We start from the raw sequence: 72,089 nt of genomic DNA, 5'->3' as shown, positions 1-72,089 counted from the left end.
TTATTTATTTTAATAAAATGGATTTTATATCATGACTTTGGACAGTGTTTGGTAAAGTTTCAAGATTAGGGACAGCTGTTAATTTAGTTTATTTTGGGATTTTGGTTATTTACATTTCATTTTAAATCAAACTTTATCCTATTTGATTGGATCGAATTTTTAGTTGGAATAAAAAAAGGTAATGTATATTTTAGCACTTGAATTTGGGACTTGTATATATTCGATATCTAAATCCTTGTCCATGTTTATTCTAAATGTTCTTTTTAGTAATTTTATATTTTTACAATTTAAAAATAAAATATATATTTTAAAAACAAGAAAAGTTCTTAAAATGTAAAAATAAAATTGAAAATTTCATAAAATTGAAATTTATTTAAAAATATTTTTAATTTTAAAATTATAAAAATATAAAATTTCTAAAATTTTAATTTGGACAACTTTTGTCTAGGTTGATTATGCTAAAAATCCTAATTTTTAATTTTTTTAAAATTTCAAAAATATTTTTATTTTTATGCCACATGTCAGCATTATATTGGTTGTTAGGCCTAAAACTAGTGGTATTGGTCAAGTACCAATAAAAAGTATCAACTTGGCGTATGGAATCCAAGTTTAGGTATCAATTATGTTCAAAAAAAAGTTTATGTACCATGTAGATACAAGTTGCCAAGTTCAGGGGCTAAAGCGTACATTAACCCTAAAAAATGGCATACCCTATCTTCAATATTGTGTAGGGATAAAACAACATTTGGTCCGTTAACTTAGTATTTTTTTAATTTGATCCCTAAACTTTGTTGCTTCACATTAATCCCGAATCTTAGCAACTTTTCCTAATTTTTTCTCAAAACTTAGGTTCTTTTTTTTTTTGGTACAAAGAGAAGGATTAAACCATAACTTAAACTATTTGTGGCCAAGTCACTCCGGAATAATCATCACGTATTGATTGTAAGACTTCATCGACAGTTGCATGAAAAAATACTTATCCACCGATTTTAAGAATGTCATTGATGCTAACTTATTAGATATCTTGTTACCCTCTCTGAAGGAATGAGTAACTTCAACCATCTAAAGAATTTGCAACATGTTACTCTAAGATTGCATCACGTTATCATTTGAGAATTTAAAAAGTTTTATATAAAATTTAAAAGGATGAAAAAAAAGATAAAAATAATATATATTTTAAATTTGTTAAAAAATTCAAGTGAGATAAGACACAATCTCATAGCATAATATTATTGTTCCGTTAACAAAATTTAAATTTAGAGTTCAAATTTAGAAAAATTATAATAAAAAAAATCACATTGCTAATAAGTTCTTATCTAAATATCACTCTTCACTTGATAAAGACTAAGCTCATTGTTTAGACCCTCAATTCAATCTAAGACTAACGGTAGGTTTGGATAGACAATTGAGTGCGGTGTAGTGCGTTTAGCCTACTTTTTGTCTCACGCTACAGTATTGCTACAGTATCTAATCTTACCGCCACCACTATTTTTACACTAATCACAGTTAAACGCATTGCCCATACAAATTCACTCTAAATTCCATAAAACAATATGATTATATATATTTTTTTCGTCCTCTAAAAAAAGGACAATAAAAAAGTCAAAACTAATCAATCTGGCCAGGGTATTTTTGTGGGGTCCACCCACAGAGTCCTTGTGATTCAAATCACGATGATGATCTGACGGTTGAAATCATGGTTAGTAACATTGGACCACAGTTGAAAGTGTTCTGTGGTCCAGCGTGTAGCAGATTTTCTACGTTTGTTGATTTGCTATTTTGCTGTATAATATTTTATTAGACTGACCAAAAAAGCTGGGCGGTGCCAGTGATTTTGCTGTTTCACTTTTATGTCATCCTTTCGAAATCATAATTTTATATTTTTTATAATAATATATTAATTAATTCAAATAATTATTAATATTAACAATTTTAATTAAAATATTAAAAATATATAATAAAAAACACACTTTCAACATAATAAAAGTCATTGATGAGTTGGTAAATAAAAATGTCCATGAGCCAAGTTGCACACTTGATCCGCTATTTTGATTAGGGTTAAGTTTAGATAAAAAATTTCAAACTTAAATTGATCTAACTTGATTTTAAAATTAAATTAAAATTTAAAATATCTATATTTTAAATTTAATTACAAGATAGATAAACATTAATGTAAAAAGTTATTTTAATATTTATTACTTTTAAATAGCGGTATAAAAATTTTAAATCGGTCAAATCAGTTTTAAAGTTTTTAAAATTTGAGGCTTAACTCGACTTGACTCGACAAATAGATAATTCTTGTTTTTAAGAAAATTTTAAGTCATTATTTAACTGAAATAATTAATTATATTAACTATTTAAACTGACTAATAATATTTTAAAAATAGATTGATTAAATTATGTTAAAATAAAGTATATGAATTATGAACTAAATAAAAGATTTAAGCATAATGAAGGGACCAAAACCAAATTTGACTCTTTTAGAACTATGGTGTCAGGCGTCATTCTTGGGAATAATCTCATGTGTATGATCTCATTCTATTCTCATGGGCCTTTTTTTTTATTGGATTTGGATAATAATTGAATATTTTATTCAATTATTCATTCGCCAAAAAAGAAGAAGCAATTATTCTTTACCAAAAATGTAATCATTTAAATTGAATTAAATGTGTCAAATTAGTTAAAATTTTAAAATACTCTATAAAATATTTTATTAAAATTTTCAAATAAAATTTTATTAAATTTCTTTATTCCACAAACAGTTTTAAAAATTGTATAGTGTTTTTTTAAATATTTATATTTTAATATTTTACCATACTCCTATAAAACATTTATTACCCTTTAACCTTACTTGTGGAGTCTAAAAGCTCCATTAACAATATAACAAATATTATTTTTGTTAAAATAGTTACTCAGTATACTTTTACATATTTTTATCAACAATTATTCTATACATGGTTAGTTTAATAAAGAAAAATATTTGATTTACTACTAGTGGAGTTTTAGACTCCACAAGCAAGATTAAGGGATTGACAATTATTCTATAGGGTTTAGTAAAATATTAAAAATAAATAAATATTTTAAGAAAAGAGACGTGATAATTTTTAATGTTGCTTGTGGAATAAATATATATATATATTGTCAATATACTAAATATTAACCCTTAAATGAAAAGCATCCACAAATAGATTTAAAATAATGTCACATATCTTTATAAAAAAACATAAGTGATCATGACAATCGTCTAAATCTGAATTTTTTATTTCTTTTAACTTATATAGAGCAATGGTTAAAACTTTTGTCACACACACGTTTTACGCATTCAATTATTACCTCCATCCTTACCCCAATATGAAAAAATGATTATATATTTTCAACTTATAATCTTTTTTTATTTCAAAATAAATATAATATATGTTAAAATATACTCCAAATCTCTATACTTCGCATACATTTTGAATTTAATCCTTCTAATTTTATTTCTAGAAATTTAATCCCTATATTTTTAGATTTCAAATTTTAGGTCTAATTCTTAATATCATAAAAATTCTTACAAAAATTTGTGGTTGTGACATTTCAAATAAAAAAATACTTACTTGATAGTCATGTAACAAAAAAAACGTTGTAATGAACTTAAATTTAATGTAAGAATTTTAACAATGTTAACAATTAGACTTGTATTTTAAATCTGAAAAGTAGAGGAATTAAAATCGTTGAATAAATATAAATGGACTAAATTCCAAATATATGAAGTGTATAAGGACTTGAAGTATTTTAATGACATAATATATTTGGATAAACTATATTGTTAGTCACCTAACTATTAGTAAATTTCTTTTTTGGTCACCCAACTAATCCAGTTTGTCTTTTTTTTTTGTCACCAACCATTAAATGGTTAACACGTAGATGATCTGGTAGTTCTTAAAATTAGCATAATAGCAACTTTAACACTAACAAATTATATGTTGTGTCAATTTAGTATTGATTTTAAAAAATTTAACCCTCAACATTTACACATTGTGTAATTTGTTCTTTTTTGCAGTTTTTTTTGGTGACCCCTCATTTAAAAAGCTAAAAGAAACAAAATTATCAATTAATTTCAATCGAAAGTATACCAAAAATAGGAACACCCAAAATCCTAGATAATAATTTTCATATTTTCTCATTCTTTTAAAAATTAACCCTCAATTTTATATATAAAAAAGTAAGATTGCAAAAGATCATATTACACAATGTATAAATATTAAGGGCTAAAGTTGCTATCAAGTCAATTTTAAAACTGCCAAATTATCTTTCTATTAATAATTTAACGATCGGTAACTAAAAAGAAAAATTAAATAATTAGATAACTATTTTATAACTTTATATAATTGAACGATAAAAAAATTTAACAATAATTAAGAGACAACCAATATAATTAATTCAATTTATTTAGACCCATTTTTTCCGCAATCAAAGGAAAAATAAGAAGTTTAGAGTGGACAAATTAGCTAAGAAAATGAATGAGCCATGCCGCAATGATCCCGCCCCCCCGCCCCCCCCATAAATTATACTTGTACAATAATTTTTTCAATATTTTGTCCTTTTATAGCATTAAGAAATATATTGTATATTGTATCAATGTTCATTGGTCATAATGGTAATTCACATAGATTTTAATTACCAATTAATTATCAATAATTAATCATTTAAAAATTTTAAAATAATTTTTATATTATTATTTATATATTTTTATAAAATTAAATAATAATATTTTATTAGTTTAATATTGATTCAATTTTTTATTTTAAAATTTGGCACTGGACAATGTATAATAAGAGATACTCATGAGTCGGGTTGGGATGGGTTTGGGTCGATCTTAAGCATGATATTAATATATTTTATGATTATCTAATCCCGGTTTAGCCCGAATTTTGAGCCTGAAATTTTGTCCAAATTCGTTTATATTTATAAAAAACTAACCCAAATTCATTTTAGGCTCTCCCATATTATTTTTTAATTTTTTTTAAAATATTTATATTATATTATTATTAAATAATTGTGTACATTTTTTATTTATTGAAATTTTTTTATATAGTCATCTTAACATTATTTTGATGTTTACATTAGAGTAATATTATGTATATTTAATGTGTTCTAAATTACAAAATATAAAGTATTATAAACTTAAAACAGGTAGGGTAGATAAGACTCGGGCCCTGAATGTTTAAGTCTGAGCCTGACTCATATTTTAAATGGGCCTTATTTTTTGCCTAAACTCATTTTTCGTGCTTAATATTTTTGTCCAAACCCTTTCAAAATTCGGGTGGACCTTCGAGCTTGGACAAGTAACCTAACTCATGAACAAATCTAATAATAATATATGAAAAAAATATTTAACATTAGATTTGATGTAATTTTAATAATTTAATAAGCACGAGCAATTAATAGACCTAAATAATAATTAAATAAAAGGTCAAAGTTAGTAGAAAATAAACAATGGTCAATTAGAATGATTACAATTAATTTAACCCAATCTTTACGCATAGACAGAACAAATGTAATTATTTGGACCGACGGTTGTATAAACTATGATTAATAAAATTGATTAAATTAAAAGTTGATTATTATTATTTTTAAAAATAATTAATTTATCGAATATTAGTTAAATTGTTATCCTTATTGTAAGGATATTTTTGAAGTTGCGAGTTGAAGCTGATAATGCAGTTTTAATATATATTTTTAAATTCTAATTAAATAAATTGAAAGATAATAAGCTTAAGGTTTTAAGGTTTTGAATTGCTTAAATAATAACTATTTTTACTAAATAATAGAGATGAAACAAAATTTAGTCTTTAAATTTAGTGGTTTTTTAATTTGATCTTTAATTTTTTTATTAAAATTAGTCTCAAATTCGTAACTTTAATAAAATATTAACTTGAAAAAATAAAAAATTAAAAAATACAGAAAATATTAATAAAACATTTTTAAAGAAGTTAAAAATTATAAAGTGATGATGTGGTGCAATATCAAAGTCTTACATCATCATACCTTAACATAATCCAAGTTTAGGGACTAAATTGAGAAAATTTATCAAATTTCAACACTAATGTGAACTAAAAGAATTAAAGGACCAAAGTAGAAAAGACGCCAAATTCAGGGGCTACAATGTTACTTTATCCCTAGCTAATATTCAATAGATAATGTTTCTGGGATTTAGTTTTAAGAACCAAAAATAAAATTAATCCACCCTTACGTGGCAAGACGTTATTGGGTTTTATAAAAACTTAGAGTACACTTACTGTAGAGGTGCATTACTACACCTCATAAACAGCCGCCACTTCCCACGTGGCAATATATACTTAGGTTCCATAAAGCTCCTTCTTCCATCTTCACTTCTTCTATCTTCACTTCTTATAATAAATAACTGCATTTCAAAAAAAAAAAAAAATCTTTTACTGAACTAGCATATTCATTTCATTCACTATAATGGCCGAAAAAAGCGTAATCGCCGACGAGTTCTCGTCGTCGGTGTCATGCGGACTTATGCTATCAAAGCGAATATACTACGGCAAAGGAGCTTCGCCGACGCCGGCGTTAATGTCGAGGTCTTTATCGTCGACGGAGAGTTGTTATCTTCCGACAGCGGTTATGGCGTATGCGGTGGTTTCCGAGCCTTCTGTGGTGGACAATCCGGACGTACCTAGCTACCAGCCGTACGTGCACGGTAGGTGCGAACCGCCGGCGTTGATTCCGTTACACATGCACGAGGTTTCCATGGAGGTGGACTGTTGGATGGATACTGCGTTCGTTACAGCTAGCGGCGCGTGGCGCGTGCACTGTATAATGGCCGGTCGGAGATGTGATTGCCGAGTTGCTGTTCCAATGGGAGAGCAGGTAGCTAAACTAATTAGTACTTTTTTCAAAAAAAAAAAGAAAATAAATAATTTAGTTCAATTCAAATAAATTGTCTCCTTCACCGTGACCGGAGTTTTTAAGTTCTTAAGGAGCAAAAAAAGAACATATAGTAGCAATTCTTTAAGCCACTTGAATTTTTTTAATTATAAAAAGGAGCTGTTTTCTTTTTGAAGGAAAACGAGCTGATTATTAGTAATATTTTGAATAGTAACAAAAAAGTTTTTAGCGTGAAATGGTGAGATTAGACAATGATATAAAAGAAGAATTAAAGTTGAACAATGTGATTTTTGCTTTTGAATAGCTTAATATTTATGTTTACAAGTGGAGAGTTTGTTAGGGAAAAATATTAAAAAGCAAAAGCAAAAGTATAATCTTTCATTTTAATTATTTTATACAAAAATTATTGTTTCGAATTTGAGATTTATATTAAAGATCGTATTATTTAATTAAATAAGTATTTTATTAAGTATTTAGTTTATTATTTATTTATTATTTAAATGTTTTAGTGCAATTGATCGGTTGAACCCTTTTAATTTGACATCTGATCCCATTTTTAAAAATATTTTAATATTTGTTTAGTATTAAAAATGTTTATTAGTTGTCAATTGTAAAAGGAATGGCAAAACTGAAAATTCAACTATTTTTAACACTAAATTCAACTTTTTATTCTTCATGTGGACCGATTTAGGATTTTATTTTCTACTTTTAAAGCAATTGCCTTTTTAACTATTCACAGATCTTTTCATGTCTACAAATTATATGATGACTGTAGATTCATGCATTTTCTACAGGGGACCATTAGATATTAGATAATGCCAAATTTGGGGTTCTTGCTTTTCTTTTTCTTTTAATTTCTTTTTTAATTTGATATAACATTTCACTGTTTCTTGGTTCTCAAGATAAACATGATGTGGCTAACAGGGTTCGATTCTAGGTGTTGAGGTTAACATCTCGGAGACTGAGAAGTTGTCCTATAATTCAAAATGGGTCACATTAGCTGATTCTAAAGATATGGAAAAAGTTGCCAAATCTGGAGATGGTTTCTTCTTGACCCCTCATATATATACTTTCAGAATTCCACAAGTAATTACTCTCTTTTTTTGTTCTCGTTATTTTTCTTAACTTATTAGTGTTTATCATGTTAGCTAAAGTTGTTTTTAACATATTCAGGTATAAGAATATGGTATGATCATTTAATTATATGAAAAAATTTCAAAAAGAAAATTATACTCATACAGTATATATTAAGGTTATGCAACACTTTGGATCTTCAATCCAAAAAATAGAAAATCGATTACCAAAGCAAAATTAACTGAGACCGATCTTGGCTTCATAACCAACTATATCGGTTAATTGGTTGAGTGAGCATGGGTAATTGGGTATTGTGTTGGTCTAGGCTAATGAGCTTATTAAATTTATTGTGTAATGAGTGGGGGTTGGTTTAATTGGGTAGTTAAATAATTGGGTTAGGTTTGGATAGGAATATTTATATATTTATTATAATTATGTATTTGAAAATGAGGTGAGAAACTCTTTACATAGGTGTAAAATTCAAGTAATTTTATACACCTTGATAAATTTTTTTGTATGATTAATATTTTAACCTTCCATTGTCATATTCTATTCATGTAAATCATATATGTCAAGTTTTGAGTAAAATAAAATGTCTAACTATTTATTTTTATACTGTTAAATATATTAATAAAGACATTATTATGGATCGATATGATAAGGATATACATGACATATAATTATATTGATAAATTTAATAGACAGATAACCAATTCGGTTTAACTCATCAACATGAGTTTTGTAAATTAAGTTACAACCTACTGCACGAGCACGGTCCTAGTACATATATATTTGTATGATTGTATCCTATATTCATCTGAATCTGGGTGATATAGCGTATCTATTATCATTATCTTCACAAACAGTTATACGTTTTAAATATGTGTTAGGTTGAGGGAGGATCTTATGTTTCAATTAAAGTCTGTTGGTCACAAAAGTTACCCTACAAGGATGGTCAGTTTTGCCTCACTGTACCTTTTAGTTTTCCGACATATGTCATTCCGGTTGGAAAGAAGATCCCTAAGAGAGAAAAGATTCAATTGAATGTTAATTCTGGCTCTGGAACGGAACTTATGATCCAATGTAGTAGCTACCCTCTGAAGGTATGACAATTTCATAACAATGTCTGGCTTCTGCAATACAAAAGATGACATTTTATTATAACTTTGTAGGAACTAAGTCGGGAGGTTCGTAAACTAAGTTTTGTATATGAAGCAGAAGTGCCAGCATGGTCAACTTCCGACCTTGATTTTGCTTATACTGTAAGATCTTTTGACAACTGATTAGTCTTCAATTGACTGTTAAGTTGAAGTTATTTTGGATTGTTTAGGGTCATATAACATTGCAAGGATGCATATGTGATGTTAATTGCTTCAATTTTTATAGGTTACTTCAAGTGACCTTTTTGGTGGGGTTCTCCTGCAATCTCCAGCCTTGCGTGATTTTGATGAAAGGGAGATGTTCTGCCTGTATCTTTTCCCTGGAAATAAGCAGATCAGGAGGGTTAGTTAAAAATAAATAACTTTCACTTATCAACGGTTTAAAGTTCTTTATTTTCCATTTTCTTAAAGCAGTCATGAAAACATCATTTTCTCGGAGTTTTATCCCCTTTTATATGGGCCTAGAGATGTGGTTTTTCTGGAGATCCATCTCTGAAGGTTGCATTCTCTTTCAGCCTAACATATATAGAGCAATATTGAAAAAAATTTAATTCAAGCAATACTGATTTTTATTATGGTAGATTCTTTTCCTTTCTCTCTCTTTTGTTTGGAAGTTCGCAGCCTAGGGATAGTGGAAGGAGTTGTAGATGCTGAGATTCGAATCCTAGGCCTACAGGATACCACGTGATTGCATGATCTAACTAAGCTAAACTACGGTTCTTTTCATTTTAATCTCTGAGGTTGCTTTAAACTGGAGTATCCTTAACATACTTGTTTAAGATTCCTTTCTTCTTCTTCTTTTTTATTTTTTTTATTTTGTATTTTGGATCGTGGCTATTCTTATACCATGAGGTGTATCTGATAGGTATTCAGAAGAGAAGTGGTTTTTGTGGTTGACATAAGTCAAAGCATGCAAGGACTTCCAATTGAGAATGTAAAGAATGCATTGTTGGCATCACTCTCTAAGCTCAATCCACAAGATTCTTTTAACATTATTACTTTTAATAGTGAGAGTAACTTATTCTCACCAACAATGGTGCTGGCTACTCATGGATCAATTTTAAAAGCAACTCAGTGGCTTAGTAGTAATATTTTAACTACAGATGGTGGTACAAATATCATGCAGCCCCTTAAACAGGTATCAATTATCAGCATTTAAGCGACTGATCAATTCTATGAGTTAATGCTTTAAGCTTCTAGCTTTCTGATCACTGGATCATTTACTATTTACTGACACATGGAAGGGTTTTATCATTTGTTATTGCAGGCAATGAAGTTATTGTCTGATACTAGTGAGTCCATTCCTCTTGTTTTCCTTATAACTGATGGGTCTGTTGAAGATGAAAGGGAGATTTGCAATGTTGTGAAAGGTTGTTTGACAAGTGGAGGGTCAGTTTCTCCTCGTATATTTACTTTTGGCATTGGTGAGGTTTTAGGTGTTTGGGACATATTTCCCTCTTTGTCTTTCTGCTTTCGCTGCAATTGTTTTTATCTGTTGATTTGGTTTCTCATTGCATACAAATGAATCTTTTCTGAAAACTGGAGTCGTGTTTCTATAAAAATGTACAAGAACACTGTATGTCCTCCTCCAAGCACTGAATATGTCATACATATATATATTTATGTATATTCATGCCCTTTTGATGCATTTCTGCAGCTGTAGTCTGCATCCTTGGTGTGGCCAACATATTGTGTAGTAACCATAGACACCAATGTCATTTTTTTTTCTTCGAAATATTGGTGCCAACCATATTCAGACATAAGGTGTGACTTTCAAAGAACTTTATAAATACAAGGAAAAAACTTGAAAAAAGAATTGAATATGATAACCCTATCTAACGCCCACAGTTGAGTCTGAGTAATATTGCTCAGTAGTTCCATTCTGCTTGTTTAGTCTACACCAACTGACACCCTCTTTTATACCTTTGTCAGCCATTGGGCTAAGGTCAATTGGTAAACCTAAAATCTGAACTTTTGATGTCAATACCAGCTGATGATCTTCACTAACTCTTTCATGTTCATCGACCAACACAATCTATCGACACATCTGAGCAACATTTGTTTGTCTGTTTCATTCTTGTGTCATTGCTACTTATTTTTGTGTTTAAACTTTTCTAGGTTTGTACTGTAACCATTACTTCTTGCAAATGTTGGCTCAAATTGGGAGAGGCCATTATGATTGCACTTACAATGCAGGTTAGGTTTCTTCTAATTCTTCCTTTTCCTTTTTAGATCTTTTATATTTGTACTTATTTTTTCTTTTTCAATGATACCATCCTCAAGAATGACTTTGTGCTGTAATTTTATCAAGATTCAAAATATTATTATTCATTGTTTTTGAATAAGCTGCTATGATCTAATTTGTAGTCTAGTAGCATGAAACCATGTTTCCCTACTCATCATTTTTCTTGAAACAGGTGTTTGATATGACATATTTTCTGACATGGTCACAAAACCCTCCAAATACATGGAAATACTTTTAAAAACTTGAGTATACCCAGTGCATACCCAAATCTGACACTTACATTTAAGCTTGAGTAACATAGGAAGGAAACATGGGGAAACTCAATGCTAAACTAATACAGTACTAGGTAGTATTGTAAGCTGTTGTTGCTCAGTCCTAATAATATTTATTCTGACTTCACCATTATTGGCCAGATAACATTGAATTGCGAATGGAGAGATTATTTACTACAGCTTCTTCAGTTGTACTAGCTGATATAACTATGAACATTCCAGAAAATCTTGATTCTCTTGAGGTACACCAGAGCTGTTTATAAAATTTTCTCATCCTTTATGTCAAGTATTTAGACGTGATATATTTGTCTCAGTATGACTGTCGATTTTACTATGAGGCAATGTTGCTCTGACTTCATTTTTCTTGAAGTATCGATGTCTGTTATCATATCTGATGCATATATGAAAATGGGCACGAGGATATGATCCTCCTTAAACTCTTCAAATACTTGAAAGTTTTGTAAAATGGAATTGAACATATACATATTGGGTACATATGGAGTTCGACTGTTAGAGTAACATAGCTATGTGGTCTATTTTATATGCTTGTCCAAATATTATCCTCCTAGCTATATCTGTAAGAATACCATTTGTGGTATTGCAGTTGTTTCCATCTCGTATTCCAGACCTCTCGTTTGGAAGTCCTTTGATTATGTCGGGCAGATACAAAGGTGATTTTCCAGACACTATTAAAGTTAAAGGAAGATTAGCAGATATGAGCACATTTATAATGGACTTGAAAGTGCAAAATGCAAAAGACATGTCATTTGATAGGGTAAATTTTCTACTCCTGAAGTTAATACCACTGGAAGTTTCAGAATTTATACTTGACAATTTTATTTCCACAAGGATTCAACTCATAAAGAAACATATGTAACATGTCTGCTTTGATTTCCATTTGCCTCTGCCAGTTCTTACATGTTCTATTGAGGTCTGCATGTAACAATTTTGGGCCTTGCGGTTCATTTTTTTTGCTTAAGGCATTGTTTTCCCATAAGCACTTCACTGCATGTGATTTCCCATGTTACTCCAACTTTTCATCTTTTTGTAGTAATTGTGTCCCTGAGTTTGATGCATATATGCACATAGCTATAGGAATACGGGCCTTAAATGAAAAACTCTACAATGTGAACATGCCTTGTTTAAAACTCGCATCCGAATCTGAATGATATAAGTGGCTCCACTCGTTGTTGTGTAGGGAACCTATGGTGTTAATTTTCTAATGAAAGTCCATGCCTCCCACAAAATTTTTTATACCCTTTTAGAAAAATACCTTCAAAATTATAAGATCAACCTTTCAATTGAGACCTTATTTAGCCATTGACTTTCATCAATAAATGCAGAGATACAAGTTTGGGTGCTGATGCATCTTCTTTTTCTCATTCTTATGTCTGTTAATAGATACTTACAAGGAGGCAAATAGATATCCTTACATGTCATGCATGGTTGTCCAAGAGTAAAGAGCTTGAGGATAAGGTATGCCACTTTCTGAAACTCTGCTTGTCCCTAAATAACTTACTGGCAAACATTGTTCTAACTTTTCATTTTCTAAAAATATGTGTGTTCGGCGCTCAAGTGTCTGACACTCATCTAACCATTAACATGGAGATATGACCTTCCAAGAACTTCCAAATGTATGAAAAACAAAAAAACTTAGAAGAAATTGAACATACTTGTATCAGAAACTCCAAATCTGACATTCACACTTGAGTCCAAGTAACATAGCATTGCCTCCAAGTTAGAAATTATTTGGCATGTCTAAGCTTAGTTTGACATCATGGCTGGTCCCTATAACCTTTTGTTTGGACTGCAATTAATGATGAACCTAGATGGATTTTGTTGTTCTGATCTACAGTCACTCCCTGATGAATTCATGTAATTTACTTATTTAAGCTTTATTTAACTCTCATTTCTTGCATTCTGGTTGATATTTTTAGTTATTATCTAATTATTTTCGAGCTTATGTTGTTTTGAATCTTATTTTTCTTAAAGTACCCATGTCTGACATTCCTATCCGTTACATGGGTCTAAGGATAACCTCCAAAGATCCTCCAAACATAAGGAATAACTTGAAAAATCTGACTATGTCCTTGAGCTAATACCCATTCCAAGTTCGAGCACCATAATTTGAAGTTATTTCTATTACAGGTCGCCAAAATAAGTCTGCAAACTAGTTTTCCATCTGAGTATACTTGCCTGATTCTGCTTCAGACTGATAGTGAGAAGAAAGTGCCAGAACCGATGCTACTACAGGAGGTATGTATTTATTTTTTAATGCAGTTTCAGCATCCCCTAATCACATGAAAGAACTTGAGAGTTTGTTTGAAACACTTGCCCTGTATCAGAATTCAGTCCGATTTCCATTAACCCTTCTTCCATCAATTATATTCTTTCGTTAAGATTTTCTTTAGATCTTACTTCGATCTCTTTTCCTTTCATTGGAATTTTCTTTTGATCTGACAAGTTAATACTTACTTCTACCATCAATCATTCTAGATGACATAAGATTTTGGAAGTTTTGGCTGTGGTTTTTCAATAATTGAAAACGTTCTAGGTTAAAATATGCGCCCCTTTACTTTTCCCATTTTTTGGAATTTAGTCCCTACTTTTAGAATTTAAAAATTCGGGTTTTATCGGTTAAATTTTTTGTGCGACATTTTGACATAAAAAAATTTCACTCGTAGTCATGGAACAAAAAAGAGACTTTGTAATCGACCTGAATTTAACAAAAGAATTTTAATAGTGTTAACAATTGAACTTGCATTTTAAAATCTTAAACGTAGAGGGACTAAATTCTTAGAAATAAAAAAAGAGGAATTAAATTTCAAATATACGAAGAATAGGGAAGAGGCATGCTACTCATGCATAGATATGTTGAATATAGGTATGTGTTTAACAGGGACATTTTCAGTTCTTTTTATTTCCTGTTTCAACGTATTTAGAGGATTCTAGCAAGGTTATAATCTCTATACCATTCCCACGTCTGAATATGACTATATGAGTAAGGTATAGGCAGGATAAATGATAAAGTTGGTATTTCATTTTTTTACGTACATGCATATATATTTGAGGTGAAAAAAATGAATCCAAGTATGTTCATTAACTTAGTTTCTGTAAACTGAACCAGATATTCAACAAAATAAGCCTACCAAAAAAGGGAGATTCAAAAACCCAGAAGCTAGTTTCCCTAGGATGTCTAGGTGTGGGCTTTGGTAACTTGACTGCAACAGCTAAGAACATCCCACCCGGAGCCAATGAACCAAAGTCACCCGAAGGTGCAGAGATTTTGGTTAATGCAGCTACAAACTGTTTCAGCTTAGTGCTTGATCGATGCTGTTGCATGTGCTGCATCCAGACATTATCATACATGAATAATCAATGCTACATCGTTCTTACACAACTCTGCACTGCTCTTGCTTGCTGTGAGTGTATCAATTGCTGTTATGAACTCTGTGAATGTTTCTAGCAAATACTCTCCACTAACGGTTAGTTGAAAATGTCTTGAAAGATGAAAACACTGAGGATATGAAAATATTAATGTTATGATTATCTTATATGTATGTATGCATGTATATGTTGCAAATCATACTGTTAATAGTAAGCTTAATATTATTAGTCTTGCATATACGACAATGGGACATTTGGTACATTATGCACCGTGTTATGGTTCTAGAGAAGAGTTATGAATCCCTTTTCTTTTCAGTCTGTTAAGTACCTTTTCGAATAAAATTGTGAATTGATCGAATTAGACAATATCTAATAAGGTAGTCTGGATTATGACAATTGGTATCAAATCCTATTCTAAGGGTATTAACTGGTAACCATATGTGTGAGTGTATCAATTGCTGTTATGAACTCTGTTCTTGTTTCTAGCAATACTTTCTACTAATTGTTGGTCGAAAATGTCTTGAAAGATGAAAACACTGAGGGTATGAAAATATTAATGTTATGATTATCTTATATGTATGTGTGCATTGTATATGTTGCAAATCATACTGTTAATACTTGATAGTAAGCTTACAAACATAATCTTACATATACGACCATGTGACATTTGGTACATTATGCTCCGGGTTATGGTTCTAGAGAGTTCTGAATTCCTTGTATTTTTAGTCTGTTAGGTACCCTTTCTGAATAAAATTGTCAACTGATTGATTTAGACGATATCTAATAAGCTTGTGGGGATCATATCCTATTCTAAGGCTAGTAACAAATGGTGTAATATTATATATATGGGTTAAATTCTAATATTATTCTCTATACTTTTGAAAATTTGTGGATTTAGTCTATGTATTTTAATTTGGTAATTTTAATTTTGTGTTTTTAAAATTTAAAATTATCATTAAAATTATAAAAAATTTATAAATAAAGCAATAAAAATTTTATAATTTTAAAATTTTATTAAAAATAACAATATCCACTCATTAAAATCTATTGGTTACAATGTTTTTTTTTAAATTGAGCCTACTCTTTTACTGGGTCGGCATTATTATTATTTAATAAAATCTTATAATTTTAAAATTTATATATTTAATAATGTTTAAATTTTAAAAGGTCTTAATTGATTCATTTTACCCTTTAGCATTGTTAGTTTCAAACTTTTCTAATTTATTTCCAATAAAAGAGTAGGGATCAAACTGAATAAATGTGTAAAAATTGAGGGATAAATTTGTTAGTATACCTTATATGACATCAAATTTTAACAGAAGAGTTGTTTTGCTCACTCATCTAACGTATAAGGATTAATTTGTCCATTTTTAGTGAAGTGATTATAATGCAATCTAAAGTATAATAAGTTTCGTGGTACTTTTACTGATGGCTAATGCACTAACTTGTGAGCCCAAACATGGTCTATGGGCCCTAAATTATAAATAAAATTAATAAGTATTATTATAAAATTATATATAAAATAATTATTTAAATTATTTTTATGTAAAATATGGAAACAGAATTAGATTATAAATCAATTAACTAAAATATCAATTAAGAAAATAATTTGAATATTTGTCAATTGAAACCTTAACTTAATTGACATTGTTGCTATTGCAACAACTAGAAAAAAAATAGATTTCAAGGCGCTTAAATATACATTATAAAAAAATTAGATATTCAGCTTCAAAAAAATTGAATTCTCGAACAAAAAATGAATATATTAGACCAAACAAAAGAAAATATAATTTGAAGTGGAACAACAAGAAAAATCTAACAAGAAATAGGATCGTACCCAAAAGTTCATTGGAATAAATAGTACAAATATCAAAACTTAAAATTGCATGAATAGAAGGAGGGTCATCCCAATAAGAATGAAGATAAAACTGCTCGCTTTATTAGTATTTCGTCGTGTCCGATAGAAGTACAAATAATAAAATTGAAATTTAAAACATAAGCAACCATTAACAATATTACCAAAAATTGAAAGATCTGCCTCAAGACTACTTCTCTGTAGTTGGTTTCCAAAATGATAATGTCGAGATTCAAAGAGGGTAACTACAATAATGTGATGATTTCAACTAGATGTGGCTCCATAGCAACATCAAAACCACGAACCTTCCAGTATTATCATGCACAACAACACCAATGCCTGTCGAGTTTGCCTCTCTTGAAATGGCACAATCCACATTTGAGCCAATGACCATTTGGCTTCTCTCACCCTGCAAGTGCTGTTTCGGACGAAGGAGGAGCTTGCTGCACTTGGCTGAAGGTGGCTCCAGCATTAGTCCAGTCCTGTGACTTCATATATTTTTCAAATTAGTAATAACAACTTATATTTTATAAAAATATTAAAAATATATAAAATTACTCAATATATTTGGAATGAATTTGGATCCGGATTCAAATGTATTCGGACAACTATTTATTCAGATTCATTTTCTTGATGTGAAAAAAATTATACTTTCTTTTAATTTAAATGTTTTTGAAGATTTTTTATTTTTATTTATGTTTGTCATGTGACAAATTAAGAGATTGTCCCATATCACTATCGATTGACTATCGTTGTCACACCAATACAAATTAACGGTATTAATAAGAAGTGTTAAACTGTATAATAAAATATAAATTTTAATGCCAACTAAATTTAAAAAATTAGATATCAACTAAATACTAATGAATAAACTGAGGAGACAAAATATATATTAACCTTCTTTTCCATAGCTTCATGATTTTCCTCCAGCCTAAACACAACTTCCCTTCTTTCAAAGAAAAAATAAAATCAACGGGCCATTTTGGAAAAAAAATAACATAACTTTTTTTTTTCTATTTGGATCATGTAGAGTTTATAACACTATTTTCAGGATCGGATCAAATCAATTTGTAAGATCAATTGGATAAAAAATAATTAGGATAATTTTAGAATAAAGAGTTGAATTGATCAACTCATGAAGCAGGCGATTAAATTAGTTGAATTAATTTTCTTTATTTTTAAAAATATATTTTTATTTTAATATGAATTGGATAAAAAATAATTAGGACTGTAATAAGCCCAATTTACCCGGGCCCTTACAAAACAAAAAAATAAGCTAAACCTAGGCCCAATAACCCTAAACACCCAAACTAACCCTAGCCCACGAAAAAAATAGAATAGCAGAAACCCTAGCTTACGCCTCGGTGCATTGAAAGAATCAATCGCGCAAGAATCGCTTCCGCGCGTCATGCCCGTCGATCTCGCACATCGTGCCCTTCGCTGCCACGAATCTCGCGCCTTCCCTGCACGTTGAACCCACAGCAACAAACACAAACAGAACGGCAAAAATCTTTCTAACAAAAGCAGAGGGGATTTCTTTTGATTTGATTTCTTTTTCTTTTCTCGGCTATTTAAAGGCCGATTTTAATTTGTATTAGCGGGGATTTTTCAGTGTAAAAAATACACGAAAATAGAAAGAAATACGAAAAAGACAGAGAAATACTGAAAAATTGAAGGTGAAATCGTGTTTCTATTATTTTCCTATTTTGTTTATCTCTCGTTTGTTGTAAACAGTAATAAAGGAGGAAAATTTTCTAAAGAAAAGATCTTGAAAGGTTTTTTTATTATTCTTTATCGTTTTCCTTTTTCCGTTTTTAGCTTTTTTTTTAAAAAAGAGGATCTTACCTAATATCGTCGTGGTGCTCCCTTCGCCATTGTAATCGGTGACTGGGGGCACCGACTGAAACCATAGGAATGGCTTTGAATGGCGGCGGCGGCATGGAAAAGAAACCCTAGCAAAGGGTTTCTCTGCTATCATTTGTAAACAAAAGAAAAAATGGGGCTTTTGGGAAAATTTTTTGGTTTTATAACGACTGCAAAACGGCGCCGTTTAGGTAGCCATGACCCGCGCGGTGACCCGACCCGGAGGGGAGGATCCGCGCATTCTGGCTTTAAATGGGATATTTGTGCTATTAGTCCCTCCTTTTTGCGATGCGCTCCAATCAAATCCATTTTGCTTTTTAAAATTTTGACGCATATTTCATTTTTGTTTCAATTTGATCCCTCGCTGCGCAGCGTTTTGGGGGGTGGGATTAATTTCCCTTTTAGTCCCCACTGTTGCTCGCGCGCCCCAATTTGGTTCTTTTTTTGTTTATTGCGAATTTACTTTTTTTGTTTTAATTCAATTTGGTCCATATTTTCAATTATTTTTATTATCATTATTATACCTATCTATGTACACGCACATGCGTTTTTTTATCATATTTATGTATATACTGTATATATATTTAAATGTTTTATATGCATATGTTATATACGTAATTATTATTATTTTATAACATTCATGCATTGTTTTTTTATAATACATATACATACACATGTTTTACATACACACGCTTTTAGTATACTTGCATGGTTTTTAATATATATATATATATATATATATATATATATATATATATATATGCATGTTTTAGGTTACACGTCTACCTATACTTTATACATATGTTTTTTCTTTTTTTCTTTTTTTAAAACTTCTATATATACATATACTGTTATTTTTAATTTCAAACTTTTTTACTTTTGTAAATATATACACATATACATATTTTTGTATTTTATCCTTTTTCACGATTTTCAAATACATATACATGCATTTTTTAGTTTTTTATTGATATATTCCATTCTATCTTTTATATGTATCATTGTACATGTGTGTCAAATATATGCATGCACGTATTTGTGAATTTCTTGTATATTATACTTGTATATATTTGTAAATGTTTATTCATATATGCTTGAAATTAGAATATTGATCTCATGTTATGCATTACCCCTTTTTAGCATATCCTTTTTTTTTTAAATGTGTATTTTGATTTTGTCAAAGTATTAAAATCATGATATTTCATAAATTTTCGAGATATTTGGCATTCATGATTCTTGAGAAAGATCGTGTCCTAACTTACTGGATTACGGGTATTTTTCGATGAATTTAGAAAGCCAAGTATTTGTTTTGCAATAAATTCGCAAATTTTAAATAAAAGCTTATTCTCGGGAATTCAAAAATGTTGGGTCCTAACTTACTGGTCATGACATTTTCTTCTCGAAATAAGAATTTTCAAAAGCAAAAGGCAATATTCGGGTATTTTGAAGATTTAAAAACATTGTGCCCTAACTCACTGGGTGTGGTGTTTTATTTCTTTGAAATAAGAATGTCTTATCATTTTAATTCATTCATAAAATAAAAAAGTTTCCTTTTAAAATATTTTCAAGTTTTCGACACCAAGGCATAAATAAAATCAATTTGGTACCAATTTTGGGCGTTACGAGGGTGCTAATCCTTCCTCGTATGAATCGACTCCAACCTGCTTTTCTCAAAATTCGCAGACCAAAATTATTTTTAAGGTGCGCCGATCACACCTTAATAAAGGATCGGTGGCGACTCCAATTTTTGTTTTTTAAGTCGACAACCAAAGTTTTTGTTTTCAAAAAACGGTTTCGACAGCTTGGCGACTCCGCTGGGGACGTTAGAGAGTCGAGCCATAAACTGATTATGTTTGTCTTTGTGTCGAAAATAAATTTTTTTAAAAAATTCATGAGTTCCCTTCGCACTCATTGACTTTTTATCATGGTATGTTGGAAACTTTGCATTTGCATTTTGCATTTTACCCTTAAGTGGGAGCGAGAAACTAGTCCTTCGTGAGGTTTTCACCTCCGTGCAGGGTAGTGGACCGCTTCCGGGATACATCCGTACCTATGCCTTCGTGAGATTTTCATCTCTGTGCAGCCATAGGGAAATGTGTCCCCCTGAACTGAACTCAATCCATATGAGCCTATAATGGGTGAAGATCGAGGAATCTGCTGGTTCGGGTACCCTTACTATAGAAACTAAACCTCATATAGTGAGCTTTAGGAACTTGCCCTAAGTAGAACAATGCCGAACCCTAGTAGATTCCTGAATAAGTGTTCTTGTTATTTTATATTGGATTATATCTTTATATGTGATACTGACTTGAGTTTATTTTGTTTTGATTATATGACATCATAATTGCATGACATTTCATTATAAAGGCGTTGGTTCATATTCGGTTGCCATATAGAAAGCTTATCATGGGAAATGAGTTTCTTGATAGAGTGGAAGACAATGCGGCTGTCCGGACTTGGTCTGAGATGATACAGCGTGAAAAAGGTGATAGTTTGGCCGTGGGATACATATCAGAGTTATGGGACTTCACTCGTGTTAGCGTAGCTCAGAACAACTTGCAGGAGTTGAAGGAGATTTGGGATCAGTGGGATAATGAGGTTAGACAGTTATTCTATTTAAATTATGAGGATTTGCCTTATTTACTTGACATGAAGGTAGACAAGCGTCTGTTTCGAGCTCTTGCCCAGTTTTGGAATTCGGCCTACAGTTACTTTACATTCGGGAAGGTTGATTTAGTGCCTACAATAGAGGAGTACACAGCTTTACTTCGGTGTTCGAAGGTTCAGGTAGATAGAATTTATTCGAAGGCGGTAAATGTACCAACATTCTTGAAGAAGCTGATAAATATAACAGGGATGAGTGAGCAGTGGGTTACGGCTCGGATTAAGCAAAAAGGGGAAAGCATGTGTATTCCCTGGAAAAGTTTAAGGGACCTCATTTTAGCACACCCAAATGTGAGGAAGAAAGTAGACGTCTTTGCTTTGAGTATATATGGCTTAATTGTGTTTCCTAAGATTTTGGGACATATTGACGAGGCGATCACTGATTTATTTGATCGACTTGATAAGGGAGTTACACTAGTTCTGGTGATTTTGGCAGAAACCTTTAGGTCATTAAATACATGTCGAAGAACGGGAGAGGGCAGATTTATTGGATGTGCGCAGCTACTACTTGGGTGGTTCCATAGCCACTTTTGGAAGGTTGATAAGGTTTCATATCATGTCTTCTCTGAAAGTTATTCACCGTTGAAAGAGATAGTGGCTACGTCAAAGAGAGATGATATTACAGAGGAGAAATGGATGGAAATCTTTCAGAATCTGCAAGAGGAGAACGTCGAGTGGAGAGCTCCGTGGTTGCTTCCAAATGAGATCCTATATCGGTGTGGGGATTTTAACTGGGTTCCGTTGCTTGGGATTTGGGGAGCTGTTGGTTATGCTCCATTGCTAGTAATAAGACAATACAGGTCAAGACAGTTTGTGCCTGCCACTCAATGACTAGCTGAGTGTGACTTTTCATATAAGGATGATGGCTACAAGAGGAAGGCTCGTGAGATGGCCAATGCATGGAATCAGACTCGCCGAATGAAGAGATTAGCCGTGGGTCCAATGACAACTTCTGAGTACAACGAATGGTGTGTTAGGAGGATTAATGACAACATTCCTGGGCCAAGTCCAGAAAATAGTTAGTCGATAGAGGAGCATTTGCGTGTCGTCCCTTCTGAGCTGGAAATCATAAAGCAAGACTTCGAAAGAATGAATGCAGCATTAGAGAAGAAAATAGAGCAAATGGAGGAAGAAAAGGTGAATTTAAAGTTGGACATAGATGTTCAGAAATTGGAAACCGAAGGCCTGAGAAAAGGGAAGCGCAAAGTCGAGGAAGATCTGAACAGTTTGAAGACGGATTATAAGAGACTACGTTTGTCAGTGAGAACTGCTGGGTTGGAAAAAACCTCAGAGCAGTGGCGTCAAGAGGTTCAAGAAGAAAAGGCCAAGACTGGTAGATGGGAAGAAAGATTCCAGGAAACCCAGATGCAAAATAGATCGCTTGAGAAGAGTTTGTTAGAAAATCAAGATGAAAGGGATAAACTAAAGGCTAGAGTGGCCGAACTTGAGAAGATTGTTCATCAATACCGAAATCGTAATTCGATGGTGGAACTGCAAGCAAGTTTAAGCAGGATCGAGCAAATGAAGAAAACTATGGAAGAACTAGAGGTGGCATTGCAGAACTGTGAAGTCAGGATCGAGTATTTGGAGGCAAACGAAGATTATCAAAGCGAACAGCTCCACTATTTCCAGAATCAAGTCAGAAGCAGAGATTGTGTTATGGGAGAAGCTTTGGTTCAGATTCGGTAAGTAGCGGATCACCTACAAACTCTGGCAATACAAGCTGACACGTTGAGTGTAAAGTATGAATTAAAGTCAGACCGGGGACGGGAGTTAACCTCGTTGCTTCAAAAAATTAAGGTCTTAAGTATTAGGGCAAAGTCGTATTTGTAGTATGTTCTATGTAAAGGGATTTGTTTTTTAATAAAGTTTTCCAAGTGGAATTGAATCATAATTAACGCCTTTCTTGCATTCATCTCATGCATCGCATCATATGCATTAAAAGCCTTTAATTGATCCTAATTATCTAAAATCATTGCTCAGTTAACCTGGAAACCAACCACCAACCAAACACCGTTACGGCACTCGAGCAAAGACAAAAGATATGGATCAGAGATTGGAAAAGCTCGAACAGTATTAGAAGGAGATGCAGGACCGGCTTCAGCTACAGATGCAAGAGCGGTTAGACAAGATGAAACAAGAGATGTCTGAGAAGATGCGAGAATCTCAAGAAGATATAGTGGCAAAGTTAACCCAACTGATAACCAATGGAAGTGATAAAGGAAAGGGCCCCATGGCAAATGTCGATGAAGGAAATGATGATAAACCTCTCTATCCTCCAGGTTTCACCCCTCCACATGTGCTAACTCAAGCTGAATACCCGCGCAAGTCAACTGTCACCATCATGCCTCAGTAGTTTTGGGTTGGTATTTCAAACTTCCAAACTGGGTCGGGTTCTAATCCTGAAAATAATCCTGTTAACTTTGCCATTCCTGACTTTGATGAAGTGGTTGAGAAGGAAAGAATGAAGGAGGAGTTACCGAAACAGTTAGAGGAAATGTGTAAGTGGTTCGAGGAGAAGTTCAAGGCGACGGAGGTCACTGAGGGTTATCGAGGCGTTGACGCAAAAGAGCTGAGTTTAGTTCCAGATTTGGTACTCCCTATCAAGTTCAAGATGCCAGAATTCGAGAAGTACAATGAGACGACTTGCCCAGAGGCTCATATCACCATGTTCTGCAGCCGAATGGCTGGATACGTTAACAATGACCAGCTATTAATACACTGTTTCCAAGATAGCCTAGCAGGGGCAGCATCTAAGTGGTACAATCAGCTGAGCCGTACCACGATTGGTTAATGGAGGGACTTGACACTAGCATTCATGAAACAATATAGTCATGTGACAGACATGGCTCCTGATAGAATCACCCTTCAAAATATGAAGAAGAAGCCGAGCGAAAGCTTTAGGCAGTACGCGCAGAGATGGAGGGAGGTCACAGTCCAAGTTCAGCCACCGCTCCTGGAAAAGGAAATGACCATGTTGTTCATTAACACCCTGAAGGCACCGTTCATTACACATATGTTAGGAAGTGCCACAAAAAGCTTCCCTGACATAGTCATGAATGGCGAGATGATTGAGAACGCCATCAGGAGTAGGAAGATCGATGCTGGAGAGAGTAACAGAAGATCGGCTTCGAGGAGGAAGGAAAACGAGGTGAACAGCGCGAGCATGTACAACAAGGGTTACTCGAAGTCAGTAATACTGAGTCAGCCAGGAAAAGTGGCTGGCAATCAGCAAAGCTCGTCGAGACAAGAGGTCAGTACAAGGTGAAACACTGAGAGGCCCCAATTCACGTTAATTCTTATGTCGTACAGAGAACTATACCGAAATTTATTTGACGCACACGTAGTTTCCCCTTTCTATCTGAAGCCCTTGCAACCCCCGTATCCCAAATGGTACGATGCGAATGCACAGTGCGACTATCATGCGGGAACAACAGGGCATTCCATAGAAAACTGTACGACCTTTAAGAAGTTGGTTGAAAGGCTCATTAGTATGGGTATTGTAAAATTTGATGAAGCGACTAAGGTGGAAAATCCGTTACCGAACCATACTGACAATGGGGTAAATATGATGGGCGAAAATAGAAGAATCAAGGCAGACATTGTAGATGTGAAAACTCCTTTGAGATGGGACTGGAAGGAGATGGTAAAAAGGGGACTAATCGTCTCAAAAGGAAGCTGTGAAAGGAGGAGGAACTACTGCGAGTTCCACCATGAAATGGGGCATAAAATCCAGGAGTGCACGAAGTTCAGAGCCATGGTACAAGGTATGATGGATAATAAGGAGATGGAGTTCTGTGAAGGAGTTCAAGAGGAGAGTCATGTATGCGCGTCAGAATTGGCATTGTGAGTTCCGAAGGCTAACCATCCTATGGTCATCATCTCGTGACCTCAGAACAGTGAGGTTGGGGCACGAATAACACCAAAAGTAATCATTCAAAAACCAGCTGTGTTTGCATATAAGGATAACAGGAGAGTTTCTTGGAATTACAATTGTAATGTGACAATCCCAGGGAAGGAGGATATAATCAGTAAAAAGGATCAGGATGAAGGAGGGCACCATGAATAGATGAAAGCTCGAGTAGAGCCAATAAGAGAAGAAACTTCGGTTCGAAAGAAGAAGAATGCGGTCGAACCTGAATTATTGGTCAATGAACCAATCAAAGAGGAGGAAGCTAGAGAGTTTTTAAAGTTCATAAAGCATAGCGAGTACAGTGTTGTAGAACAGCTGCACAAACAACTAGCTCGCATATCTGTGCTAGCTTTACTCCTGAACTCGGAGGGACATCGAAATGCACTACTGAAGGTGTTAAATGAAACTTATGTGGCCGACGATATCTCTGTTAATAAGTTGGATCGACTGGTCGGCAATATAAGCACTGATAACTTCATCTCATTTAGCGATGATGAAATACCACCTGGGGGTATGGGATCTACTAGAGCTTTACACATCACTGCAAGGTGTAAATGGTGCATATTGCCAGGAGTTCTGGTAGACAACGGGTCGGCACTGAATGTATTGCCTTTATCCACACTCAACAGCCTACCTGTGGATAGTTCACATATGAAGTCGTGCCAGAATATGATGAGAGCGTTTGATGGCACCGAGAGGAAGGTCATGGGAAGAATTGACATACCCTTGTTAATTGGCCCAACTATCTATGAGGTAGACTTCTTGGTTATAGACATCAAGCCTTCTTACAGTTGTCTATTAGGAAGGCCATGGATTCATTCAGCAGGTGCGGTACCATTATCATTACATCAAAAGCTGAAGCTGGTGTCAGAAGGCCGGGTAGTGACGATAAATGCTGAAGAAGATATCATTGCATCTGAAACCAACGATGCGCCTTATTTGGAAACAAGTGATGATGCAATCGAGTGCTCTTTCTGTTCCTTGGAGTTCGTAAATGCAACATTCATCCGTAAGGAAAACAAGATCCCGATGCCGAGAATATCAAAGACCACAGAGATGGGTCTGCAATTGACAATTGGAAATAGAGCTTTACAGAGAAAAGGATTGAAGAAATATCTTTAGGGCCGAGTTGAGACTCCAGTATTGAAAGACAAGTAGGACCGTTTTGGCTTAGGATACAAGCTAGATGCTAGGCAGAAGAGGATAGAGTAAGAAAAGAAGCGAGAGAGAAGAATGGCTCGTTTGACAGGTGATGACGTCAAATGGGAGCCCATGACCTTTCCTCACCTATCCAAGACTTTTGTATCGGGAGGATTCATCTATCAGGGAATGCTAGGAGTTGGAAGTATTAATACGGAGTTAGAAAGTATTCATGCCGTGTATGAAGAAGCGACGGGAGGAGGAACATTGCAGGATATTCAACCTTACGAACCGGAAGTCGCTAAACAACTGGATCGGAAGAAATACACGTAGTTTTAGGATTTCCTCAGAGTAATGTCCAGAACACCCTTATTGCTTTTAGCCTAGAAGTGATAAGGATTCCTTTGTGAAATAGGCTCATGTCCAAAAATCGTTATTTTAATAAAGTGCATTTTCTGCAGTCATTTTTGGAGCAAATCTTTTTTTTCATAAGAGCAGTTATTTTGAATTTCTCTCAAACTACACTTGCATTTCATTCATGACTATATTGCACCAAACAAATTCCTGAATCCATATTGTTTTTCATAACAGGTCCTACGATATCAATGATACGAATGTCACTCTTACAAATTTAGAGTCTCCTTTTGAACGAAACATGTGTTTAGAAGGATCGCATGATTTTGAAGATGACGAAGACTGTGGTTTGTCTCCTGACTTGTTGAAGATGGTAGAAAGGGCCGAGTAACAAATCCTACCTCACAGGGAATCAATAGAAATTGTGAGCTTGGAGGAAGGAAAAGAGGTGAAGATCGGATCTGATATTTCTGCAAAGACAAGACAAGACCTCATCAGACTACTCCAGGAATTCAAGGATGTCTTTGCATGGTCATACCAAGATATGCCTGGGTTAAGTACTGACATTGTAGTCCATCGCCTTCCTATAAGAGAAGATTGTAAGCCAGTTCAGCAAAAGCTTAGAAGAATGAGGCCTGATATCGTGTTGAAGATAAAAGAGGAGGTCTAGAAGCAGTTTGATGCCAGGTTTCTACAAGAAGTCAAGTATTCTGAGTGGGTGGCCAATATCGTACCAGTTCCGAAGAAAGATGGAAAAGTACGAATGTGTGTTGATTACAGGGATTTGAACAAGGCTAGTCCAAAAGACAATTTCCCATTACCTCACATCGACACATTGGTAGACAATACGGCGGGCTTTTCAGTATTTTCCTTCATGGATGGTTTTTCTGGGTATAATCAGATAAAGATGCATCCCGAGGACATGATAAAGACTACGTTCATTATGTTATGGGGGACGTTTTGTTATAAAGTGATGTCGTTTGGGTTAAAGAATATGGGAGCGACATACCAAAGAGCCATGGTAGCCTTGTTCCATGATATGATGCATAAGGAGATCGAGGTTTATGTTGACGATATGATCGCGAAATCTAGAACGGAGGAGGAACATGTACAAGTCTTGAAAAAGTTATTCTTAAGATTGAGAAAGTTCCAGCTCAAGCTTAATCCAGCGAAGTGCACTTTTGGGGCCAGGTCAGGAAAGTTGCTAGGCTTCATAGTCAGTGAAAAGAGAATCGAGATTGACCCAGACAAAGTCAAGGAAATACGAGATTTACCTCCACCTCGCACTCAAAAAGAAGTTCGAGGTTTCCTCGGAAGATTGAATTACATCGCTAGGTTAATTTCACAACTGACTGAGAAATGTGACCCTATATTTCGTCTTCTGAAGAAACATAATCCTGGTACCTGGGATGAAGAATGCGAGGAAGCTTTTAACAAGGTGAAGCAGTATTTGTCTAACACTCCAGTGCTATCACCACTTAGCCCGGATAGGCCGCTGATATTGTATCTGACAGTATTTGATAATTCCATGGGGTGTGTGCTAGGCCAACATGATGAAACGGGGAGAAAAGAAAGGCGATATATTATCTCAAAGAGAAATTCACCGATGTGAAATGAGATATTCGCCTATTGAGAAGTTATGCTGTGCCTTGATTTGGACAACCCGAAGATTAAGGCAGTACATGTTATACCATACGACTTGGCTAATCTCAAAGTTAGACCCGTTAAAGTATATGATGGAGTCAACTGCTTTGAGTGGGAGGATGGCCCGATGGCAGATCTTACTGTCTGAATTCGATATTGTCTACGTGAGCCAAAAGGCTGTGAAAGGGAGTGCAATTGCTGACTTTCTAGCTAGTAGAGCTTTGGAGGACTACGAGCCGTTGAGTTTTGATTTCCCAAATGAAGATTTGATGTGTATAGCGGCTATCGAAGAAAATTCACAAGAAGGTTACAGTTGGAGGCTAAACTTTGATGGAGCCTCGAATGCTGTGGACAATGGAATTGGGGCAGTCCTAGTGTCCCCGAATGGTGATCATTATCCTTTCACTTGCAAATTGGATTTTGATTGTACAAACAACATGGCAGAATACGAAGCATGCATCATGGGTATTCGTGCAGCTATAGAGCGAAGAATCAAAGTGTTAGAGGTCTATGGAGATTCAGCATTAGTGATATATCAGCTCAGGGGTGAATGGGAAACGAGAGATCCCAAATTAATCAATTATCGAAAGTTGGTCCTCGAATTGATTAAGGAGTTTGAGGACATCACTTTTTGCTATCTCCCACGAGATGAGAACCAGATGGCTGATGCACTAGCTACTTTAGCCTCCATGATCAAGGTGAACAGACATGAGGATATGAAGCCTATCCAAATGAGTATCATGAAGACCCGGCTTATTGTTACAATATTGAAGAAGGAGAAATCGATGATAGTCCTTGGTATCAAGATATACTACGATATGTAAAAAATCATGAGTATCCTAGCCAGGCAACGGAGAATGAAAAGAGAACTCTGAGAAGACTAGCCATTGATTACGTCTTAGATGGGGAGATCTTATACAGAAGGGGAAAAGATCAGGTACTGTTAAGATGTGTGGACGCCGTGGAAGCAAAGAAAATCCTGGAGGAAGTCCATGAGGGCATCTGTGGAACGCATGCCAGTGGGTTCACAATGGCTAAACAGATTATGAGATTCGTGTATTACTGGTCCACCATGGAAAGGGATTGCATCAATTACTCCAAAAAGTGCCATAAATGTCAAATCTATGGTGATAAAATGCATGCACCTCCTTCGCCTCTTCATATCATGACTTCTCCATGGCCTTTCTCCATGTGGGGTATGGATGTCATCGGGCCAATATCACCGAAGGCTTCAAATGGGCACCGTTTTATATTTGTGGTTATTGACTACTTCACCAAATGGGTAGAAGCTGCTTCATATGCTAACGTTACAAAGTCATCAGTCAGTAAGTTCTTGAAAAGATAGATCATATGTCGGTATGGAATGCCTGAAAGAATCATATCCGATAATGCGTTAAACTTGAACAACAGCTTAATAGCAGAAGTCTGCAGTCAATTCAAGATCAGACATCACAATTCATCGCCGTATCGTCCAAAAATGAATGGTGCAGTGGAAGCGGCTAATAAAAATATAAAGAAGATTGTGGGAAAGATGACTGAGACCTACAGGGACTGGCACGAGAAACTGCCGTTTGCCCTTCTTGCTTATCGAACGTCAATCAGGACCTCTACCGGGACAACGCCTTTCTCCTTAGTTTATGGCATGGAGGCAGTCTTGCCCATCGAAGTTGAAATCCCTTCTCTTCGGGTTTTGACTGAGCTACAATTGGATGAAGCATAATGGGTTCAATCTCGATACGATCAGTTTAACTTGATAGAGGGAAAAAGGCTAAAGGTTATTCAGCATGGTCAGATGTACCAGAAAAGAATGATGCGAGCCTATAACAAGAAGGTCCGACCCAGAGAATTTCACGAGGGGGACCTGGTGTTGAGAAAGATTATTCCTCTACAAAAAAATTTTAGGGGGAAATGAATGCCGAATTGGGAAGGTCCTTATGTTGTAAAAAAGGCCTTTTCTGGAGGAGCCCTGATCCTGGCTGAAATGGATGGAAGAAACTTGCCTAATCCAGTAAATTCAGATTCGGTCAAGAGATACTTTACTTGAAGAAGGGAAGGAACTAAGGTGAAAACCCGCAAAGGGCGCTTGGATTCCAAAAAAAAATGGAGAGGCTAAGGTGAAAACCCGCAAAGGGCGCCTTAAGACCAAAGGGGATTTGAGCTGAAACCTGAAAAGGGCGGCTCAAATTTTGATTGTCACGTGGTAGTCTTGTTGTACCTAAATCGGCAGAAAGGAATAGACGACATCTTGGGGCATCAACAAAATACTGTGAATCTCCTAAACACGTGTTGAATTCAGAAGGGTCTTCGAAAAGCTGTATAGAGAAATTCAAGTAGAGATATCAGGGGCACCTATTCATAGCATTTGTATTGAGTTCGTTGTTTTAGAATATTTCATTCTTTTTCAATATAAATGTCCCCAGACAATTCCTCTATCATTGACAATCCATTGCGAGCTATGCTCCCAAACTAATTTTGTTTTATTCATCGTTATGATCTTTTCGCAAGCTTGTTGCATTAGAATGACGATTAATGGACTAATAAAACTTTCACAATGAAAGTTTTTCATATTACTCTAGAAATTGCTAAATAATACAGGAGCCTGAAGCAGGACTATTGTTTAGACTTCACCGGGTTAAAAGGTCGGAGATATCTAGGAATCAAGAGTCAAGATTGAAATTTTCAAGTTTTGACGAAGCGTTGTTGTCACAAAGGAAGCCTTAATGAGCAATAATAACTTTAAACATTCAATATTCATTTTTCATGACATAACATTCAAATGTCATTCATACACGCCTAGTTAGGAGCATTTGATTCATTTGATCATAACATCCTAATCATTAGGCATAGTTAGGTTCATAAAGTGTATTATACAGGTCCTGTTCCCCAGAGAACAGATCAGCGAAATCATAAAGCCTTATCTCCCTGAGTACAGTGGAGCAGGTTGAAAAGCAGCAGATCCTGTCTTCCTATATCGGTAGCGAAGTGGATCGAATATACAGATTTTATCTTCCCATACTAGTGGTGAAATAGATCGAAGAAAACAGATCTTGTCTTCATGTACTTGCGTGAAGTAGATTAGAGATACCAGATCTTACCTTCCCATACTGATGGCGAAGCAGATCAAAGAAAATAGATATTGTCTTCATATACTGGCGTGAAGTAGATCAGAGATACCAGATCTTACCTTCCCATACCGGTGGCGAAGCAGATCAAATAAAATAGATCTTGTCTTCATGTACTGGCGTGAAGTAGATCAGAGATACCAGATCTTGCCTTCCCATACTGGTGGCGAAGCAGATCAAAGAAAGCAGATCTTGTCTTTATGTACTGGCGTGAAGTAGATCAGAGATACCATATCTTGCCTTCCCATACTGGTGGCAAAGCAGATCGAAGAAAATAGATCTTGTCTTCATGTACTGGCGTGAAGTAGATCAAAGATAGCAGATCTTGTCTTCCCATACTGGTGGCAAAGCAGATCGAAAAAAATAGATCTTGTCTTCATGTACTGGCGTGAAGTAGATCAAAGATAGCAGATCTTATCTCCCTAAGCAGTAGTGGAGCAGATCAAAGATGGTGAATTTTACCTCCCTGTGGTTACAGTGGAGTACATTGAAGCCAGTATTCTTATCTCCCTAAGCAGTAGTAGAGCAGATCGAAGACCCCAGTCTTATCTCCCTGAAGTTGCAGTGGAGCAAACAGAAGTATACCAATCCTATCTCATTGAAGTTGCAATAGAGTGGATTAAAACCACAGACCTCATCTCTCTGAAGTTGCAGCAGAGCAGATCGCATCAGATTTATTCTTAAGTTGTAGTAGAACAAGTTGGAGCTATAAGTCTTATCTCCCTGAAGTTGCAATGGAGCAGATTAAAGATAGCAATTTTTGTTCTTTTAAGAAGCTACAATGTATGAATCCTATCTCCCCGACATTACAGTGGAGTAGATTAAAGCACTAGTTCCTATACCTCTGAGGATGCAGTAGGAAGGAATAAGGCTACTTGAAGAAGAGAAGCACTAAAGAAGTCAAGGTTTAGTAAGACTGGGCATAATTGGGCTTTTCAGTCTTTGCTCTGTTCCCGTTACACGACAACAAGCAAAGAGGGGCAGCTGTAATAAGGCCAATTTACCCGGGCCCTTACAAAACAAAAAAATAAGCTAAACCTAGGCCCAATAACCCTAAACACCCAAACTAACCCTAGCCCACAAAAAAATAGAATAGCAGAAACCCTAGCTTTCGCCTCAAACAAGAATCGCTCACAAGGCCATGCCCGTCGATCTCGCACATCGTGCCCCTCGCCGCCACGAATCTCGCGCCTTCCCTGCACGTTGAACCCACAGCAACAAACACAAACAGAACGACAAAAATCTTTCTAACAAAAGCAGAGGGGATTTCTTTTGATTTGATTTCTTTTTCTTTTCTCGGCTATTTAAAGGCCGATTTTAATCTGTATTAGGGGGATTTTTCAGTGTAAAAAATATACGAAAATAGAAAGAAATACGAAAAAGACAGAGAAATACTGAAAAATTGAAGGTGAAATCATGTTTCTATTATTCTCCTATTTTGTTTATCTCTCGTTTGTTATAAACAGTAATAAAGGAGGAAAATTTTCTAAAGAAAAGATCTTGAAAGGTTTTTTATTATTCTTTATCGATTTCCTTTTTTCATTTTTAGCTTTTAAAAAAAAAGATCTTACCTAATATCGTCGTGGTGCTCCCTTCGCCATTGTAATCGGTGACTGGGGGCACCGACTGAAACCATAGGAATGGCTTTGAATGGCGGCGGCGGCATGGAAAAGAAACCCTGGCAAAGGGTTTCTCTGCTATCATTTGTAAACAAAAGAAAAAATAGGCCTTTTGGGAATTTTTTTTGGTTTTATAATGACTGCAAAACGGCGCCGTTTAGGTAGCCATGACCCGCGCGGTGACCCGACCTGGAGGGGAGGATTCGCGCGTTCTGGCTTTAAATGGGATATTTGTGCTATTAGTCCCTCCTTTTTGCGATGCGCTCCAATCAAATCCATTTTGCTTTTTTAAATTTTGCCGCATATTTCATTTTTGTTTCAATTTGATCCCTCGCTGCGCAGCGTTTTGGGGGGTGGGATTAATTTTCCTTTTAGTCCCCACTGTTGCTCGCGCGCCCCAATTTGGTTCTTTTTTTTGTTTATTGCGAATTTACTTTTTTTTTGTTTTAATTCAATTCGGTCCATATTTTCAATTATTTTTATTATCATTATTATACCTATCTATGTACACGCACATGCTTTTTTTTTATCATATTTATGTATATACTATATATATATATTTAAATGTTTTATATGCATATGTTATATACGTAATTATTATTTTATAACATTCATGCATTGTTTTTTATAATACATATACATACGCACGCTTTTAGTATACTTGCATGGTTTTAATATATAATATATATATATATATATACATATATTTATAGTATTCACGTAATGTTTTCTTATATAATATATATATATATATATATATATATATATATATATATATATGCATGTTTTAGGTTACACGCCTACCTATACTTTATACATATGTTTTTTTCTTTTTTAAAACTTCTATATATACATATACTGTTATTTTTAATTTCAAACTTTTTTACTTTTGTAAATATATACACATATACATATTTTTGTATTTTATCCTTTTCACGATTTTCAAATACATATACATGCATTTTTTAGTTTTTGATTGATATATTCCATTCTATCTTTTATATGTATCCTTGTACATGTGTGTCAAATATATGCATGCACGTATTTGTGAATTTCTTGTATATTATACTTGTATATATTTGTAAATGTTTATTCATATATGCTTGAAATTAGAATATTGATCTCATGTTATGCATTACCCTTTTTAGCATATCCTTTTTTTTAAAAATGTGTATTTTGGTTTTGTCAAAGTATTAAAATCATGATATTTCATAAATTTTCGAGATATTTGACATTCATGATTCTTGAGAAAGATCGTGCCCTAACTTACTGGATTACGGTTATTTTTCGATGAATTTAGAAAGCCAAGTATTTGTTTTGCAATAAATTCGTAAATTTTAAATAAAAGCTTATTCTCGGGAATTCTAAAATGTTGGGTCCTAACTTACTGGTCATGACATTTTCTTCTCGAAATAAGAATTTTCAAAAGCAAAAGGCAATATTCGGGTATTTTGAAGATTTAAAAACATTGTGCCCTAACTCACTGGGTGTGGTGTTTTATTTCTTTGAAATAAGAATGTCTTATCATTTTAATTCATTCATGAAATAAAAAAGTTTCCTTTTAAAATCTTTTCAAGTTTTCGACACCAAGGCATAAATAAAATCAATTTGGTACCAATTTTGGGCGTTATTGAGGTGCTAATCCTTCCTCGTATGTGAATCGACTCCAACCTGCTTTTCTCAAAATTCGCAGACCAAAATTATTTTTAAGGTGCGCCGATCACACCTTAATAAAGGACCGGTGGTGACTCCAATTTTTGTTTTTTAAGTCGACAACCAAAATTTTTGTTTTCAAAAAACAGTTTCGACAAGGACAATATTTTAGAATAAAGAGTTGGACTGATTAACTCATGAATCCTAGTTGAATTAATTTTCTCTATTTTTTAAATATATATTTTTATTTTAATTTATTCAATTGAAGTGGCTAAACTTATTGGATTGAAAACCACATATTGACCTGAATAGTCGTATATATTTAATATTTATATTGTATACATGAAAACCTCAAATAATGATTTTTGAAATATTGTATATTAAGTTTTAAATTATGTTTTAATTTTTGTATTTCCTATTCAAGTAACATTTGAATCATATGTTTAATTATAAACATGTTAACATTCACCTAATTTTTACTATAAATTGGGGTGTAATGCGTGAAAAGTCTTTATTTAAATATTTTCATAAATTTTAATTATTATTTAACTATTTAAAAGATTTAACATTTATTTGACCAATTTGTAAAACGTGAGACTCTAATTTGAGTATTTAGCCTATTTTTTTTAATTCTGCAACTAGATAGATCAATCAGGCACTAAAACATAAAACTTTTAAAATGGAGGATGAAAACGAAAAGATATACAAATTGAGCGAGCCTTTTTTGTATTTTAACATTTTAATCTTAAACCCTTAATTTTTTTTTCCGAGGTTTTGAAGTTGAACAGATTCCGCACTCAAATTATAGCTTCTTCATTAGTGTTATTCCCCCCAAATCCATTGAACTTCCGACGCTTCTTTCGATTTGAAAACCATCTTTTGAAGTTAAACAAAACGCCGCCATTGTAAAAAAAAAAAGCTCAAACCCATTGAAGTTTCAGTGTTTCTTTCGATTTGAAAACTATCTTTTGAAGTTGAATTACGCCCCCATTGTAAAATACATTATGGACGTCGACATGGAAACGTCTCCCAGCTACTTTGACCCCCAAGATCACTCCGCTAGGGAAAAGTTTCGTCGTTATGGGTAACATTTGAAGAATCCTTTTTTTTTACATTAATATATCTTTAATTTTTGATTGTTTTGGGTTTTCTGGCTGTTATTTTAGAGTTTTTTTTTTTTAATTTTTTGCGAATTGTGTGAATTTTTAGAAATTGATGGATTCGAGCTTATTCCCTAAAACCAACTTCTGGGAGTAACGTGTTAAGTTTGTTTGATGGTGGTTTTTGTTCGTTTTTTAATCTTTAGAAGTTGGGTTTTGAGTTTAATTGGCATGTAATGGGTTATTTATTTATTTATTAGAACTTTGGATTAAAGACTTGAGAAGTGGAAAAGAGACTGAAGATGTTTAGTATCACACTGTTTCAGATTGTTCTTTACATTGTTGAATGTGAGTTATGTTACTTGGGCTCGAGTTTGAGTGTGAGTGTCAGATATGGATATGTGTCTGACACGGGTATGCTTAAATTTAAGTTTTAAAGGGTTTTCATGTACTTAGAGGGTCATATTCTACTACAGATGTCCGGATATGTGTTGGACATGGGTACTCAATGAGAAACAAATAGTGGGAACAGCATAGAATATGAATATGGGTATTGCTCCTTCCTTTTAATTCTCACTTTGTGTGGATAATGTAATATGGACTACCTGCAGGAAAAGATACTCAAATTCTAGCATATCTCCAAGGCAAGAAAGTGGCATTTCGAAGTTCAACGAAGCAAAGTTGTTGTACGAGGGACAGATTATCCACAGCCCTACTAACGCAGCACTTCTTCTTGAAAACATCAAACAAGAGGCTGAGAGCTTTGATACTGACTATTTTGAAGAAACACCTTCAAGGGAGCGGTCGGCTTCTAAGAGGAGGCCATCAAGTGATGGTCATAGAACTGCAGAGATTGATAATGTTGTTGATTCAATCCGCAGATTAGGAAGTCATGCACTAAAAGCTTGCAAGATTGAGGATGATTTATTGGCAGATAATGGAGACGCAACCTTCGCTTCGTTTGCATCTCTACTTGATTCTGCTTTTCATGGTGCTTGAAGTACTATCACTTATATTATATGCTACAGCTCAAAGTTGAAACTATTTAACTCACTTCTCTTGTTTCAACCAAACACGGTGTTACTGTGATGATTGTCTTTGATTATTATGTCTTGGGATTGTGGAGAATCCTTGATTCAGTTCAGCTATATTAATTTCTAGGAGTTAAGAAACTGATAATTTGCATACTATTAGCCTTGAATGTGTTAATGCGAGATTGATTGAAGGTCATTACTGTATGCATATCAATGAATAAAGTTTTACTTGTAAGAAGAGAAATATACAAACTCATGAAAACAGAATTAAAGCACTGGGTTAATGATGTGTGTATTGTTATGTGCATCGATTGTAGGTTGACTGATCAATATGTATATATTTCTATATTGGAGCACTAATATTTGGTTGCAATCATAGAAAAGGAAGCTAGTAGCCAGCTGGTGTGGTATTGGGAATATCATACGTTGCCTGTAATTTAGAATTATATTGTTTTTCATTCTTGTTCTCTTGAAATGGCTTCTCCATTCAAGCTACTTATGTTCACAACTTCATATTTTTCAGGGGTAATGCCGATTCCTGACCTGATTTTACAATTTGAGAGAATATGCCGGAATGTTTCAGAGTCAATTAGGTGTGTCTTGTACTAATTATATTTATAAGTTGCATAGGTGTATCTTTCAACATGTAGACACTTGTACATGAAATACTATGGATATGCTTATAATTTCAAATTCCTTTCTGTTTGATCTTCTTTTCTGATCCGGATTATGTCTTGATTTTGAGCATCTTACCATGCCATATGCCTTTATCATTGTTCTTTTTTCTGCCTCCATCCCCTCTTTTTTCTGAAAGAAAGAAGATCCAATGGCACTTATTTAATGTGCTTTACTTATGCATTATTGAGTCTTTTTTATGAGTCAAGGAAGCCAAGATGGGAATTTTTCACTTAAAATTATGAATTAGAGACAGGTTTCTGAATGTCTCTCTCTCTCTATATATATATAATAGAGAACAATTTGTTCGTTTTCCTTTTAAATTAGGTAACATCAATTTCTTGGGTGGCCTTTTAATTCCTTCTTGGTTATTGTGCACAGATATGAATCCAACATACGCCATAGGGTTGTAGAGGATAAATTGAGGAGGCAGAAGGCTCAACTTCTGCTTGATGAGGCTGCTACATGGTCTCTCCTGTGGTACCTTTATGGAAAAGGAAATAAATCGCTAACCATCAAAATATTTTGGCAAAAACTGATATCTTAGAACAAAGAGTGTTTTAATTCTGAAGTTTTCCAAGTTATCCTGCATCTTTTTTTTCAGATCACACTTCTTGCAGTGCTTGCATTATCTTTGGCGATATACTTTTTTTTTTAGTTTTCTTTGTTCTACTGGCTTTAAACTTCATCCTTGAGCTTCGGATGTTTGATGAAAGTTGATGACAGTTTCCATTGTTCTTGCAGTGACTGATGAACCTCCTGAAGAGCTCATTCTGGTATATTTTTTCCTTTCCAATATTTTGCCCCTAGTACTGAGTCTTTTGCTGCAACTGGATGCTAGTATTCCTTTTGACTACCTTCTAATTTAAGTTGAAATGCTTTACTCTTATTTGAATCTATCGATTTTGACAGTCCCCTTCAACATCACATATAGAGGCTTGCCAATTTGTTGCGAATGATCACACAGCACAATTATGCCTCCGCATTGTTCAATGGCTAGAAGAATTGGCTTCTAAAGCGCTAGATCTGGAGAACAAGGTGATCAATTTTGTTGACTAGTTTATCATTGTTGTTTGATTCATTATGCTGTTTGACGAAGAAGCAGTTAGTGGCATGCCCATACATGTTATGACTTCTTGGAAAAGCGAAGCTTTCGGTCTTTTACTATTCTCCTCCCTTCACTATCTTCTCATGTTTCTTTTCAGTTGCACTTTTAGTAAGTAGATCTGCTGAATAAGGTGAATAGTTGCATCTAAAAAAAAATTTAAGATTCATGGTATAACATGTTTAACTTTGTATGCTTCAACCATTCAAACTATGAGTTTGCTTGGCATCTGTTTGCGGTCACATGCTTGATTGGACATCTGATGTTTGATAAGGTGTCATGTCTGTCGTAAGTGCTTCTGTAACAGCTTAGTTGTGGACAGGAAAGCTTGATTCTCAGTTTCTTTGGCTAAAGCATGCGTATTTTTAGTAATTTTTTATGGTTAATTTTTGCTTGTAAGGAAGCTTCATAAAAGTATCCTATATCATTAGATTTTTTTTGACATTAGTGTTTATTATTTTTCTGCAGGTGCGAGGATCTCATGTTGGTACCTATCTTCCCAACTCTGGAATTTGGTACCATACTCAGAGGTTTCTCAAAAAGGGTGCCTCTGCTGCTAACACTATTCACCACTTAGATTTTGATGCTCCAACACGGGAACATGCCCATCAGCTGCCTGATGATAAAGTACTCTCCATGAAATTGTTTTAAAAATTCTAATGACTTCCTTTATTATTTGCTTTTATCTCCCAATATGATATTTGCAGTATTAGTCAGAGGGATAGGGTGCAAAAGTACCCTTCTAATAAAGAGAGGGTGAGAGGGAGAATTCTTATGTGTATATGTGAGAATCACATATCTGTATCGTTTTTTTTACCATCATGATCGAATTTCCTTTAGGAGTTTGTGATAGAGGTATATCGATATAAATATATACTGACAGTTTTTCCTTCACAGAAACAAGATGAGTCTCTACTTGAGGATGTCTGGACTCTGTTAAGGGCTGGAAGACTGGAAGAGGCATGTGAGCTTTGCCGGTCTGCTGGACAGGTATTCAGAACTTGACAACGTTAATGAATACAGATTAACTTGCTTGTGTTTTTTGCGTGCTGTCTGATAAATAACTTAATTTTGCAGCCATGGAGATCTGCAACTATTTGCCCATTCGGAGGGTTAGACCTATTTCCTTCTATTGAAGCCCTAATGAAGAATGGAAAAAATAGAAGTCTGCAAGCTATTGAACTTGAGAGTGGCATTGGTCATCAGTGGCGCCTTTGGAAATGGGCTTCCTATTGTGCATCAGAGGTTAATATAACAACCATCTTTTCTGATGATTCTATTACCACTTCGATTTTGGAGTTGGACATGTTTAATACCTAGTTGGCTATTTCATTGGTTGAGTTTATCCTTGCAAGTTTTAACCTTTTGGGTTTTATCTGTATTCTCGTCAGGAGAAGAATAGTATTTGTCATGGTTTTCGGATCTTGGTGCTTTTGAAAGTCTTCCATCTCTCTCTCTCTCTCTCTCTCTTAAATGCAAGGATAGTGGTTAATGCATGAGGTCCACTGTATTATGTGGAGTTAATGGAGTATTTCCTCTCTCTTTCCCTAACATTTGCTGCCCTTTCTTTTTCATAGAGGATTTTTGAGCAAAATGGTGGGAAATATGAAATAGCTGTATATGCTGCCCAATGTAGCAATTTAAAGCGCATGCTTCCGATCTGTATGGACTGGGAGGTATGCTTTTCTGAATAGATAAACATCTTAGGAGGCATTTCAAATGCTAATATGTTCATTTTACTGATGCTTTATGTTATATACATAATACCCTTGTGAAATGCTCATAATAACTTCACCAAAGATCAAGTCATTAAAATCTGATGTCTGTGTCTGCAGACTGCCTGTTGGGCAATGGCCAAATCATGGCTTGAAATTCAGGTAGATCTAGAATTAGCTCGTTCACAACCTGGCAGGATGGAACAATTAAAAAGCTATGGAGATGGTATTGATGGTACCTCACAGCCTTCACCTGGACCTGAAAGTTGGCCATTGCAAGTTTTGAACCAGCAACCACGAGACCTTTCCGCTCTCCTTCAGAAACTTCATTCAGGGTATCTTTATAATGTGTCCCCCCCCTTCCTAATACTAAGTTATCTGTTGTCATACTGGTGAATTTGTTATATCCTTTCTTTGTCTTTTGTTCCCATGATTTAGTGAAATGGTGCATGAAGCAGTAACTCGGGGATGCAAGGAACAGCAACGTCAAATCGAGGTTTCTGTCAAGTAGACTTTGCACACTTTGTTTCTCTGATTCTGTTTGCATAAATATAGATCATAATGCTACAATCTTTAACAGTCATTCTGGCCTACCAAAAGAAAAAGAAAAAATAAAGGGTGGGGGTGGGAGATTAATTAACTAAAACAGAAACTAGCTTTTATAGATGAACAGAAAATTAAAAGCTCACTCTTCAGGCACTTGGAGAAATTGGGGTGTACTCCTTGCTTTTACCTCATTGAACCCCTGATCTTAGCTACATAGGCTTCACCAGTTTCACTTCCTGGATTGAAGTGACATGCAGGGAGATAATTTTTGTTTCTTAGAGCATTGATAATTCATTCTAGATACATATACATTGAAAGTGATTTGTTGGATCTTGTTTCCTTTATTAATGGATTCCATTAAAGTCAATAAACTTTTTGGTGGCTTCTCTAACCACACATTGCTTGGCAGATGAATCTAATGTTAGGGAATATACCACTTCTCCTTGAGCTTATATGGTCGTGGATAGCACCTTCAGAAGATGATCAAAACATCTCCAGGTAGTACTTCTTGAAAGCCACATCAACCAGTATCTAATAAAGGGTCCGGTTAAGGCTGCCTATGGGCACCGGTTAAAGATTATTCTATTCCCATTTTTGGAAAGTCTTTTTTGCCTTTGATACATTTCTTTTACTGAAATCCAACATTGTCAAGGGTGCCAGGCGCACTTGAGGCACTAGGACCTCTATATAGCCTGAGGTGCAAGGTGCAAAAAAAGTGCTCGGCCGAGGAAACTGAGGTGCAAGCATATAGATATAAATATATATGTAAAATGTAGATAAAATCATATGTAACTAATACATATAATTAATAAGTATTAATTGCATCGTAAAAGAAAGATAAATTTTAATATAGTTCAATTTATAAATTCAAAACATTGTTCAATAGTTTTAAGTTTAATAATTTACTTAATGTATTGTAAAATAAAACACCATAAGAACGAAACTAAATATCATCATCAGACATTAGCTCTAAATTTCCTTCATCTTCTCTTGAAAAGTTTTAACTTTTAAGAGTTAACTAGGTTTTTATATAATAAAATTAGGTCAATAATTAATTAAAAATCATTTATTATATTTTTCTTTTAAAAGTTAAAAAAAAAACGAGGAGAATGGAATGGCTCTTTAGTGAGGTGCTTTTTTATTTTTTATTTTTTTTTGCGCCTGGTTTTTCAACAAAGGCGCCTGAAAAGCATACCAGGCGCTCGCCTGATTGAAGTCGCCTCGCCTTGAGGTGGCTGAGGCGGTAATGGCCATTTACACTGCACCTTAGCACCTAGGCTCTCGCCTTGACATCACTGCTGAATCAAGAAAAAAACATGATGCATTTGATTAAGCTTTTCTTTCTAGAAATATTACATTAGCCAGTTTCACTAGGCTTTGGTTAACATTTTCCCATTTAACAAAATAGAAGCAATTGCGATTGGAAGTAGCCAGTTCTATTTGTTTATTCCTATTTAAGTGAGCTCTTCTAAATGAGCTTTTCAACAAGGGTCGCAGGGCTGCTATTTTTATTGGTATTATGGTGCAGGAGAAGGTAAAATCAATGGGATTTATTCTCAGTTGTATTGGAACATTCTTTCTTATACGTGCATCTTAATTTCTTCCAGGCCTCGTGATCCTCAGATGATTCGGTTCGGCGCGCATGTAGTGCTTGTTCTTAGGTATCTACTTGCTGAAGAAATTAAAGATACCTTCAGGGAAAAGCTTATGACTGTTGGTGATCGTATTCTTCACATGTGAGTAATTTCCAAATTCTTGTTTTATTGTAGCTCTCATAGTTATGGTGTGGAGTGATTTCAACCGATAGTCATTCTGACTCTGAAATATGCAGGCATCAATTTATTCTGCATATCTTATGCTAGTTTTAGTGGATTTTTCTCATTTGTGCATTATGTTGAGACATCATGATTCAGATGAGCAAGTTGGAAGTCTATGAAACCTATGCGAAAAGCATGCATGTTAACTAAAACAACATGGAATTAAGAACATATAATCTGAATTGATTGGAAACCATGACCTTCAGTTGATGAAATTTTTTATTTGAGGAAGGAATAGAAGTTGCGAACACATAAGTTCAGTTGATAAAAATTTTGATGTAAGAAAGGCATATAAAGGTTGTGAAGACATCAAGCTATGAAGTGGGTCCTTTTCTTACCCACGTTTGTTTAAGCACCCAAATATTGATATTTACCAAAAAGCTTCAGTTAACACTTTTCTTTACATGGAGTTCATATTTTTTTCCAATAAAAAGATCCTTTTTTTGGGTAATAATAAAGCAAAAGGAGCTATCTAACATGTTCTAGCTGATTTTATTCTCTTGGGAGAATTTGTTATTGAGCATGCTCTAGTATAGGCATATTATATCTCATAATAGCTTGTTCCTTTAGGTTGTAAATTATGTTGAAAAAGTCCTGCAATATGTGTTCTATAAGAGAGAAAGCACCTTCAATTTATGGATAGGTTCACTTAGTTTGCTTTATATGCTGGATTGGAAAATCAAAATTTCAGGTATTCGTTGTTTCTATTTTCAAAGCATCATGAAGAATTGGTTGGCATTTATGCTTCTCAGCTTGCAAGTCATCGTTGCATTGACCTCTTTGTGCACATGATGGAGCTTAGGCTTAATAGCAGGTAATAGCTATATGTCGTTTTCTATCTGTTTTTCCTCTGCTGTTCTTCATTACTGAGATGGGCTACGTTTTATCATTGGGTACTTTTAATTGCCAGGTTGTTTTGCCCTCATGGACATTAGTGACTTGCATATTTGTTTTTTCCTATAATCCATGTTAATCAACAATGAAGCATCATAACTATACTTTTTTGAGCTGCTATTCTAGAATTATGCATATTATTTAATCTGTGGAAGACAAAAGAAAGCGTTTTAGAACTTGTTGCATCTTATAAGGTGTTAGAATTATGCATATTGTATTAATCTGTGGAAGGGAAAAGAAAGTATTTTAGAACTTGTTGCATCTTAAGTTCTTATAATGTGTCTGGTGGGGCTATGTTTTGTTGCGTGACCACAGTCTAAAAAGTGTGAATGAGAAGAGATGTTTGAGGCTAATTAAGTTGTCAAAAGTAAGGTGGGGATGGGGGTGATAGGGTTTGAACCTGTCTGCTGTCTTTATTTTTCTATGCCATGTATTTTATTTAATGAAAGTCTCGGCTAGCCCAAAAAAAATAAAGGAAAGACAGGTAGAATCACTGTCTGCTGTCTTCATTTCTATGTCCGTGTTTCTTTTTCTTCTTCTTCTTCTTCTTTTTTCCTGATACAATATTAAGGGTGGGGGAAGGGGGTGATAGGGTTTGAACCTGTGTCAAATGGGTGTACGAAAAGAGTTTTAGCCACCGCTTTGTACAAGTCAAGACATATATCCATGTTTCTTGTCTCTTTTGTTTTTCCGCTTTAATTTGCTTTAGTATGGACCCACTGGCTCATGATTTAAATATTTAGAAACCGTACTTTCTGTCATTTATTGTTGATCTTAGTTTGAGTCTTTGAGATATCACTAAGATGATGTCAAAATGAAATGGAAAAACAGAGTTATCTGTTTAAGATATTGCAAAATTATCTGTACTATTCTTTCTCCATTTATCTCTGCTCACCACTGTTTTGTTTCTTCCCTTGGCAACAGTGTGCATGTCAAATATAAAATCTTCCTTTCTGCCATGGAGTATTTGCCATTTTCTCAAGGGGATGATTCGAAAGGAAGCTTTGAGGAAATTATTGAGAGGTATTCCTGTGTTTTCTGAAGCCTATATAGTTGGCAGTTATGATCCATTGATTTCAATTAAAGTTGGAATGCTTTGTCATGATAACACAGGCTTTTGTCACGATCACGAGAAACCAAAGCTGGAAAATTTGATGAAACATCTGACGTTGTGGAGCAACATAGGCTTCAGAGTCTTCAAAAAGCTTTGGTTGTCCAATGGCTCTGCTTCACACCTCCCTCCACAATTACCGATGTTAAAGATATTAGTGCCAAACTTCTTATGCGAGCATTAATACACAGGTATTTCTTTCCTTATTATAATTGGAGATTAATTTTGGTTTTTTTTCCCTATTGTACCATTTATAAATTTTAGTTCAACTATGAAAGCTTTTTATGCATTACCCAAATCATATCAATTCTAGTTTAATCTGATTTGAAGGGTTCTCTATCAGGCATTTAACCATCATTTCTTTCCTATAGCAATATATTATTTAGGGAGTTTGCTCTGATTTCTATGTGGAGAGTACCAGCAATGCCAATAGGTGCACATGAATTGCTTAGTTTTCTTGCTGAGCCTTTGAAGCAGCTTTCTGAAACTCCTGATACTTTTGAGGATTATGTTTCTGAGAATCTGAAAGAGTTTCAAGACTGGGTATGCTTTTACTTTCATACATGCATAAATTATTGGCATTGGTAGATTATTCTTTACTTTCTTCTATATGCTTATCCTAATTTTCATTTTAAATAGAGTGAATACTACTCCTGTGATGCAACGTATCGCAACTGGCTCAAAATTGAATTAGCGAATGCAGAAGTTTCTCCCGACGAACTTTCAGTAGAGGAAAAACAAAGAGCAATAATGGCAGCCAAAGAGACATTGGATTTATCTTTTTTATTGCTACTGAGTAAGGCAATTTGGTAGCTTTGCTTCCATGGAGTGTGGATGTTTTCTATTTGTCTTTTGTCTCACCATATTGATGCCTTTACGGTTTATGATCTTAATGCTTATAACAGGGGAAAGAAACCCATGGCTTATTTCTCGGGTGGAACATATTAGTGAATCGATGGAACCTCTATTTCTTGAATTGCATGCTACTGCAATGCTCCGCCTGCCTTCTGGTGAATCCATGTGTCCAGACGCTACTGTTTGTGCTGCATTAATGAGTGCACTTTACTCTTCTGCCACTGAGGAAGTTGTCTCAGAACGTCAGTTAGCGGTATGCTTTTCTATCTTGTTATCCATTAAACAATTTTGTTGTCCATGTGCAGATATTAAATTGTTGGTCTCATGCTACAGTTATTTTGCAATTCCAAGACCTGAATGATCTAGCTGTTTATAAGAATTAGATCTATATTTTCATCATGTTGAACAATTAAATTCCTAGATATGCATCTCTCCAAAAGGAAGCCTCTGAATTTGGATATGTCAAAGCTATATTCTAGATGTCAACTCCTCTTAATCCTTGTGGTAATTTGTTATGGCTGAACCTGTGTTAGGAAGGGCCATTAATTTCAATTCTAATTAAGGATTAGGTTGCAACATTATTTCTTGATTGTGACTGTATTTCAGTTAATTTATTTCCTTTCTAGAACTGGTTTCCTATTTATGTATGTAATATGAGTGGTCATATAAAGCAGCATATAGATTAATAAACCCTAAGCAAAATTTCTAAAAAAAACCCCAAAGAGATCTGGGTCTCTCTCTTATGAGTCCTAAGGGTAGACAATTAACTTCAACTTCCCCATCATCACCCTGGGATTTGATCCTTTTCTTGTGTTCATTACATAAATTGCATATAGATTTTACAAGAGATGGGATGATATCATCAAATGAGGTAATGCTTCTCAAAATCCTTGAGAGAGTATGGGTGACAGTAGGTTTGCTTGTGAGGTTGAGTGAGGAAAATGGTCCTTCTAGTTCTATGTATTGGAAAGGAATAGCAACTCATGAACTGTGGTCTGATAGGCTATTTTACTTGAACTTGGGTTTGAGTGTTAGATATGGACATGTATCTAAATACGGATATGGGTATCTTCAATCTTTTTGTAAGTTTTCTCATGTAATAGTTATATTGCATTATCTGTCTGAAAATGTGTTGAACTCGAGTACTTGAAGATGGGTGGCACCAAGGGGGGGGGGTACTCCCAATGGTAAGATTGTTGTATGGTTCCTCTAGAAATTTTAAGTTTATAAACTAATACAATGGTAAAATTGCATTTTGGCTCCCCAAAATTTATAATTTAATTCTCTCCCCCACCAAAGAAAATTTACTGGCTTCACCTCTGCTTAGAAAAAAGTGAAAGAGTGGGAGCAACATTGCTGATAGGAACCATTCTTAGTAGATAACTAATGATCTTAGTTTTTTATGGGGCAGGTAAATGTTGCCATTTCTTCAAAAGACAGCTACAGCATTGAGGTAATATTGCGCTGCTTGGCAGTGGAGGGTGATGGAATTGGTCCACACATCCTCAATGATGGTGGCCTTCTCAGTGCTGTTATGGCAGCTGGCTTCAAAGGTAAGTAAATAAGAAGATGCCGATCTGCCATGCATGTCCATAGTTGCAGACTCTCATAGTTTCTTCATGCATGTTATGCATTCATGGTACAGTTACATTTATGAAACTAATTCTTTTTGTGTCTTGTATGTTATCGTAATTAGTCAAGGCGGAAACATGCCATTTCAAGTAGTGAGGAACATGATCTGCATGATGAATTTCAGCAGTGTTGATTGAATTTGTTAAATGCAGGTGAGCTTGCGAGATTTCAAGCAGGAGTTACATTGGAGATATCCCGATTAGATGCTTGGTTTTCAAGCAAAGATGGTTCCTTGGAAGGGCCTGCAACGTATATTGTGCAGGGCCTCTGTCGTAGGTGTTGTATTCCAGAAGTCATTCTCCGATGCATGCAGGTTAACTTTCTTATGGAGTGAGGCCCTATATTAAATATAGGCACCATCTTTTAGCAACAGAAAAAGTGTCTTGTCGCTGTTTTGTCCGTTGCACATGGCTGCATTCAATTTTTCTTTGAAGTTTATCCTTTTGGAAGATTGAAATCCCATGCCCGTGCCCTTCATGTACTTATGGAAAATGTTTAGGAGTTCCATTTTCTTGGTCCAGCTGTGCTTCCCTGTTTTCTTTTTTAGTTTGTCACCGTTATTTTGCAAAAATTAAGAGAAATGAGGTCTAGAAACAAGGAACAAAAATTTACGTCATTGTGGAATTCTTATTTTGCAAATTCAATCGAAGCAACGACAAGAAATGGGTGAAAAAGACAGCAGCTGTGGTGGAATTGCATTATTTCATAACTTTTACCTTTTCAATAGATTTTTTCTTACTTCTTACCATATCTCAACTCCTTGGCAGGTTTCTGTTTCACTCATGGAGTCAGGTAATCCTTTTGAAAGCCATGACCAGTTGATTGAGCTAGTCTCGAGTTCGGAGACAGGGCTCATCAATCTCTTCAGTCAGCAACAATTGCAGGTAAGTGGATATCTTTTTATCGGTTAAGTGGTAAAAGAGGCTCATATTGTTCATTCCTTATATGAGCATGTGATATACATGGGTATGCCCTTTATTTTTCCCAAGTATTTTCACGCACTTAGAGGATACTTGGAGGGTAATGTACTCGTACTCATGTCGTGATATGCATTGGACACCGGTACTAAAAGAAAAATGAAGAGTCAGACTAACATAGTCTCTATCTATTGTAGACATAAAGGCTAAATTTAGGTTTTTTTACATTATAATGGACCTTAAAAGGTATACCATAACCTCTAAAAAGAAAATTAATATGTTACTATGAGAATGTCGATGAATTCTTCATTTTTGCTATTATTTTGATGATATAAATGCGGTATAAAACGATTTCTTCATTGTTCAAACTTTTTGTTGCGGACTATCAGAATTTCATTCAAACAACAACTTTTTTTGTCTCATGAGCAGGAATTTTTATTGTTCGAGAGGGAATATTCCATATGCAAAATGGAGCTTCAAGAGGAGCCTTCCTCATGATTTTAGCCAGCTGGGGATGAAATTCGGGTTATATGTCATTGTACTTTATGCGGCAGGAAATCAACAGCGTCAAAATGGTTTGAGATCTCCCTCCCATCCTTTACCACAGTTTTTACTTATTTAAGGGGAAAAACAGAATTAAATGTTGTAAATTAGATTAACATGAAATGGTATTTTGCCTGGATTAGCTGGATCTTCATTACTTGATAATTTGAGGTTCTAAACACACTTAAACTCGATTTTTTTTTTCCGTGTATTTGAGAAATCTTTGAATATCATCGTACCAATGTCTGGATATGCAATGAAGAGTCGACATAACGAGTATGTATCATGACTTGGATCTTTAACAAAATTTAAAGTTGCAAGTAGAGAGAAACAGTAGAAGTTTTCCATATGCATGGAACAATCATTTATCATTAGTAATTTATCGTAAAGGAGTTTATACTAAGATGGTCAATATTTTGTAGCAGTGGATGCATTGTTTTTATATTTGAATTGATTCTTATTGGTATTATTTATTTCCGTCTATAGTTTCGGGATTTATAAATATTTTAAACGATATTTAGTATATTTATAAATATCAAATGGGTAAGCTAAATAAATTTTAAATATGAAATATTCATTAATTATATAAAATACTTCATACATTGAAAAATAAGGATGATTGTTGACTACCTAGGTTTATTTATGCAAGTCACATCTTATATTTTATGGTTTTAACTAATAATAAATAGCTTAAATAGAAAAATTGTTAAGGTAGAATTTGATATTTTATCTTCATTTTCAATTTTTTTGTTCACATTAATTTATTAAAGTATGATTGATCATGATATCTGAAAATCTTAAAATTTTAATATATTTCTGGTTTTTTGTAGTTTTTAAAATTTATATAATTTTGTAGAAGTGAAATGGTATCATTACATTTTAATCGAATTCAAGTTCAGTAATCTAATTGAAGAAAAGTTTCTAAGCTCTAGAATTAATCTGAACAAATAAAAAATTTCATAGATTAAGTTGAAAAAATTATTAAGTTCAAAGATTAAATTAAAGATTACTTTATCTTTAAAAATGGGGTAAACTATTTAGTTAGTTACTCAACTTTTAAGGGTTTTCATTTTGGTTACTAAAATGAAATCCTTGTAATTTTGTTATTCAATTTTAAGGCGTTTTATTTTAGTCACTTAAGTGTTAAATCTTTAACAGTTAATTGCACACATTATATCATGTTTACACTTTCATTTTGTCATTCAACTTCAGTCAATTTCATTTTGGTTACCCAAATAATATCATTAGAGAAAAAAAACATTTAAAATTTGTCAAATTGTACTTGCTTATCTCCTTACCAAAAGTTCTAAATTTCTTTTTCAATATTAAAATTTTAAATTTCAAAACATCAAAATTAAATAGGTGAATTATTGAGATTTTTTTCTTTTGATAGTGTTAGCCGATTTGTTACTATAATATTGGTATTAATTAATTTAATCCCTTTTAAAATTTAAAATTTTATTTTATGTTTCAAATTAAAATAAACTTAAATAACTATCTTTAATAATTGTCTACAAAATACAAATTTTTTGATTATATAATCTTGAATTTTTCATGCAAAGCTAAAAGTACAGAAAAATTCTTGCAATTAATTTTATCTTCCATGTCAAACAAATTTCATAATTTTTTCATCACTTCTTTATCGTTGCAAGGATTTTTCCATTGCTTTTAGCTTAGCATGGAATATTCGAGATTATGTAATCAAAACAAAATTAAGTTTTGTAGGAAATTATTAAATATAAATTATTTGAGTTGATTTTATTAAACTAGCTTTATTTGATAAATTGTTTTGATATAAAAACAAAAATGTTTTTAATAAGTTTGTTTTGAACAAAGAAATTATAAAGTTCAAAATTGTTTTGAACACTTAGAAAAATTTTGGACAAACTTTAAAACGGTTTAAACTTTTTAACTCAATTGAAACATTTTTAAATTGATTAAAAAACGACTCCCTACAAAAAGTATCGATACCTTTCATAAAGTATCAATACCCATACAATTTTTATCGATACCTTTTTCAAGATCGATACTAAACTTGCTTATTGGCTTGAAACAAAAATTGAACAAAAGCAAAAAGTATCAATACTTTTCAAAAAGTATTGATACCTATTGTACTTTTATCGATACCATCTTTGATATCGATACTGTTTTTGCATTCTGACTTGATGATTTTTCAAACAATCACAAAAAGTATCAATACCTTTTACCAAGTATTCATAAATGTCTTTGGTATCATTGCAGACTAAATTTAATGGTCACTGAATTAGGCATTAAATGATAATAGTATCGATACTCGTAGAAAAAGTATCGATACCTTTTGTTGCAGGTAAATTTAATGATCTGGTATTTTTGTCCCCGATGGCTCTGTTCAATTTCTCAACAACCACAACGGTTGGAAACCAATTAGAGGGTATAAATATCATATTCTAAAGGTTCTACAATAATAAGTGAGGTTACAATAGATAAAGTGCTTCAAGATACATTAAAAATCTATTACCAATCACTTTGTGCTTCAATTCTTTACTTCTTCTTGTAAACACTTGTGAGCATTCATTGTATTTTCTATCAGCTCAAGTGTTTTCTTTGTATTTGTGCTTAATTGGCAAACATCCTAATATTGTGAGGATTATTTCTTTGTTTGCTTATTTGTTTCTCTTTGAGAGGGTTTGTGTCTTAAGATTTGGGTAGAAATCTTAATGGAGTTGTAAGGTTAAACCTTGTCCTCAAATGTTGATCAAATTAGTGAATTTGAGAACATCCTTAATTGTGGAAAGCTAAGGTAGTGGAGTAGGCAATTGGAATTGAATCACTATAAATTATTGTATTCAATTTTTCTATCCTTTCATTCAAGCTTCCACAAAATTTTTAAAAGGCCAATTCACCCCTCTTAGCTATTTTTGGTGACCAATCTAGCTAACACAATGGAAATATGAGAACTTTTAGTCTTGTCTGATCGAACGCAGATAATGGAAGAAATTTGTAATAAAAAGAAACAGAATGAGATGAGAGCTCGGGACTTTGGCAAGCGAAGTACATCCAGACCATTCTCAGCTTCTCCATCAAAGAAGTCAAGGGAAACTTTCAGTCACCAAACCACTCCATCAAGGTTTACAGGAGGAAATAGGGTAAGACTAGGTGATTTGATATTCCAGTCTGTTCCTGTTGCTAGTGTTGGCAATGTTTGCAATGCCAGAAAACCTATTTGTGATTGTAACACCCCTAACCCGTATACGTCGCCGTATTAGGATTACAAGGCATTACCGAACAAACACAACCATTTTTTTTCCACACCAATTCTTAATACAAAACATACATATCCGTCAATTCAATATCATAGCACAACAAAACTCATCCCTTAACCAATTTACAAGATAAACACCACTTCCAATTAAGGTTAGATCGAGGTCAAATATACATTATGTTCTTTCATACTCTTTAGCCAATTGTTTAATAAAACTTACAAGCATTTTTACTATGTTTCAAACTTACTAATACAAACTAATTCATAATTTATTCATGATGTAACCAATCAAGAAATATAATCAAGTTATCAATCATACTAATTATCATTTATACAAATAGACTTATACCATAGTTGAATCATTTAAATCAACCACATTGAACATTCAACCTAGAATATATAAAACTAAGTTTAAACATAATGATCAAGCCATTTTAACTAAATGAATTTAAGCATAGGAAATAGACCATTAAAACATATTCGTTAATACCAAATTCAAAACGAAAAGTGACAAGCCATTTTCGCATGGCTCATATTCACATATCAAAAAAAAATTAAACATATTAACTAGACTATACATGCCATAGGTTCGAGTTCAAAATATATAAAATACCAAGGACGGTCGATAGTGTGATAGACTATCTTGATGATCCCCGAGCTCAGAACGCGTCTCCAAAATCTATAAGAATAGATAGACAAAGATAACCAAAGTAAGCTTTTATAGCTTAGTAAGTCTATAGCGTATCTAAAAATACATATAAAAGAATCACATAACTATTTAAGTAAATTTATCGAAATCACAAATATCAAATATAATTACTAACCAAACATTTCTATATTAAGTCATTTCGTTTAAATCTAAAAGAATGTATATTTAACTAATATACATAAACGGACAAAGTATATACATTATATGCATAAAATCAAATTACTAACATAATCATTATCTCATATACAAATTTCTAGAGTACTTGTTGTTCGTACTTCATCGGATCCATTTATATATATAATTGTTCAATTACATATACCAAAAGCATAATTTTATACTTATAAACTATAAAGGCCGAATGCACATATTCACTATTACCCACCTATGCCGAATGCATACATATATACACTTATATCTATCTATGCGAATGCATACAAATATATATCCACCTATGCGAATGCCTAAATATGCACACATAAATATCCAACAATTTTCATGACATCCGAGATATATATATATATATATACTCACTAATCACAAAGATTCGAACAATTATATACTCATCAACATCTTGAAACAATGTTCATACATTCATTCATTTCATATAAAATCATATCTATATTTATACCAAATGCTTAGAATCACTTAATTCATCATATTCGGATCACCCAAGACTTAGCCTCGCTAGGCTTATAGCCTGATTCAGATCACCGGCACTTAGCCTGCTAGGCTTATAGCCTGATTCAGATCACCGGCACTTAGCCCGCTAGGTTTATAACTTTGATTCATATCACCAAGACTTAGCACTGCTAGGCTTATAGCCCGATTCGGATCACCAAGACTTAGCCTCGCTAGGTTTATAACCCGATTCAATTCACCAATTCCAAACTTAAAATTCAATGATTCAACCGAATACATTTATATATATATTTTGAATCTATCATATACATGTATAATTACGTACTCATAATCAAAGCATGAATTTATATTTGTATACTCATACATATTCAATCTAATATATATACATCCATAATTTCATTCCCAAATCCATATAAGGTATCATACATGTATATGCAAGCTTGTTCGATCCATATATATATATATATATATATTACACACATATATATATTCGCACATTATATAAACACAACCATAACATTTGAACTTTTAATTGGATCAAAAATTTTTACTTTTATTTACATACCTATTCGAACATCACATGTATATGTATGAAATTCACACATCAACTAACATAAATTGCATACTTGTAATTATAACTCATTAATTATAAAATAAATATACTTATATATATATTGATTTGATAACATGAATTTTTGCTAACAGACTTACCTCGGATATCAGCGGACACGATCGACTATTCGATTACTTTCGTTTTTCCCCGATCCAAATTCGTTTTCTTCGTTTCTTGATCTAAACATAATCAAATTTAACCTTTTTATTCATCAAAACATTCAATTAAGTTCAAAAATACATAAATGGGAAAATCACCATTTTGCCCCTAACATTTTGCATTTTTTGCAATTTAGTCCTTTTTGCACAAAACACAAAATTTGCCCATACCACACAAGAGCCGAATATTCATGGTTCTCATACAAGTCCACACATTGCATTTATTTCATATTTTAGTCCCTCAAAAATTTATTTTCACAATTTAACTCTAATTACTCAAATTCACTAAAAATTCAAAGACAAAACATGTTAATCTAACACATATATTTCATATTTCATCAACTAACATCACAAAACTCAAACATTCATCAATGGCACATGTCAAAATCATCAACAATTCACAAAATTAATACATGGGTTTTGAAGTATTCGAAGCAACGATCTCAAAAACGTAAAAATTATCAAAAACCGAACAAAGAACTAACCTTAAATTTAAACACAACAATGGCCGAACCTAGCTAGCTTTCTTCCTTTTTTTCTTTTGTTCAAATTCGGCTAGAAAAGATGATAAAAATGGCTTTATTATTATTATTTTTTTAGCATATATTATCATTTATTTTAGTTACTAAAATAACCTTTAATAATTAATAAACAAAACATATATAATAAGGTTATATTAGTCCTTTGCCACCCACTATCTATGTTTTAGTCTAATTGCATCATAAATCCCCCATTTTAAAAAGACAACAACAATTAGGTACTTTTAGATTTAACCCCTAAATTTTTATTTTAAGCGATTTAATCATTTTATTTAATCGGACACTCAAATGACAAAATTAAAACACGAAAATTTCACACAATTAAATTCACACATAATAAATACACAAAATAATATTAAAATATTTTTTTGACTCGGACTTGTGGTCTCGAAACCACTATGTCCGATTAGAGTCAAAACCGGGTTGTTACAGTGATCATTGTGGTAATTATCACAATGGTGAATGTCGATTGATAATGAATGCCTGTTTCTGATATGGTTCAACATATCATTTTCTAAAGGATTGCTCGATGATACCTGATGTTTCAATAGATCAAAATGCTGGACCTGATGTAACTCCGCAGAAGCTAAGGCACCTGCCAGGACTTATGCTATTTGAGCTTGTAAAGAGGGTTCTACTCTTGACGTTATTGCTAGTACTTTCTCCCTTTTTAATGTTAATGTATATGTATTAATTGACCTTGGGTCAACCCACTCTTATATATGCACTGCATTAATAAACAAGAAGAATCTAATGGTAGAATCCACTGATTACACAATTAGAGCAACAAATCCATTGGGTCAGTGTGTTTTAATTAACTGGATATGTAATCAATGTCCACTAAAAATTCGAAGTTGTGATTTTCTCGTTGATTTAATGTTGTTACCGTTTGATGAGTTTGATCTTATTCTGGATTCTGGGTATGGATTGGTTAACTATTGGAAAAATGAGTTTGGAAAACGCAACGAAAAATAAGTTTAAGGGAAAAACCCGAGTTTTAAAATTTTTTTCAAAATAAGAACTTGGTTGTGATATCTAAAGTAATAAACACTTAATCAAAATTGTACTGTAGCGACCTAAAAATTTTGGGCACGGGCACTAATCGAAATAATTATTGAAAATTTGAGAATGAGGTTTCGATTTTATTTAAAAAGGGAGTCGCCACCGATCTTTTTCTAGGTGTGATCGGACACCTACAAAATTCTCTTTTCAGAAGAAAAATTTATTTTTAAACTTTTCTAAAAAAGAGGTAATTTTAGGTCCACATAAAAATCCAGAGAAAATTAGGGTTCGGGAGCAGGTTACGCGCGAGGAAGGTATTAGCACCCTCGCGACGCCCAAAATTGGTATATCCTTAAACGCGTGTTGTCTTAATTTTCAAAAATACAAGTTCAATTTAATAGTTAATCGCGATCCGATCAAAATACGAGAAATTTTTTTTAACACGAAGATTTTTGAAACAATTATTTTTTTTGAAAACACGAAAAATTTTTAAAACATGAGAATTTTAGAGACACGAAAATTCTTAAAAAACACGAAAATTTTGAAAACACAGAAGTTTTTAAAACACGAGAATTTCTGAAAACACGAAAATTTTGAAATACCGGAATTTTTGAAAACACGAGGATTTTTGAAAACACGAAGATTTTTGAAAACACGGAAATTTTTGAAAATACGGAAATTTTTAAAACACTGGAATTTTTGAAAACACGGGAATTTTGAAAAATGGATTCTTTTTTTTATTTTTTTAAAACACGAATATTTTTGAAATATGAAATTTTTTTTAAAACACAAAAAATTTTGAAAACGCGAAAATTTTTGAAACACAAGAATTTTTTGAAAAAACGAAAATTTTTGAAACGCGAGAAATTTTTTTGAAAACTCGATTCTTTTTAAAAGTCAAAAATTTTGAAACACGGTAATTTATTTTTAAATTGTACCATATTTAACACGAATCGACGATATTCACCCCGACACGGCAATGAAATCGACGAATTAGTGTCAAACGATTCAAATTAATATTTAATCATGATTCTATTAAAACACGAGAAACCCCCTTTTTTATAAAAAAAAAAACGAGAATTTTTGAATATTTTCAATTTTTAGAAGGACGTCCCGTATTTAACACGAGCTATCGATATTCACCCAACATAGCGATGAAATCAACGGCTTGATGTTAAATCGGTTTGTTGCCTTATGCATTAAAATAAATTTTATTTTTTATTTATTTTAAACATGCAAATACAATTAACATAATAATATTTTGAAAAAAAGTATTTTTAAAATGCTAATTTAATTAAAATGGAGCAATATTTAAATAAATAGACAAAATTAAAATGGATTTAAGGAAATTACCAAAAGGCCCAAAGTTGTGGGCCCTTTTCTTTTTTCCTCCTTTTTTTCCTTTCCCCCTTTTTTTTGGATGTTGGGCCTTGGCGCTGGGCCGAAGGGGGCCTGCTTGGCCTGCTGCTGCCGAGCCTGGGGCTTCCTGCTGCTGGACCTGCGCTGGGCCTGCGCAAAAGTGGGCCTGCTTCCTTTTTCTCTTCTTCTGCTGGGCTGTTACTGCTATTGGGCCTACTACCTATTGTTTTTTTTTTCTGGTTCTTTTTTTTGCTTTGCTTTGTGTTTTTTTTTGGTTTTTGCTGCTTGGGCCGTCACTGCTATTGGGCCCACTTCAGTCTGCTGTTGAACTGCTGGTGGAGGCTGCTGCAGTTTGGGTCGGATCCGGGTCGGGTCGGGTCGGGTTGACCCGACTGTTGATTTTTCTTTTTTTTTTCCTTTTTTTCTCTTTCTTTTTTCTCTCTTTTTCTTCTTCTTTTTCTTTCTTTTTTCCTTCTTCTTCTTCAGGTCACACCCTAGCCCCGCTGCTGCTGTCACTGCCAGCCTCTCTCCGCCCTCGGTGGCTATGGATGGTTCCCTCTTCCCTTTTCTTTCTCCTTTTTCATTTTCTTCCTTCCTTCCTTTCTTTCTTCCCTATCTCTTTCTTGTTTGGGTTGCTTTTGTTTTCTCTTGGCTTGTTTGTATAGGAGCAGCGGTGGTGGAGTCACAACGGTGTGACGACGGTGGTTACTGGGAAGATGGTGGAGGCTTTGCTTGCTGCTTTTTTAATTTTCTCTGCTTTTTTTTGTTTTTTTGTTGTTGAAAAATCCCCATTTCTCTTCAATTTCCTCCTTTTAATCCCCCAATTTTGTCATTTTCTTCTTGTTTGCAGTGGCGGAGGAGGGCATCATGGCCTAGGGAGGTCTTTGGAGTAGCTTAATTTGGGAGGGTGCGCTTGGCGCTATTATGTGATTTGACAAGTCCAGAGGTCCAAATTGCATAGGATGCAAAGCTTCTGGGGCAAAAGTGCAATTTTAGAAAAAATATGGGCCAAAATGTAATTTCTTAAAAGTTTAGGGGTTAAAGTGAAATTTTGAAAAAGTTTAAGGGTTGAAATGTAATTTCAAAAAGTACAGGGTCAAAATGTAAATTTCAAAAAGTACAGGGGTCAAAATGCATTTTTTTAATTTTTTTTACACAAAATTATTCCCGGACAAAATTCAGTGATTACAGCTGCCCTTCTTTGCTCATCGATGTGAAACAGGGATAGAGTAAAGACTTAAAAGCACTGAATTTTGTTTGACTGTCCAAAATTTTCTTTTTATTTGAAAAATAGAAATCGAGAATAGCTCGGCGTGTGGCCCAAGGCTCAACTCAGCTCTAGCATTATGAGTTAATTTTTTGAAAAACAGAAATTGAAAAGATACCTCGGCATGTGACCCGAGGTTCAACTCACTTCTCGCAATATGAGTTGATTTTTGAAAAACAGAAATTTAAACAAAATACCTCGGCATGACCTGAGACTCAACTCACCTCTGTATTATGAGTTGATTTTTGAAAAACATAAATTGAAAAGAAATACCTCGGACCCGAGGATCAACTCACCCCTCGCAGTATGAGTTATTTTTGAAAAACAGAAATTTAAAAGAAATACCTCGGCATGGTCCGAGGCTCAACTCACATCTGTATATGAGTTGATTTAAAAAAAGACATAAATTAAAAATACCTCAGCATGACCCGAGGCTCAACTCACCTCTGTATTATGAGTTGATTTAAAAAAAAAGACATAAATTAAAAATACCTCAGCGTGACCCGAGGCTCAACTCACCTCTGTATTATGAGTTGAAAAAAAAAACACATAAATTAAAAATACCTCAGCGTGACCCGAGGCTCAACTCACCTCTGTATTATGAGTTGATTTTAAAAAAGACATAAATTAAAAATACCTCAGCGTGACCCGAGGCTCAACTCACCTCAGTATTATGAGTTGATTTTTGAAAAAGCAGAAATTTAAAATACCTCAACGTGACCCGAGGCTCAACTCACCTCTGTATTATGAGTTGATTTTTGAAAAAGAAATTAAATTAAAAAATACCTCAGTGACCCGAGGCTCAACTCACCTCTGTATTATGAGTTGATTTTTGAAAAAGCGAAATTTAAAAATACCTCAACGTGACCCGAGGCTCAACTCACCTCTGTATTATGAGTTGATTTTTGAAAAAACAAATTTAAAATACCTCAACGTGACCCGATGCTCAACTCACCTCTGTATTATGAGTTGATTTTTTGAAAAAACAGAAATTTAAAAAAAATACCTCAGCGTGACCTGAGGCTCAACTCACCTCTCGTATTATGAGTTGATTTAAAAAAAAGACAGGAATTAAAAATACCTCAACGTGACCCGAGGCTCAACTCACCTCTGTATTATGAGTTGATTTTAAAAAAAAAAGACATAAATTAAAAATACCTCAGCGTGACCCGAGGCTCAACTCACCTCTGTATTATGAGTTGATTTTAAAAAAAGAGTAAAATTAAAAATACCTCAGCGTGACCCGAGGCTCAACTCACCTCTGTATTATGAGTTGATTTTTTTAAAAAAAAGATATAAATTAAAAATACCTCAGCGTGACCCGAGGTTCAACTCACATCTGTATTATGAGTTGATTTTTTTTTAAAAAAAGGACATAAATTAAAAATACCTCAGCGTGACCCGAGGCTCAACTCACCTCTGTATTATGAGTTGATTTTTTTAAAAAAAGACATAAATTAAAAATACCTCAGCGTGACCCGAGGCTCAACTCACATCTGTATTATGAGTTGATTTAAAAAAAAAGACATAAATTAAAAATACCTCAGCGTGACCCGAGGCTCAACTCACCTCTGTATTATGAGTTGATATTTGAAAAAAAAAACAGAAAGTGAAAAATATTTCTTGAAAGAAACAGGGTTTCAAAAAACATCTGGTAAAGCTAAAAACCTTCTTCATCATCGATTCTGTGCAGCTTTCTCCCAGTATTCCTTGCTCTACTGGTATACCTGTGTATGTCATTTATGATGTTATTATGATATGCACATGTTTGTCCTAAATGCTTTTGTGTCTACATGATCATGCAATGCACCCTGGGCTATTTGTCACGTGCCCCACTTTTGATTTTCGTGAGGGCCCGCATTCATTTCCTCAATTCTTGACTTTTCTCTCCAATTTTGTACTCATCCTCAAGTTCTGTGAGTAATCCACATTTTCGTATACCACCTTCCTGCCCCATTGTTGAACTTTGTTCTTGCTTCAGGGTCCTTGTATTTATCAAATTCTCATCCAGGTAATGCTCAACATTCCTTTTGTTTAGAGTATGTCATCTTACTATTTATCATTTAAATGAATCAAACACGAGATGCATGAAAAATGGCAAAGTAGGCATGAAAGAAAAACCTCACATTCATTTTTTCAAAAGCAACAAACAAAGAAAATTGACAAGGAAAAATTCAAATAAAAAAAACATCATAAAGAAAGGAAAGCGAATTCAATGGCCACAAATGTTCTAGATATCCAATGCATGAACTTCTCCACGTTTCTTCGTCCTGGATCCTTTCGAGCACGGCTTCTTGTGTAGAAGATTTCGAGCTTCTAAGAATGCTTCAAATATTGTAATCTCGCCATTCGACTCCCCGCTCAGGTCGTCTTGCTCCTTAAGTCCGAATCTGCTTCATTAGGACGCCCTTTCGGGTTTTCATCCTAATCTTTTTGTTTATCAAGACGCCCTTTTCGGGTTTTCATCTTGATTTTTTGTTTTTCTTTTCTTTTTTTTTGTTGTTGTTTTTTTTTTTGTTTTTTTGTTTAGGCATAATATTTCTTCACAGCATCTGAGTTCATTGGATTAGGTAATTCTTTCTCATCCATCTCAGTGAGAATCAGAGCCCCTCCTGAGAATGCCTTTTTTACAACGTATGGCCCTTCCCAATTTGGTGACAATTTTCCTCGAAAGTCCTTTTGTATAGGGAGAATTTTTCTCAGCACGAGCTCTCCTTCGCGAAATTCTCTTGGTCGCACCTTTTTATCATGAGCCGTGATCAATCTCTTCTGGTACATCTGTCCATGACAAATTGCCTTCAAGCGTTTCCCTTCAATAAGGTTTAGTTGATCATATCGAGCTCGAACCCACTTTGATTCTTCTAACCTTGTCTCCATCAAGACGCGCAGGGATGGGATCTCTACTTTGATAGGCAGAACGGCTTCCATCCCATAGACCAGAGAAAAAGGAGTTGCCCCCGTAGATGTCCGTACAGAGGTGCGATATGCATACAAAGCGAATGGTAGCTTCTCATGCCAGTCTTTATATGTCTCAGTCATCTTCCCGATAATCCTCTTAATGTTCTTATTAGCCGCTTCTACTGCTCCGTTCATCTTCGGGCGGTAGGGTGAAGAATTATAATGCTTTGTCTGAAATTGCTCACATACTTCTTTCATCATCTTTTTGCTCAAATTTAAAGCATTATCTGAAATGATTCTTTCAGGCAGACCATATCGACATATAATCTCTTTTTTTAAGAATTTACAGACTGCAGCCTTTGTCACATTAGCAAACGAAGTGGCTTCTACCCATTTTGTGAAGTAGTCTATAACCACAAAGATGAATCGATGCCCATTAGAAGCTTTCGGGGAGATTGGCCCTATAACATCCATGCCCCACATAGAAAAAGGCCACGGAGAAGTCATGACATGAAGGGGTGAAGGAGCCGCATGAATTTTATCGCCATAAATTTGACATTTGTGGCAGTTTCGTGCGTAGCCAATGCAATCCGTTTCCATCGTCAGCCAGAAATAACCAAGTCTCATAATCTGTCTGGCCATGGTGAAACCACTGGCATGCGTTCCACAAATTCCTTCGTGAACCTCTTCAAGTATATTTCTAGCTTCAACAGTATCCACGCATCTCAGGAGCACTTGATCTTTTCCTAGTTTGTATGGGATATCCCTATCAAGAACAAATCCAATCGCCATTCTCCTGAGAGTTCTTTTGTCATTCTCGTTTGCTAGCTCGGGATACCTTTGATTCTTAATGTACTCTAAAATATCATGGAACCATGGTCGTCCATCTGACTCCTCTTCAATGCTAAAACAGTGTGCGGAGGTCTCATATATACTTATTTGGATAGGCATTATCTCAGTTTCTCTGTTTGCTTTGAGCATTGAAGCCAAGGTGGCCAGAGCATCAGCCAATTGGTTCTCTTCCCTTGGAAAGTAGTTAAAAGTCACTTCATAGAACTCTTTGACCAATTCTATAACGAGATCGCGAAATTTGACTAATTTCGAATCCCTCACTTCCCAATCTCCACGGATTTGGTAAATGACTAATGCCGAGTCCTTGTATACTTCTAAGATTTCAATTTTCCTCCTGATAGCTGCACGGAGTCCCATGATGCAAGCCTCATACTCTGCTATATTATTGGTACAGAAGAAATTCAATCTGGCAGTAAGCGGGTAGTGGTCCCCTTCAGGTGACACTAAGACTGCTCCGATCCCATGCCTCAATGCATTTGATGTACCATCAAAGCTCATCTTCCATGACTTCTCTTTTGATGACTCGCCCTCTTTTTCTGAAATGCACATCAAATCTTCATCTGGGAAATCAAATCTCAAAGGCTCGTATTCTTTCGCTGTTCGACTTGCCAAGAAGTCAGCTATCGCGCTTCCCTTTATCGATTTTTGGCTCACATACGCGATGTCATACCCAGTCAGTAGGATCTGCCATCGTGCCATTCTTCCTGAGAGTGCAGGTGACTCAATCATGTACTTTATTGGATCCAGTTTTGAAATTAACCATTTCGTATGATACAACATGTATTGTCTGAGCCTTCGACCGTCCAAATCAATGCGCAACAAAACTTCTAATTGAAGGGTACTTTGCCTCATATTCTGTGAACTTTTTGCTGAGGTAGTAAATCGCCTTTTCTCTTTTCCCTGACTCATCATGTTGCCCCAGTACGCAACCCATTGAGTTTTCAAACACGGTCAGATACAATATTAAGGGTTTTTTAGGTGTTAGCGGTACTAGTACCGGAGGATTAGACAAATACAGTTTTATCTTATCGAAGGTCGCTTGGCACTCCTCGTTCCATTCTCTGGGGTTATGTTTTCGAAGGAGTCGAAAAATTGGGTCGCACTGATTGGTAAGTTGAGCAATGAATCGAGCAATGTAATTCAACCTTCCTAAAAATCCTCTAACTTCTTTCTATGTGCGCGGGGGAGGCAGTTCTTGTATAGCTTTTATCTTGTCTGGATCAACCTCGATACCTCTCTCACTGACAATGAAACCTAGCAGTTTTCCTGAAGTAGCCCCAAACGTACACTTGGCCGGGTTTAGCTTCAACTGGAACTTTCTTAGCCTTTTGAACAGCTTCTTGAGATTTCCAACATGCTCTTTTTCTTCCCGAGATTTGGCAATCATATCATCGACGTAAACTTCTATTTCTTTGTGCATCATATCATGGAACAACGTCACTATGGCTCTCTGATATGTTGCCCCAGTATTCTTTAATCCGAACGGCATTACTTTGTAGCAGAATGTCCCCCATATTGTTATGAATGTAGTTTTCTCTATGTCCTCGGGAACCATCTTTATTTGATTATAACCTGAGAAGCCATCCATGAAAGAAAATAGAGAATGCTTTACCGTATTATCCACCAAAATGTCGATGTCTGGTAAAAGAAAGTTATCCTTAGGGCTTGCTTGATTCAGATCACGATAATCCACGCACATTCGCACCTTGCCATCTTTCTTCGGCACTGCGACTATATTAGCTACCCATTCTGGATGCTTAGAGACTTGTAGGAAGCCAGCGTCAAATTGTTTCTTGACTTCTTCTTTTATCTTTAACAGCATTTCAGGTCTCATCCTTCTTAGCTTCTATTGAACAGGTTTGCATTCTGGTTTCAGTGGGAGCTTATGGACCACAATATCTGTGTTCAACCCTGGCATATCCTGATAAGACCAGGCAAACACATCTTTGTACTCATAGAGCAACGCGATCAAATCCCGCATGGTGTTTTCTGAAACGGAAGTCCCAATCTTCACTTCTTGTTTCTTTTCTTCACTCCCCAAATTCATTGTCTCAACAGATTCTTAATGGAGTAAAATCTATTTCCCTTCTTGTTCAACCATTTTTAGTAAGTCAGGAGGACGGTTACAATTTTCAGCATCTTCCTCGGCTTCAAATTCTCCTAAACAAACAGCCTTCTCGAAATCAATTTCAGGACTTGTAACGAGATTGTTCACGCCATGGATATCTGAGCACTTGAAAGGCGGATAGAAAAGACTGCTATAGGGGAGCATCAAAGTATTGGAATCAACACACACAATGTTATGGAATGAGATACATGGAGAGAAAGGATATGAAGCGATGTGGGTAATTATGAAACTGATAAAAATGAAAAGATCATAACAAAATGCATCTTCATTAATGTCCATTGAAATGATAAATAGCAAACATAAGCTCTTACAAAAGGAAACCCATTACTTAGGGATATACAAAATAATGGAGAATTAACATTGGGCATTACTCTGGAGAGGACTTAGAAACTACAATGAGGTCCATAGCAGTCCAATTGTTAAAAATATGTCTTGGGGGATAAGAGCGTATCATTGAAACATCCTCAATTGTATCACTCTCGTTGAGTTCAGCATCCATAGCTCTAGAATGACGTGATTCCAGACTTGTAGTGTTGCAATTGTGGATTATACGGTTTTGGCCTTAGTGAATGATTAGGGTGATATGTACATGCAATGAATGAATGAATGAATGGATGATGAATGTCAGTCATGCATAAATATGCAAAAAATGGTGTTGATTTCAAGTTAGCCCCATATTTTGGCGTTTCATTAATCCAAAAGAGTCTATTACAAAATATTTTGCCAATGAAGATGCCCCTAGTGCCTGAGTCCCACTGTTTCCAGATCCTAGTCAAATCTTCAGGGTTATTCTGACGAGCATTCGAGGTCACATGCTCGGGAAGATCAGAGGTGTATCTTTCCTTCAAACTGTCCCCTTTCGCTTTTTGAGTCCTCAAAGACCAATCTCGGACTACAGCATTTTTCTCGGTTACTTGTGTAATTGACTCCTTCATCAGAAACCCGTTTTTGGCAACCAATCTTTAATCAACACCTTCCTAATGAGATGTCTACGATGCATGATGAAAAATAAAATGAAGAACAAATAATCTTGGGTAGAGATCACAACATATATAAACAGAAGAAAAAAGAAAAATAAAGACTATGGAAAATTTAACAAATTAAGCTATTCAATCATGCAATTTGGTGGAACGGACCCGCATTTTTTTTGCCCCAACATGCTTTACAAGAAACCTACCCTACATACCCTCAGACAATCTATCCGGCCCAATTTATTAAACAGACTCAATTCATTTGCAAATAAGTGTAAATGTAAAAGAAATAAAAGGTAAAAGGTGTTTCTCATGTGTACTTATTTTGGTGACTATTCAATGGACAGAGGTTCGGCACGGCTCTAATTGGGTAGCTCGTACGGTTTACTATATGTGGTTTCGGTTCTAGACAGGTACTCGAATTGCCCATACTGTCACCTACTAATGTTAGTATGGAGCCTCGGTCATCACCCATCATAGGCTCACGAGCTCAATTCGAGGGATTACATTTACTTATGCCTATGCGGAGGGACGAGTTAACTCACGAAAGCATAAGTCATATGTAACCCGAAAGTATTTCACTAGCCTGTGCGGAGGGACGAGTTAACTCACGAAGGCTTAGCGTTTACTTCCACTTAAACGGACGGAGCCCGGGTAGAGAGCTCTTGTTATGCAAGCATGCAAGTGTACGGTGTGTGGGGAGAAACTCACAAACCTTTTTATTTTTTATTTTCACTAAAAAACAAACTAAAAAACGTAAAACTTAGAGCTGAAAAAAAATAGAAAAATAAAACACGTTAGAAAATTATTAATTTAAAAACCGAATGCAAATGCATGACTTTTCAAAACAAGATTCAAGGATCACGATTAAAAATTAATTTGAACAAGAAATTTTAAAAATTTCGATAACATGCGTTTAACATCAGACTCGACTCTCGAAAAAAGTCCCAGTGGAGTCGCCAGCTGTAGCGACCTAAAAATTTTGGGCACGGGCACTAATCGAAATAATTATTGAAAATTTGAGAATGGGGTTTCGATTTTATTTAAAAAGGGAGTCGCCACCGATCTTTTTCTAGGTGTGATCGGACACCTACAAAATTCTCTTTTCAGAAGAAAAATTTATTTTTAAACTTTTCTAAAAAAGAGGTAATTTTAGGTCCACATAAAAATCCAGAGAAAATTAGGGTTCGGGAGCCGGTTACGCGCGAGGAAGGTATTAGCACCCTCGCAACGCCCAAAATTGGTATCTCCTTAAACGCGTGTTGTCTTAATTTTCAAAAATACAAGTTCAATTTAATAGTTAATCGCGATCCGATCAAAATACGAGAAAATTTTTTTTTGACACGAAGATTTTTGAAACAATTATTTTTTTTGAAAACACGAAAAATTTTTAAAACATGAGAATTTTAGAGACACGAAAATTCTTAAAAAACACGAAAATTTTGAAAACACGGAAGTTTTTAAAACACGAGAATTTCTGAAAACACGAAAATTTTGAAATACCGGAATTTTTGAAAACACGAGGATTTTTGAAAACACGAAGATTTTTGAAAACAAGGAAATTTTTGAAAATACGGAAATTTTTAAAACACTGGAATTTTTGAAAACACGGGAATTTTGAAAAATGGATTCTTTTTTTATTTTTTTAAAACACGAATATTTTTGAAATATGAAATTTTTTTTAAAACACGAAAAATTTTGAAAACGCGAAAATTTTTGAAACACAAGAATTTTTTGAAAAAACGAAAATTTTTGAAACGCGAGAAATTTTTTTGAAAACTCGATTCTTTTTAAAAGTCAAAAATTTTGAAACACGGTAATTTAGTTTTAAATTGTACCATATTTAACACGAATCGACGATATTCACCCCGACACGGCAATGAAATCGACGAATTAGTGTCAAACGATTCAAATTAATATTTAATCATGATTCTATTAAAACACGAGAAACCCCCTTTTTTATAAAAAAAATGAGAATTTTTGAATATTTTCAATTTTTAGAAGGACGTCCCGTATTTAACACGAGCTATCGATATTCACCCAACATAGCGATGAAATCAACGGCTTGATGTTAAATCGGTTTGTTGCCTTATGCATTAAAATAAATTTTATTTTTATTTATTTTAAACATGCAAATACAATTAACATAATAATATTTTGAAAAAAGTATTTTTAAAATGCTAATTTAATTAAAATGGAGCAATATTTAAATAAATAGACAAAATTAAAATGGATTTAAGGAAATTACCAAAAGGCCCAAAGTTGTGGGCCCTTTTCTTTTTTCCTCTTTTTTTTCCTTTCCCCCTTTTTTTTTGGATGTTGGGCCTTGGCGCTGGGCCGAAGGGGGCCTGCTTGGCCTGCTGCTGCCGAGCCTGGGGCTTCCTGCTGCTGGACCTGCGCTGGGCCTGCGCAAAAGTGGGCCTGCTTCCTTTTTCTCTTCTTCTGCTGGGCTGTTACTGCTATTGGGCCTGCTACCTATTGTTTTTTTTTCTGGTTCTTTTTTTGCTTTGCTTTGTGTTTTTTTTTGGTTTTTGCTGCTTGGGCCGTCACTGCTATTGGGCCCACTTCAGTCTGCTGTTGAACTGCTGGTGGAGGCTGCTGCAGTTTGGGTCGGATCCGGGTCGGGTCGGGTGGTCGGGTCGGGTTGACCCGACTGTTGATTTTTCTTTTCTTTTTTTTTCCTTTTTTTCTCTTTCTTTTTTCTCTCTTTTTCTTCTTCTTTTTCTTTCTTTTTTCCTTCTTCTTCTTGGTCACACCCACTTCGCCGTTGCCGTCACTCGCATGATCTCCTCCACCCTCGGTGGCTATGGATGGTTCCCTCTTCCCTTTTCTTTCTCCTTTTCATTTTCTTCCTTCCTTCCTTTCTTTCTTCCCTATCTCTTTCTTGTTTGGGTTGCTTTTTGTTTTCTCTTGGCTTGTTTGTATAGAACAGCGGCGGTGGTGGAGTCACAACGGTGGTGTGACGATGGTGGTTCTGGGAAGATGGTGGAGGCTTTGCTTGCTTTTTTTTAATTTTCTCTGCTTGTTTTTTGTTTTTTTTTTTTGAAAAATCCCCATTTCTCTTCAATTTCCTCCTTTTAATCCCCCAATTTTGTCATTTTCTTCTTGTTTGCGGTGGCGAGGAGGGCATCATGGCCTAGGGAGGTCTTTGGAGTAGCTTAATTTGGGAGAATGCACTTATCGCTATTGCGGTGATTTGACAAGTCCAGGAGGTCCAAATTGCATAGGATGCAAAGCTTCTGGGGCAAAAGTGCAATTTTAGAAAAAATATGGGCCAAAATGTAATTTCTTAAAATTTTAGGGGTTAAAGTAAAATTTTGAGAAAGTTTAAGGGTTGAAATGTAATTTTGAAAAGTACAGGGTCAAAATGTAAATTTCAAAAAGTACAGGGGTCAAAATGCATTTTTTTTAATTTTTTTTAACACAAAATTATTCCCGGACAAAATTCAGTGATTACATGTACATTTTTTATTCTTATAGGATGAACACTTCGATCGAGTAGTGTTCTCCGCTATCCTCAAGCTCATGTCTGTCGAGTGGGGGCTTGCTTCGAATTAGAAAATTTCCACAAAATTACCAGTGGGGTAATTTTTATAAACTTCTGGGTCAAGTTGTAAATAAGAAAATATCTCTAGAAATCTTCTGAAATAATTTCTTCAAAAAAATTTCTCTCTACAACTTTCTTTTATGTGAAAAATAATGACCCAAGACTCTTTTTATATAGGGAGAGATTAGAGAATTCAATTATGATTAAACTTAATCAATTTAATATTAAATTAATAGAATACTTATCTACAAGATAATCACTTTAATCTTAAATTAATAAAATACTATCAAGATAAGTATTAATTTTAATTTAATATTAAATCTATTAAAATAATATTATTTTTGAAATAGTTAATTTGAAATCAAATTATCTGATAGAATCTAGTAGGAGTATAATTTTTCCACTGCTCAATCATCGAAGGACCACCTGCTGGCCACTAGAATGCTGTCATCGTCGTCGCCGGCACTGTCGTGTCCAGTGATGCTAACGCAGGTGCGACACTCTCACGACACCCTGAGCTGGTTCGACTGTTGCCGATTCGATCCGAGCCTAGTGACGGCCCGACCGGTTTGGTCCAACCGCATTGGCCTAGTTTCACATACTAGACTTGATTCGATTAGTTTTTAGGTCTCAATGTCAGTTTTGGGTTCTTGGGCCCAAATTTCGATATCAGGTCCAATTTTCAAGTTCAATTACCCATTGGGCCTATTGTTTGACTTGAAAATTAATTTCCAAAAATATCATATTAATTTTAATTAATTTGATTGATTTAATTTTACTTGATCAATATTAATTTCCCCAAAAATTACTTAGATTTTCCAAATTAATTTTTCAAGAAAGTTCTTTAATCAAATTCTCTAGTTGAACAATTCTCACGACTGCCTAATTTAATTCCACATCAAATAAATCAGCTTAATTAAATTATTTCCAAAGTAGTAGAATTTTCTTTTGATTCAAATGCAATCTAATCGAGCTTTTGTTGAACTAGCAGAGGGACCAATCAGACATATACAATTAGGCTCGAGTAATTACAATTATGTCCAGAAGCATTGTTTTGATAATTCGCAATTTACTTAATTATGGAGTCAGTACACAAGAAGTACCATGATTGAAAACTCCTTATTTATACTCTTTACCAAAACAATTCATTCAATCGCTCTGTCCAATGACCTCGTCATGTGTGTGTTATCCTTGATTCCTTTGAGTTAAATCTGTTCACTCAATACAATTCTATTTTATCTCGTTGTCACCAATATGTTTTCTTAATGATTAATATGATCACTGTTAACAAATGATTGTGATAAATTGCTTGTTCAAGAACAAGCGACCCGTGGCCACGTTCTGTAATAGCCCATCCGGTGAAATCCTAGTGTCTAGTTACTGTTCATTGAAATTTGGTGTTTAGAGTATAGTCTGAATGGGTAAGGCATTAGTTTTGATTAAGTATAAGATTCTATGAATGCGCCAATGGAGAATCTTGTGTTTGGCGAGCTCGGTAGTTTGGCGGACTCTCTTTTGGGGTATAAATCACTGCAGTTGTTTAGGTGTTTAAGTTAAGTTTGTAATTTGATAGAATTATATATTATTCTGGTAGGACGATTTAGTTAGTCTAATGTGAACTGGTTAGAATGGAACTAAGTTATTGTAGTTGATAAGACTAAAATTATGGTGAGAGTATTTAGTCACGATTATCGAGGGAGGGTTAGTAAGATAATTTGACTTTTCCACTAAACCTTGCTTCCGTGTTTAGTTGCATAAAGTTAGTAGTGATTTCTTGGGCAAGTTTTATGTATTCTTCCTTCTAGATTTTTCTTTGCTCTCACTCTTTGAAACTTACGACCAGAAACCTGCTTGAAGTTGAGTTCGCTGTACTCAGCCAACTCCTTCATTGTTTTAGCACCTGGTAAATATCGATGAACCTTAGGTTATTTTCATGGTCATTTATATAATCTTAGTGTTGCATGTTTTAGTGTCAGATTTGTATGTAAGGAAAGAAATTTCCTAATTCTGGGTTTTATGATAATGCTTCTTGCAAGCATGTTTAGTTTTTGATATAACGATCTAATAAGTTTAACTATCTATATTATAGCTCAAGACACTCTTGAAGGTTCCCGTGATAACGAAAAATGCCCTGTTGTTTAAACTTGCTGCACTTTCTGGTGAGTTCCTTCTTACTTCCATATGTGTACTGTATTTGTTTATATTTTGCTTAAGGTAAGTATTCATACCTGTAAAGATGAAATGTCTGTATATGAATGATGGTTGTTTAGAGTTTTTAGTTTAGTTTTGGTTTGTCTGTGTTAAAAAGTAAGAACTATTTTTCATGTTTAAACCATTACCTTCTACTCTGGAAAGAACAATATGAACTGAATCATGGAAATGATGATTAAGGAAAATATATTCTTGATGTTGCCTTCAGTGCAATGTATATTGAACTGGTAGATCGTGAGACATGAAAATGATTGTGTAGCCTCTGGTAGGGCAATTATACGTTGCAAACTAGATTGGCAAATCACAATAAAGGAAATGAATGATATGGCTCTGACTAAAGGATCTAGGTACGTGGTTAACATGAAGAAAGTTGTCTGTATGGTGTTATGGGCGTACTGTATATGCCAAAGGGAATGTAACAGATGTACAGACTGGCTTTGTGTGGTACTTGCCATCTGGCGTATTGTGTGATTGTTTGACTCTTTAAAATGATCTATTTGAGTGTAATAGTAAATATTTCATATGTTTTTTGTGGGAACTCATTAAGTTATTTGAACTTACTTAGTTACCTCTCCATCTCAGGCTTGCTGTAGAAGTAGAAGACGTGTTGTTGGACTACGCTAGAGGAAAATTACTGTTGTGAGATTTCTAGTGGTTTGTATTATGCATGACATGTGGGTGATGTCGAGATGTTTAATTTTGAAGAATGAATCTTGTATTTAACTTATGTTCTTGAAAGTGTGATTCTAATGAATTTACAGTGAAGTATTTATGGTAATACAATGTGTAACACTATAGCTTAAGTTAGTTGCGCTAGAAATAATTTTAAAGAGTATGGTTTTAAAGTAGTGACACGACATTCTTGGATCATCCTTAAGGATCGTGTTTGGAGTGTTACACGTTCCATAATTATTAATCCACACAATGCAAATGAGAGGATATCGTTAACTCTTTAATCGAGCTATGAATTTTATTATTGCTAGTAAAGTCATGCCATACACAAGTCATGTACCAAACATACCGGCTATTGGCTCAATCATCTTTAGAGCATAAACCTTAATTTATATCAAAGAACATGAGTTACATACGCATGGTCAGTGACTAACTTCATTGAAATGTCTAAAAGGTGAAGTAGTTACTATTGAATTTGAT

The 72,089-nt window shown here is 34.3% G+C and overlaps 4 protein-coding genes and 1 long non-coding RNA gene across 6 annotated transcripts; 4 read left to right on the top strand and 1 right to left on the bottom strand.

The window, feature by feature from the left end:
- The first annotated feature begins 6,376 nt into the window (after positions 1-6,376).
- LOC105799043 (uncharacterized) lies at positions 6,377-15,270 on the top strand. Of its 2 annotated transcripts, XM_012629372.2 has the most exons (13): positions 6,379-6,876; positions 7,819-7,980; positions 8,859-9,071; positions 9,141-9,230; positions 9,355-9,471; positions 9,994-10,266; positions 10,396-10,552; positions 11,247-11,324; positions 11,787-11,887; positions 12,250-12,420; positions 13,047-13,121; positions 13,794-13,901; positions 14,773-15,270. In XM_012629372.2, the coding sequence occupies exons 1-13, from the start codon at positions 6,469-6,471 to the stop codon at positions 15,109-15,111; spliced, it is 2,292 nt and encodes a 763-aa protein (XP_012484826.1). In that variant the 5' UTR covers positions 6,379-6,468; the 3' UTR covers positions 15,112-15,270. The 2 variants fall into 2 exon arrangements, with proteins under 2 accessions (XP_052476786.1, XP_012484826.1); XM_052620826.1 differs by lacking the exon at positions 13,047-13,121 and having other exon boundaries at positions 6,377-6,876.
- Positions 15,271-21,156: 5,886 nt separating this feature from the next.
- Positions 21,157-22,437, top strand: LOC105797642 (uncharacterized). Its single transcript, XM_012627581.1, has 3 exons — positions 21,157-21,348; positions 21,406-22,197; positions 22,273-22,437. The coding sequence occupies exons 1-3, from the start codon at positions 21,157-21,159 to the stop codon at positions 22,435-22,437; spliced, it is 1,149 nt and encodes a 382-aa protein (XP_012483035.1).
- Positions 22,438-28,557: 6,120 nt separating this feature from the next.
- LOC128032589 (uncharacterized) lies at positions 28,558-29,289 on the top strand. Its single transcript, XM_052621226.1, has one exon. The coding sequence runs from the start codon at positions 28,558-28,560 to the stop codon at positions 29,287-29,289; it is 732 nt and encodes a 243-aa protein (XP_052477186.1).
- A 6,339-nt stretch (positions 29,290-35,628) lies between these two features.
- LOC105799041 (nuclear pore complex protein NUP107) lies at positions 35,629-49,089 on the top strand. Its single transcript, XM_012629371.2, has 24 exons — positions 35,629-35,943; positions 36,571-36,950; positions 37,517-37,586; positions 38,050-38,165; positions 38,413-38,444; positions 38,581-38,706; positions 39,242-39,400; positions 39,671-39,763; positions 39,851-40,018; positions 40,351-40,449; positions 40,609-40,823; positions 40,927-40,984; positions 41,444-41,532; positions 42,642-42,770; positions 43,543-43,665; positions 44,670-44,768; positions 44,859-45,047; positions 45,228-45,399; positions 45,496-45,652; positions 45,762-45,964; positions 47,123-47,264; positions 47,496-47,656; positions 48,111-48,227; positions 48,690-49,089. The coding sequence occupies exons 1-24, from the start codon at positions 35,864-35,866 to the stop codon at positions 48,756-48,758; spliced, it is 3,246 nt and encodes a 1,081-aa protein (XP_012484825.1). The 5' UTR covers positions 35,629-35,863; the 3' UTR covers positions 48,759-49,089.
- Positions 49,090-52,506: 3,417 nt separating this feature from the next.
- Positions 52,507-54,719, bottom strand: LOC128032493 (uncharacterized). The gene is made up of 3 exons (XR_008188718.1): positions 54,649-54,719; positions 54,104-54,184; positions 52,507-52,723 (listed from the first exon to the last, which is right to left on the bottom strand). It is a non-coding gene; the product is annotated as an uncharacterized LOC128032493 (long non-coding RNA).
- Between the last annotated feature and the right edge of the window lie 17,370 nt (positions 54,720-72,089).

Source organism: Gossypium raimondii, chromosome 9 (assembly GCF_025698545.1).
Source record: "Gossypium raimondii isolate GPD5lz chromosome 9, ASM2569854v1, whole genome shotgun sequence".
Taxonomy (NCBI): domain Eukaryota; kingdom Viridiplantae; phylum Streptophyta; class Magnoliopsida; order Malvales; family Malvaceae; genus Gossypium; species Gossypium raimondii.
Note: the sequence above shows the minus strand (reverse complement) of the source record. Positions and strands in the feature narration are given on the sequence as shown.

Bases quoted from the DNA above. Each gene is read 5' to 3' on its own strand.
- LOC105797642 (XM_012627581.1), top strand. From the start codon at position 21,157: ATGGGAAATGAGTTTCTTGATAGAGTGGAAGACAATGCGGCTGTCCGG. The intron at 21,349-21,405 runs GTTAGACAGTTA...CTTGACATGAAG, and splicing joins GGGATCAGTGGGATAATGAG to GTAGACAAGCGTCTGTTTCG. The intron at 22,198-22,272 runs GTAATAAGACAA...TTTTCATATAAG, and splicing joins TTGGTTATGCTCCATTGCTA to GATGATGGCTACAAGAGGAA.
- LOC105799041 (XM_012629371.2), top strand. From the start codon at position 35,864: ATGGACGTCGACATGGAAACGTCTCCCAGCTACTTTGACCCCCAAGAT. The intron at 38,445-38,580 runs GTATATTTTTTC...CGATTTTGACAG, and splicing joins CTCCTGAAGAGCTCATTCTG to TCCCCTTCAACATCACATAT. The intron at 45,400-45,495 runs GTATGCTTTTAC...CATTTTAAATAG, and splicing joins TGAAAGAGTTTCAAGACTGG to AGTGAATACTACTCCTGTGA.
- LOC128032589 (XM_052621226.1), top strand. From the start codon at position 28,558: ATGGAGTCAACTGCTTTGAGTGGGAGGATGGCCCGATGGCAGATCTTA.
- LOC105799043 (XM_012629372.2), top strand. From the start codon at position 6,469: ATGGCCGAAAAAAGCGTAATCGCCGACGAGTTCTCGTCGTCGGTGTCA. The intron at 12,421-13,046 runs GTAAATTTTCTA...GTCTGTTAATAG, and splicing joins AAGACATGTCATTTGATAGG to ATACTTACAAGGAGGCAAAT. The intron at 13,902-14,772 runs GTATGTATTTAT...AAACTGAACCAG, and splicing joins AACCGATGCTACTACAGGAG to ATATTCAACAAAATAAGCCT.